Genomic DNA, 68,106 nt, shown 5'->3' with positions numbered 1-68,106 from the left:
GGAGTCCAGCCCCATCTGGAGATGCCTCCAGTCGAACTCCACGCCCCGCGCCCCGACCCACAGCGGGACACACCTGTGGGGACCCAGACCCTCTAGGGATCCCCAATGGATCTCCACAGATTCCTTCCCCCAGCTCCCAGAGACCTCCCCAATGCCCCCCACCCAGAGACCTCAGACCCCTGTGGACCCCTATGCACTGCTATACCTCCTGTAGATCTCACTGGATCCCTCGATCCCGGTGGATCCCATGTTGATAGGGAGGTGCTGCCCCAGCCCACAGCCCCTAGACCTCCCTAGATCCTGGGCAGATCCTTCTGGATCTCAGTAGATCCCAGTGGATCCCACACTCACCTGGAGATACTGGCCCAGCCCAGAGCCCCTAGACCTTCATAGCCCCTGCTGTAGACACCCCCCCAGATCCCCTCTAGATGCCAATGGATCCCACTAGATCCCAGCCCACACAAGTGATGATCCCACCCCAGGCACCAAAGACCCCTTCCACATCCCTCCATCTCCCCTACATCTCAGTAGGTCCCCAGTGGATCCCCAGTGGCTCCCTCAGTCGCTCCCCAGGAAGTAAGGAGCTTGACACTGGCTGAGCAAAGGGTCCCTACACCTCTCCAGATCCCTTGATCCTCCTAGATCCCCCAGATTCCAATGCAGCCCACTAGTTCCCTCCTGACAACTAATGAGAACTTCCCCAGGCACCACAGCTCCCTGCAGATCCCTCCACCCCCACTAGATCCCAGTAGATCCCCAGTGGATCCCTCAGTCACTCACCAGGAGGCGAGGAGCTTGGTGCTGGCACAGCCTAGGGCCCCTGGACCTCTCCAAACTCCTAGATCCCTCTAGATCCCTGCAGAGCTCCCCAGATCCCAATGGATCCCACCCCCAAAAAGTGATGAGAGGCTTCCCCAGGCACCACAGGCCCCCTGAAGACTCTCCCCCCTCCCTAGATCCCAGTGGATCCCCTCAGCCACTCACCAGGAAATGAGCTTGGGGCCCTAGACCTCTCCAGACCCCTTGATCATTCTAGATCCCCCTCCTGATCCCCCTGGATCCCTCCAGAGGCCACTCCCAGCCAGGGAGGAGGAGCTCCCCCAGGCCCCACAGACCCCCCACTCCAGCCCCTCTGGCCCTGCCAGCTTGCCAGCGGATCCCCAGCAGGTCCCCAGGGGCTCCCCAGGGGCTGCCCCCGGCAGGGCACTCACCGGGAGGTGAGGAGCTCGGCGCTGGCCCAGCCCAGGGCAGCCACCAGGATCCGCAGCTCCCCGCGGCCTCCCCCCCGGCCCAGGGCCAGCTGCAGCCCCCCCAGGTCCGCGGCGTCCACCGTGGCCCTCAGGAACTCCTGCAGGGGGAGCCGAGGGGCAGCGACGGGGGGGGAGGGGGGGGAGGGAGCAGGGGAGAGTGGGGGGGGAGGGGAGCAGGGGGGGAGTGGGGAGGGGCGCTGGGGAGGGGGGCGGGGGGGACTGGGACAGGCTGGGGGCAAGCTAGAGCTGGGCTGGGGGCTGGGCTGGGGGGCGGGGCTAGGGGCCGGGCTAGAGGCGGGGCTGGGGGCCGGGCTAGGGGCGGGGCTAGGGGCCGGGCTAGGGGCGGGGCTGGGGGCGGGGCTGGGGGCGGGGCAAGCTAGGGCCGGGCTGGGGGCAACCTAGGGCCGGGCTGGGGGCAAGCTAGGGCCGGGCTGGGGGCAACCTAGGGCCGGGCTGGGGGCAACCTAGGGCCGGGCTGGGGGCAACCTAGGGCCGGGCTGGGGGCAACCTAGGGCCGGGCTGGGGGCAACCTAGGTCAGGGCTGGGGCCAAGCTAGGTCAGGGCTGGGGGCAAGCTAGGTCAGGGCTGGGGGCAAGCTAGGTCAGGGCTGGGTAAGCTAGGTCAGGGCTGGGCAAGCTAGGTCAGGGCTGGGCAAGCTAGGTCAGGGCTGGGCAAGCTAGGTCCGGGCTGGGGGCCGGGCAAGCTAGGTCCGGGCTGGGGGCAAGCTAGGGCCGGGCTGGGGGCAAGCTAGGTCAGGGCTGGGGGCAAGCTAGGTCAGGGCTGGGGGCAAGCTAGGTCAGGGCTGGGGGCAAGCTAGGTCAGGGCTGGGGGCAAGCTAGGGCCGGGCTGGGGGCAAGCTAGGGCCGGGCTGGGGGCAAGCTAGGGCCGGGCTGGGGGCAAGCTAGGGCCGGGCTGGGGGCAAGCTAGGGCCGGGCTGGGGGCAAGCTAGGGCCGGGCTGGGGGCAAGCTAGGGCCGGGCTGGGGGGCCGGGCTGGGGGCAAGCTAGGGCCGGGCTGGGGGCAAGCTAGGGCCGGGCTGGGGGCAAGCTAGGGCCGGGCTGGGGGCAAGCTAGGGCCGGGCTGGGGGCAAGCTAGGGCCGGGCTGGGGGCAAGCTAGGGCCGGGCTGGGGGGCCGGGCTGGGGGCCGGGCTGGGGGGCCGGGCTGGGGGCCGGGCTGGGGGGCAGGGCTGGGGGGCAGGGCAAGCTAGGGCCGGGCTGGGGGCCGGGCTGGGGGGCCGGGCTGGGGGCCGGGCTGGGGGGGCCGGGCTGGGGGGCAGGGCTGGGGGGCCGGGCTGGGGGGCCGGGCTGGGGGGCCGGGCTGGGGGGCAGGGCTGGGACCTTACCCCCACCAGGTCGTAGCCACCCGAAGGCCCTTCCCAGGTCGGGAAGAATGTGGCCAGAAAGAGCATCTGGGAGCAAACCAATCCAGACCAGTATGAACCAGTATAGACCAGGGACTGCCCCCAGTCCCCTCCCAGTGCCTCCCAGTCCAAACCAGTGGCCCCCCAAATCCCCTCCCAGTCCAAACCAGTGCCCCCCCAATCCCCTCTCCCAGTCCAAACCAGTGCCTCCCCAAATCCCCTCCCAGTCCAAACCAGTGCCCCCCCAAATCCCCTCCCAGTCCAAACCAGTGCCCCCCCAATCCCCTCTCCCAGTCCAAACCAGTGCCTCCCCAAATCCCCTCCCAGTCCAAACCAGTGCCCTCCCAAATCCCCTCCCAGTCCAAACCAGTGCCCCCCAAATCCCCTCCCAGTCCAAACCAGTGCCCCCCCAATCCCCTCTCCCAGTCCAAACCAGTGCCCTCCCAAATCCCCTCCCAGTCCAAACCAGTGCCCCCCAATTCCCTCTCCCAGTCCAAACCAGTGCCCCCCCAATCCCCTCTCCCAGTCCAAACCAGTGCCCCCCCAATCCCCTCTCCCAGTCCAAACCAGTGCCCCCCAATTCCCTCTCCCAGTCCACACCAGTGCCCCCCCAATCCCCTCCCAGTCCAAACCAGTGCCCCCCCAATCCCCTCCCAGTCCAAACCAGTGCCCCCCCAGTGCCCTCCCAGTCCAAACCAGTAGCCCCCCAGTGCCCTCCCAGTGCCCCCAATGTCCTCCCAGTCCAAACCAGTGCCCCCCCAATCCCCTCCCAGTCCAAACCAGTGCCCCCCCAATCCCCTCCCAGTCCAAACCAGTGCCCCCACACTCCCCCCCAGTGCTCCCAGTCTCACCTTCCCCAGCTGCACCAGCACATAGGTGGCTCCAGCCTGGACGCACCGCCAGAAGGCGCTGTACTCAGACCTGCTCCCAGTGCTCCCAGTTACTCCCAGCAACCCACCCAGTGCCCCCCAGAACCCTCCACACTGCCCCCAGACCCCTTCCCAGCGCTCCCAGTCCCCCCCAGACCCCTCCCCAGAGCTCCCAGTCCCCCCCAGACCCCTTCCCAGCGCTCCCAGCCCCCCCCAGACCCCTTCCCAGCGCTCCCAGCCCCCCCCAGACCCCTCCCCAGAGCTCCCAGTCCCCCCCAGACCCCTTCCCAGTGCTCCCAGTCCCCCCCAACTGCCCTTCCCAGCGCTCCCAGCCCCCCCCAGACCCCTTCCCAGCGCTCCCAGCCCCCCCAGACCCCTTCCCAGCTTTCCCAGCCCCCCCTAGACCCCTTCCCAGAGCTCCCAGTCTCCCCCCTAGACCCCTTCCCAGCGCTCCCAGTCCCCCTCAACTCTTCTCCCAGAGCTCCCAGTCCCCCTCAAACCCCTTCCCAGAGCTCCCAGACCCCCTCAACTCTCCTCCCAGCGCTCCCAGTCCCTCCCAGACCCCTTCCCAGAGCTCTCAGTCCCCCTCACCTCTTCTCCCAGCGCTCCCAGTCCCCCCCAGACTCCTTCCCAGTGCTCCCAGTCCCCCCCAACTCTCCTCCCAGTGCTCCCAGTCCCCCCCAGACCCCTTCCCAGTGCTCCCAGTCCCCCCCAGACCCCTTCCCAGAGCTCTCAGTCCCCCTCAACTCTCCTCCCAGTGCTCCCAGTCCCGCCCAGACCCCTTCCCAGTGCTCCCAGTCCCCCCCAGACCCCTTCCCAGAGCTCTCAGTCCCCCTCAACTCTCCTCCCAGTGCTCCCAGTCCCCCCCAGACCCCTTCGCAGTGCTCGCCGTGCCCGCAGCCCCGCCGCTCACAGGCCGCTGCACTTGTATGTGATGAAGTAAGGGAAATAAGCCAGGGCGAAGCAGTTGCCGAAGTGGAACAGCGTCATGGCGATGGCGCCCGGGGAGGGGGGGGGGGAGGGGGCTGGTCCCGCGAACCCCAGCGGGAGAAAGAGGAAAGGTTCCCGGGGACAGAGCAGGGGAGGGGGGAAAGGAAAGAGGCTCCGGGGCGGCCTAGGCCCCGCGCGGTGCCTGCCGGGACGGAGGGGCAGCTCCGCCCCGCTCCCGGCCTGCCGCTTCCGGCCTGCCGCTGCCTCGAGGGACGTCAATCAAAGGGCCTGGTCCCGCCCCGCTTCCGGCCTGCCGCTGCCTCGAGGGACGTCAATCAAGGGGCCTGGTCCCGCCCCGCTCCCGGCCTGCCGCTGCCTCGAGGGACGTCAATCAAAGGGCCTGGTCCCGCCCCGCTCCCGGCCTGCCACTGCCTCGAGGGACGTCAATCAAGGGGCCTGGTCCCGCCCCGCTTCCGGCCTGCTGCTGCATCGAGGGACGTCAATCAAAGGGCCTGGTCCCGCCCCGCTTCCGGCCTGCTGCTGCCTCGCGGGACGTCAATCAAAGGGCCTGGTCCCGCCCCGCGCGGCGGCAGCTGCCGCTTCGGCTCCCCCGCGGGGGCTGTCAATCAAAGCCTAGTCCCGCCCGGCCGGGCCAGGACTTCCGGTCTGCCCCCTGGGGCTCTCCCAGTCCCCTCCCAGCCCCTCCCAGCCCCTCCCAGCCCCTCCCAATCCCCTCCCAGCCCCTCCCAATCCCTCCCAGTGCCTCCCAATCCCCTCCCAGTCCCTCCCAATCCCCTCCCAGCCCCTCCCAGCCCCTCCCAGCCCCTCCCAATCCCCTCCCAGCCCCTCCCAGTCCCCTCCCAGTCCCTCCCAGCCCCTCCCAGCCCCTCCCAATCCCCTCCCAGCCCCTCCCAATCCCTCCCAGTGCCTCCCAATCCCCTCTCAGCCCCTCCCAATCCCCTCCCAGCCCCTCCCAGCCCCTCCCAGTCCCCTCCCAGTCCCTCCCAGCCCCTCCCAATCCCCTCCCAATCCCCTCCCAGCCCCTCCCAGTCCCCTCCCAGCCCCTCCCAATCCCCTCCCAGTCCCCTCCCAGTCCCTCCCTGCCCCTCCCAGTGCCTCCCAATCCCCTCCCAGCCCCTCACAGCCTCTCCCAGATCCTCCCAGTCCCCTCCCAGTGCCTCCAACTTCCTCCCAGTCTCTCCCAGTCTCTCCCAGTGCCTCCCAGTATGACTTTGACCTCCCAGCATGGGCTCCCAGGACCTCTCAGTATGGCTTTCAGCACCCAGCCTGCCCCTCCCAGTAGCCCCTAGAGACACCAGTTTGCCTCCCAGTATAAGCCAGTACCAACCAGTATGGCCTCCCAGGAATCACTGTCTCTCCCAATCCCCTCCCAGTCCTTTCCAGTCCCTCCCAGTTCCTCCCAGTCACTCCCAGTTTCCCTTCCCAGTCCTTCCCAGTGCTTCCCAGTCCCCTCCCAGTCCCCTCCCAGTTTCCCTTTCCAGTCCCCTCCCAGTGCCTCCCAGTTCCCTCCCAGTTTGCCTTCCCAGTCCTTCCCAGTCCCCTCCCAGTGCCTCCCAGTCCCCTCCCAGTTTCCCTTGCCAGTGCCTCCCAGTCCCTCCCAGTTTCCCTTCCCAGTCTCTCCCAGTGCCTCCCAGTCCCTCCCAGTTTCCCTTCCCAGTCCTCTCCCAGTTTCCCTTCCCAGTGCCTCCCAGTTCCACCCAGTCCTCTCCCAGTTTCCCTTCCCAGTCCCTCCCAGTTTCCCTTCCCAGTGCCTCCCAGTCCCTCCCAGTTTCCCTTCCCAGTCCCTCCCAGTGCCTCCCAGTCCTTCCCAGTCCCTCCCAGTTTCCCTTCCCAGTCTCTCCCAGTGCCTCCCAGTCCCTCCCAGTTTCCCTTCCCAGTCCCTCCCAGTGCCTCCCAGTCCCTCCCAGTCCCTCCCAGTTTCCCTTCCCAGTCCCTCCCAGTCCCTCCTAGTCCTCTCCCAGTTTCCCTTCCCAGTGCCTCCCAGTTCCACCCTCCGTGCTCCCAGTCCTCCTGATGGCCCCCAGGGAGGTCCCAACCCCCACCAGGCTCCCAGAGGTGGCCCCAGGGTGGGGGTTGGGTGACCTCAAGGTCCTCCTGTGGTCACCTCCACAGCTTCCTCTCCCTCCCCCACCCCTGGCCACGCCCACCGCGGCCACGCCCTCGGGACCTGCCGGAGGCTACCCCAGGAGCTGCTGCAGAGGACCTTGGGCAGGTAGGGGGGGGAGAGGGGAGCCCAACAGCTGGGGGAGGGTCCAGAAGGGACCCCAAGACCCTGGGGACCCTCTGGAGGGCTTGCAGAGAGGCCCAGAGGGGACCTGAACCGCTGAGGACCTCCTGGAGGGGACACCCCAATATCTGGGGGGGCTTCTGGAGGAGGCCCCAAGGTCTGGAGGGGGTCCAGAGAAGTCCAAAGGGGACCTGGAGCTCCTCCTGAGCTCCCCCTGAGCTCCTCAGGCTCCTCCTGAGCTGCTCCTGAGCTCCTCCTGAGCTCCTCAGGCTCCTCCTGAGCTCCTCCTGAGCTCCTTAGGGTGCTCCTGAGCTCCCCCTGAGCTCCTCAGGGTGCTCCTGAGCTGCTCCTGAGCTCCTCCTGAGCTCCTCAGGCTCCTCCTGAGCTGCTCCTGAGCTCCTCCTGAGCTCCTTGGGGTGCTCCTGAGCTCCCCCTGAGCTCCTCAGGGTGCTCCTGAGCTGCTCCTGAGCTCCTCCTGAGCTCCTCAGGCTCCTCCTGAGCTGCTCCTGAGCTCCTCCTGAGCTCCTTGGGGTGCTCCTGAGCTCCCCCTGAGCTCCTCAGGCTCCCCCTGAGCTCCTCCTGAGCTCCTCCTGAGCTGCCCCTGAGCTCCTCAGGCTCCTTCTGAGCTGCCCCTGAGCTCCTCCTGAGCTCCTCAGGGTGCTCCTGAGCTGCCCCTGAGCTCCCCCTGAGCTCCTCAGGGTGCTCCTGAGCTGCTCCTGAGCTCCCCCTGAGCTCCTCAGGCTCCCCCTGAGCTCCCCCTGAGCTCCTCAGGCTCCCCCTGAGCTCCTCCTGAGCTCCTCAGGCTCCTTCTGAGCTGCCCCTGAGCTCCCCCTGAGCTCCTCAGGGTGCTCCTGAGCTGCTCCTGAGCTCCTCCTGAGCTCCTCAGGCTCCTCCTGGGGTGCTCCTGAGCTCCTCAGGCTCCTCCCGAGCTCCTCCTGAGCTCCTTGGGGTGCTCCTGAGCTCCCCCTGAGCTCCTCAGGCTCCTCCTGAGCTGCTCCTGAGCTCTTTGGGCTGCTCCTGAGCGGCCCCTGAGCTCCTCCTGAGCTGCCCCTGAGCTCCTTGGGGTGCCCCTGAGCTCCCCCTGAGCTCCTCAGGGTGCTCCTGAGCTGCTCCTGAGCTCCTCAGGCTCCTCCTGAGCTGCTCCTGAGCTGCTCCTGAGCTCCTTGGGGTGCCCCTGAGCTGCTCCTGAGCTCCTTGGGGTGCCCCTGAGCTGCTCCTGAGCTCCTTGGGGTGCCCCTGAGCTCCTTGGTGTGCCCCTGAGCTCCTCCTGAGCTCCTCGGGGCGCCCCTGAGCTGCTCAGGCTGCTGCTGGGCTGCTCCTGGGCCGCCCCTGAGGCCTCTGCCTCCCCCTGTGCTGTTCTCCCGCAGGGCCATGCTGGTGCTCACCACCTACCTGCTGACCTTCCTGCTGGGCCTGCCTGCCAACCTGTTCACGCTGTGGGCGCTGCTGGGGCGGCCCTGGCGGGGCCCAGCCTCCTCCTGCCACCTGCTGCTGCTCAACCTGACCTGCGCCGACCTGCTGCTGCTGCTGCTGCTGCCCTTCCGCATGGCCGAGGCCGCGGCCGCCATGGCCTGGCCGCTGCCGCCCCTGCTCTGCCCCCTGGCCAACTTCTGCTTCTTCTCCAGCATCTACCTCAGCAGCCTCTTCCTGGCGGCCCTCAGCCTGGAGAGGTACCTGGGGGTGGTCTCCCCCTGGAGCCTGCAGGACAGGAGGAGGCCCCGGAGGGTGCTGGCCGCCAGCCTCTGCCTCTGGCTGCTGACCTTCGGCCACCTCTCGGTGGTCTTCGTGGCTCACTTCTACCCCGGGGAGGCCTCCCCGGGGGGGGGCAACGGCTCCCTGGAGGGCAACTTCACCTCCTCCCCGCCCTGGGGCGCCCAGGGGCAGGGCTTCGGCGCTGCTGGCTTCAGAGGGGTGGAGAGAGCCTGGCTCAGGGCTGCTGGGGGCTGCCAGGAGAGCTTTGAGAGCTCCAAGAGCTCCAGCCTTGACCTCTCCACCGCCTCTGAGCTCTCCAAGGCCTCCAAGAGCTCCAGCCTTGACCTCTCCACCGCCTCTGAGCTCTCCAAGGCCTCCAAGAGCTCCAGCCTTGACCTCTCCACCGCCTCTGAGCTCTCCAAGGCCTCCAAGAGCTCCAGCCTTGACCTCTCCACCACCTCTGAGCTCTCCAAGGCCTCCAAGAGCTCCAGCCTTGACCTCTCCACCGCCTCTGAGCTCTCCAAGGCCTCCAAGAGCTCCAGCCTTGACCTCTCCACCGCCTCTGAGCTCTCCAAGGCCTCCAAGAGCTCCAACCTTGACCTCTCCACCGCCTCTGAGCTCTCCAAGAACTCCAACCTTGACCTCTCCAAGGCCTCCAAGAGCTCCAGCCTTGACCTCTCCAAGGCCTCCAAGAGCTCCAGCCTTGACCTCTCCACCACCTCTGAGCTCTCCAAGGCCTCCAAGAGCTCCAGCCTTGACCTCTCCACCGCCTCTGAGCTCTCCAAGGCCTCCAAGAGCTCCAGCCTTGACCTCTCCACCGCCTCTGAGCTCTCCAAGGCCTCCAAGAGCTCCAGCCTTGACCTCTCCACCACCTCTGAGCTCTCCAAAGGCTCCAGCCTTGACCTCTCCACCACCTCTGAGCTCTCCAAGACCTCCAAGAGCTCCAACCTTGACCTCTCCACCACCTCTGAGCTCTCCACCACCTTCAAGACCTCCAACCTTCACCTCTCCAAGACCTCCAACCTTGACCTCTCCACCACCTCTGAGCTCTCCAAGGCCTCCAGGACCTCCAACCTTGACCTCTCCACCACCTCTGACCTCTCCACCACCTCCAAGCCCTCCACCACCTCCAAGCCTTCCAACCCCTCCAGCCTCAACCTCTTCCCCACCCCCAAGACCTCCAAGCTCTTCAAGATCTCCAAGACCTCTGCCCTCAACCTCTTCCCCACTTCCAAGCCCTCCAACACCTTCAACCTCAAGCTCTTCACCACCTCTGAGCTCTCCCCCACCTCCAGGGCCCCCAGCCCCTCCCCCCCTGCCCCCTCCCCCCCTCCCTTCCGCTGCTACGATGACTTCTCGGAGGCCCAGCTCCGCTTCGTCCTCCCCCTGCGCCTCGAGCTCTTCCTCCTCCTCTTCCTCCTGCCCTTCTGCCTCACCCTCTTCTGCTACTATCACTTCCTCAAGGTCCTCCTGGCCAGGCCAAACATCTCCAGGCAGAGGAAGCAGAGGGCCCTGGGCCTGGCCCTGGCCTCGGTGCTCAACTTCGGCCTCTGCTTCGCCCCCTACAACCTCTCGCACCTGGTGGGCTTCCTGCAGCAGAGGAGTCCTCCCTGGAGGGTCTATGCCCTGCTCCTCACCAGCCTCAACGCAGTCCTGGACCCTTTGGTCTTCTACTTCTCCTCCAGCACCATCCAGAAGGCCTTGGCCGAGGCCCTGGGGAGCTGCAGGGAGAGGGCGAGGAGGTGGAGGGGGAGGCTGGGCTGGAGGAGGAGGAGGGAGGAGGAGGAGGAGGAGGAGGGGAGGAGAGAGGGAGGAGAGGGTGGGGAAGGGGCTCAGGGGTGAAGGGGTGGGGGGGGAGGTCGACCAGTAAGGGGTGGGGTGGGGTTAGGTTGGGTTGGAGGTGGAGATGAAGGTCAACCACCAAGGGTTGGGTTGGGCTGGAGGTGGAGATTGAGCTCCACCAGCAAGGGTTGGGTTGGGTTGGGTTGGGCTGGAGGCTATGGAGGCCAAGCACCAAGGGTTGGGTTGGGCTGGAGGCTATGGAGGCCAAGCACCAAGGGTTGGGTTGGGCTGGAGGCTATGGAGGCCAAGCACCAAGGGTTGGGTTGGGCTGGAGGCTATGGAGGCCAAGCACCAAGGGTTGGGTTGGGCTGGAGGCTATGGAGGCCAAGCACCAAGGGTTGGGTTGGAGGTCCTCCAGCCTCTCCTCCAGGCTCTCCTCCAAGGCTCCAGGGCCTCCTAGTGGCCTCCCTGGGGTGGTGACCTCCCTGGGGAGGTCTTCTCCTTGTCCTCCCCCTTCTGTCCCCTCCCCCCCCAACATGACCTCTTGACTCCAACTCTTGCTCCGTGACTGCTCAATGCCTGAAGCTGGGGGAGGTGTGGCCACCAAGGGCCACCTGGGGCCACTTGAGGCCACCAAGGGCCACCTAGGGCCACCTAGGGCCACCTGGGGCCACTTGAGACCACCAAGGACCACCAAGGGCCACCTGGGGCCATCTGAGGCCACCAAGGGCCACCTGGGGCCACTTGAGGCCACCAAGGGTCACCAAGGGCCACTTGAGACCACCAAGGGCCATCTAGGGCCACCTTGGGCCACTTGAGGCCACCAAGGGCCACCTTGGGCCACTTGAGGCCACCAAGGGCCACCTAGGGCCACCTAGTATGACCTGAGGCCACCTGGGGCCACCTGAAGCCACCTGGGTGAGGCTGCCCAGGGCCCCCGGGGGCTAATTTGCATATTGGGCGCCATATGCAAATGAGGAGGGAAATGAGGAGGGAGGGAGAGAGCTCAGCGGCCTGGGGAGGGCACCGGGAGAGGGCTGGGGGGGGGGGCACTGGGAGGGGGGTGGAGGGGACTGGGCTGAACTGGGCTGAACTGGGAAGGGGTTTGGAGGTACTGGGAGCTACTGGGAGGGTGTTGGGGGAAACTGGGAGAGACTGGGGGGCACTGGGAGGGGTCTGGGAGGCACTGGGAGGGCACTGGGAGGGGTGTGGGAGGCACTGGGAGGCACTGGGGGGCAGTGGGAGGGGACTGGGAGGCACTGGGAGGGGTGTGGGAGGCACTGGGCGGCACTGGGAGGCACTGGGAGGGGTGGGGGAGGGGTGAGGGAGGGGTGGGGGAGGGGTGTGGGTCCCAGCTGGTTTCTGTCACCTCCCCCCCCCCCGCATTCCCCAAATTCCCTTCTCAGCCAATCAGGGAAGAGCTGGGGGGGGGAGGGGGGGGGCCGGCAGAAGCCTCCCCCGAGGGATATGGATGGGGGGCAGGAAGGGGGAGGGGTCCTGCCTTCATTCCCCCCCTCCCCCCCCCTCCTCCCAGTTAAAAAGGGACCCTGGGGGAGGCTCCTTCCCAGTTAGCAACTGGGAAGCCATGGAGGTAAACTGGGATGGGGTGGGGGGAGGGATTTGGGGCTGGGGGGGGTCAATTGGAGGCCCTGGGAGGGTAAATTGGGGCTGGGGGTGGCTGGGGGGGGGCAAATGGAGGCCCTGGGAGGGTAAATTGGGGCTGGGGGTGGCTGGGGGGGGGCAATTGGAGGCCCTGGGAGGGTAAATTGGGGCTGGGGGAGGTCCTGGAGGGGCAATTGGAGGCCCTGGGAGGGTAAATTGGGGCTGGGGGAGGTCCTGGAGGGGCAATTGGAGGCCCTGGGAGGGTAAATTGGGGCTGGGGGAGGTCGTGGGGGGGCAATTGGAGGCCCTGGGAGGGTAAATTGGGGCTGGGGGTGGCTTGGGGGGGCAAATGGAGGCCCTGGGAGGGTAAATTGGGGCTGGGGGAGGTCCGGGGGGGGGCAATTGGAGGCCCTGGGAGGGTAAATTGGGGCTGGGGGAGGTCCTGGAGGGTCAATTGGAGGCCCTGGGAGGGTAAATTGGGGCTGGGGGAGGTCCGGGGGGGGGCAATTGGAGGCCCTGGGAGGGTAAATTGGGGCTGGGGGAGGTCGTGGAGGGGCAATTGGAGGCCCTGGGAGGGTAAATTGGGGCTGGGGGTGGCTGGGGGGGGCAATTGGAGGCCCTGGGAGGGTAAATTGGGGCTGGGGGAGGTCCTGGGGCAGCAACTGGGGGTCCTGGGTGTGGGGGGGGAATTGGGGCTGGGGGGGTCCTGACCTTTGACCCCCCTCAGGTGCTGCTCGGGCTGCTGCTGGCCCAGTTCAGAGGTGGGAGGGGACTGGGAGGGGACTGGGAAGGACTGGGAGGGGACTGGGAGGGGACTGGGAAGGACTGGGAGGGGACTGGGAGAGGGTGTGAGGGGACTGGGAGGGACTGGGAAGGACTGGGAGGGGACTGGGAGAGGGTCTGAGGTTACTGGGAGGGACTGGGAGGCAGTGGGAGGGGACTGGGAAGGACTGGGAGGGGACTGGGAGAGGGTCTGAGGTTACTGGGAGGGACTGGGAGGCAGTGGGAGGGGACTGGGAGAGGGTCTGAGGTTACTGGGAGGGACTGGGAAGGACTGGGAGGGGACTGGGAGAGGGTCTGAGGTTACTGGGAGGGACTGGGAAGGACTGGGAGGGGACTGGGAGAGGGTCTGAGGTTACTGGGAGGGCACTGGGAGGGACTGGGAAGGTCTGGGAAGGGATTGTGAGCGACTGGGAGGGCCTGGGAGGGGCTTTGGCCCCACCCTGAAGCCCCTCCCCTCCCCACAAGCAGTGAGCATGGCCCAGGCCCCGCCCTTCCTGGAGGAGCCGACCAATAGGAGCGTGACGCTGGGGGCAGGGGTGGAGCTTCGCTGCACCGCGGGGGGGGGCCGGGGGGGGGGAGGCTCTGCAGTGGTCCAGGGGGGGGCTGCTCCTGGGGACCCCCCCCAGCCCCGCCCATCCTCGTTACCGATTGGCTGGAGACCCCCGGAGAGGTGTGGCACTGGGAGGGGCTGGGAGGGAACAGGGTGGGGACTGGGTGGAGGCTGGGTGGGGCTAGGAGGGGCTGGGAGGGCTGTGCTGAGGGGAGGGGTTAGGAGCACCGCCCCCGGGGTAGAGGGGCGTGGCTTTCGTGGTGGGCGTGGTTAGAAGGGGCGGGGCTTATGGGCCGGGCGCCGCCTGCCCCCTCCTCTGGCCAGGAGAGCGCCACCTGCTGATTGGCCGAGCCACGCTGGAGGACAATGATTGGTTCCAGTGCCAGCTGGAAGGGACCAATGGGAGCCTGCCCCAGGCCTCCAGACCTGCCCTGCTGACTGTGCTGGGTGGGCACTGGGACACACCGGGGGCGCACTGGGAGGCACTGGGAGGGGACTGGGAGGCACTGGGAGGGGACTGGGAGGCACTGGGAGAGCACTGGGAGGGGACTGGGAGGGGACTGGGAGGCACTGGGAGAGCACTGGGAGGGGACTGGGAGGGCACTGGGAGAGCACTGGGAGGGCACTGGGAAGGGACTGGGAGGCACTGGGAAGGCACTGGGAGGCACTGGGAGGGGACTGGGAGGGGACTGGGAGGCACTGGGAAGGGATGGGGAGGCACTGGGAGGGCAGTGGGAGGGCACTGGGATGGCACTGGGAGGCACCGGGAGGGCACTGGGAAGGCACCGGGAGGGCACTGGGAGGCACCAGGAGGGCACTGGGAGAGCACTGGGAGGGGACTGGGAGAGCACTGGGAGGCACTGGGAGGGCACTGGGAGAGCACTGGGAGGGGACTGGGAGGCATTGGGAGGGCACTGGGAGGGCACTGGGAGGCACTGGGAAAGCACCGGGAGGGCACTGGGAGGGCACTGGGAGGGGACTGGGAAAGCACCGGGAGGGCACCGGGAGGCACTGGGAGGGGACTGGGAGAGCACTGGGAGGGCACTGGGAGGCACTGGGAGGCACTGGGAGGGCACTGGGAGAGCACTGGGAGGCACCGGGAGGGCACCGGGAGGGCACTGGGAGGGCACTGGGATGGCACTGGGAGGGCACTGGGACCCCCGGGGGCTCACAGGGAGCCGCCGCGCCCCCCCCCTCCCCCGGCCCCCCCCCGCGCAGCGCGTGACGGGTGCGCGGGGCGGGGCCGGCAGTGCCTCCCGGGCGCCCCCTGCTGGAGCTGGCGGCAGGCTCGGAGCTGCCCTGGCAGCAGGGAGCGGAGGTGGAGCTGCGCTGCCGCGCGCCGCAGGCACGGCCCCCCGCCCGCATCAGCGTCAGCCTCGGTGCGTGGGCAACGGCGGGGGGCCTGGGCGGCGCCGCGGGGCGGGCTTGGGGTCACTCAGGGGCACACCTGGCAGCTCCGGGACCTTGGGGGCCACTCTGGATCACTTTGGGTCCCTTGAGCTCGTTCTGGGTCAGCTTTGGGGCGTTCTGGGCTCTTTTGGGGGTCATTTCGGGTCCACTTTGGGTCCTTCTGTGGTCATTTTGGGTCAACTTTGGGCGATTTTGGGTCCTTTTGGGCTGGTGTTGGGTCACATTTGGACGATTTTGGGTCCTTCTGGGGTGGTTTTGGGTCAAATTTGGATGATTTTGGGGTCCTTTTGGATCACTTTGTGTCCCTTTGGGGTGGTGTTGGGTCACATTTGGGCAATTTTGGGTCACGTTTGGACGATTTTAGGGTCCTTTTAGGGTAGTTTTAGGTCACATTTGGGCAATTTTGGGTCTTTCTGGGGTCGTTTTGGGTTAAATTTGGACGATTTGGGGTCATTCAGGGTCACATCTGGGCAGCTCTGGGACCTTTGGGGCCACTCTGGATCACTTTGGGTCCCTTGAGGTCGTTCTGGGTCAGCTTTGGGGCGTTCTGGGCTCTTTTGGGGGTCATTTTGGGTCCACTTTGGGTCCTTCTATGCTCATTTCAGGCGATTTTGGGTCCTTTTGGGGTGGTGTTGGGTCACATTTGGACGATTTTGGGTCAAATTTGGACGATTTTGGGTCACATTTGGGCGATTTTGGGTCCTTCTGGGGTGGTTTTGGGTCACATTTGGGCAATTTTGGGTCTTTCTGGGGTCGTTTTGGGTTAAATTTGGACGATTTGGGGTCATTCAGGGTCACATCTGGGCAGTTCTGGGACCTTTTGGGGCCAGTTTGGATCATTTTGGGTCCCTTGAGGTCATTCTGAGTCAGTTTTGGGGTATTTTAGGCTCTTTTGGGGGTCAGTTTGGGTCCATTTTGGGTCCTTCTATGGTCATTTCGGGTCAACTTTGGGCAATTTTGGGTCCTTTTGGGGTGGTATTGGGTCAAATTTGGATGATTTTGGCTCCTTTTGGGGTGGTTTTGGGTCACATTTGGGCAATTTTGGGTCTTTCTGGGGTCATTTTGGGTTAAATGTGGATGACTTTGGGGTCATTCAGGGTCACATCTGGGCAGTTCTGGGACCTTTTGGGGCCATTTTGGATCATTTTGGGTCCTTTGAGATCATTCTGGGTCAGTTTTGGGGTATTTTAGGCTCTTTTGGGGGTCAGTTTGGGTCCAGTTTGGGTCCTTCTATGGTCATTTCGGGTCAACTTTGGGTGATTTTGGGTCCTTTTGGGGTGGTATTGGGTCAAATTTGGATGATTTTGGGGTCCTTTTGGATCACTTTGTGTCCCTTTGGGGTGGTTTTGGGTCACATTTGGGCAATTTTGGGTCACGTTTGGACGATTTTAGGTCCTTTTAGGGTAGTTTTAGGTCACATTTGGGCAATTTTGGGTCTTTCTGGGGTCGTTTTGGGTTAAATGTGGACGACTTTGGGTCATTCAGGGTCACATCTGGGCAGCTCTGGGACCTTTTGGGGCCATTTTGGATCATTTTGGGTCCTTTGAGGTCCTTTTGGGTCAGTTTTGGGGTATTTTAGGCTCTTTTGGGGGTCATTTTGGGTCATTTTGGGTCCTTCTATGGTCATTTCGGGTCAACTTTGGGCGATTTTGGGTCCTTTTGGGGGGGTATTGGGTCAAATTTGGACGATTTTGGGTCACATTTGGGTGATTTTGGGTCCTTCTGGGGTGGTTTTGGGTCACATTTGGGCGGGTTTGGGTCTTTCTGGGGTCGTTTTGGGTTAAATGTGGACGACTTTGGGTCATTAGAGTCATATTTGGGCGATTTTAGGATGTTTTTGGGATCCTTTTGGGTCACATTCGGGTGGTTTGGGGCCAGTTTGCATCCTTTGAGGTCATTCTGAGTCAGTTTTGGGGCATTTTAGGCCCTTTTGGGGGTCATTTTGGGTCCATTTTGGGTCCTTCTATGGTCATTTCGGGTCAACTTTGGGCGATTTTGGGTCCTTTTGGGGTGGTATTGGGTCAAATTTGGATGATTTTGGGGTCCTTTAGGACCATTTTGGGTCCTTCTGGGGTGGTTTTGGGGCACATTTGGGCAATTTTGGGTCTTTCTGGGTTGAATGTGGCCGACTTTGGGTCATTTAGGGTCACATTTGGGCAATTTTAGGGTCTTTTGGGAGTCCTTTGGGGTCACATTTGGGCAGTTTTGGCTCCTTTTGGGGTCATTTTGGGTCAGTTTTGGGGCATTTTAGGCTCTTTTGGGGGTCATTTTGGGGCCATTTTGGCTCCTTTTGGGATCATTTTGGGTCAAATTTGGGCAATTTTGGGTTCCTTTGGGGTCATTTTGGGTCAAATTTGGGCAATTTTGAGTCCCTTTGGGATCTTTTGGGGTCCTTTTAGGGTGGTTTTGGGTCCTTCTGGGGTCACTTTGGGTCAGTTTGGGGCGATTTTGGGTCCTTTTTGAGCGATTTTGGGGTTGGCTTGGAGGAGAAATTGTGTTTGGAAGGAAGTCCACTTGGGGCAATTTTGGGGTGGGGTTGGGGGGAGGAACAGAGGAGGTTAGAATGAGGGATTTGGGGGCATTTTGGGCTGCTTGGAGGCGGTTTGGGTGGTTGGTTTTGGAGGCTGAGTTTTGGGCTGAGTTTGGGCAATTTTGGGCTCCAGAGGGGCAGCCTCTGCCGGTCGCCTCCAGTCACATCCTCGAGGGCTCCGACCCCAAGCTCAGCTCCACTGAAGTCACTGTCAGGTGAGCACCAGGAAGGCCCAGGATGGCCCACCACAGCCCATTATAGACCAGTATGGACCAGTATAGACTGGCATGGCTCAGTATGGCCCAGTATAGCCCAGTATGGCCCGGTATGGGCCAGTCTGGCCCAGTATAGACCAGTATGGCCCAGTATGGACTGCTGTAGACGACTCTAGATGAGCATAGACCAGTGTGGCCCAGGGTAGACCAATAGGGCCCAGTAGGGCCCAATATGGACCACCATAGACCAGTATAGACCAGCATAGACCAGGATGGCCCAGTATGGCCCAGTATAGACTAGTATGGCCCAGTGTAGACCAATAGGACCCAATATGGCCCAGCATAGACCAGTATGGCCCAGTATGGGCCACTGTAGACCAGTATAGACCAGCATAAACCAGTATGGCCCAGTATAGACCAATAGGGCCCAGTATGGCCCAATATAGACCAGTGTGGCCCAGTATGGACCACTGTAGACCAGTGTAGACCAGCACAGACCAGGATGGCCCAGTATGGCCCAGCATAGACCAGTATGGCCCAGGGTAGATCAATAGGGCCCAGTATGGCCCAGTATAGACCAATAGGGCCCAGTATGGCCCAGCATAGTCCAGTATGGCCCTGTATGGACCGCTGTAGACCACTGTAGATGAGCATAGACCAGTATGGCCCAGGGTAGATCAATAGGGCCCAGTATGGACCACTGTAGACCAGCATAGACCAGGATGGCCCAGGATGGCCCAGTATAGACCAGTAGGGCCCAATATGGCCCAGTATGGCCCAGCATAGTCCAGTATGGCCCTGTATGGACCATTGTGAAACCAGCACAGACCAGTATGGCCCAGTACAGCCCAGTAAGTCCCAGTCTGACCTCTGTCCTGCCCCCCCCAAAGGCTGACGGCCCAGAGCCACGCCCATGGGCAACGCCTCTCCTGCTCAGCCAATAATGAGGCCGGCCCCGCCCCCGCGGAGGCGGAGCTTGTGCTGGACGTGCACTGTGAGTCCCACCCCCTCCCAGTACAGCCCAGTATGGCCCCAAATACCCTCCCAGTGTCCCCCAGTCCCTCCCAGTCCCCTCCCAATGCCTCCCAGTCTAACCAGTGCTCCCAGTTCCCCCTGGCCCCCCCAGGATCGAGGGCCTGGAGTCCCCCCAGGTGCGGGCGGGGGAGACCCTGAAGCTGCTCTGTGTCGTGCAGGGGGGCAACCCTCCCCCCAGTCTGTACTGGGAAAAGGTACTGGGAGGGACTGGGAGGGGGTTGGGAGGAACTGGGAGGGAATGGGAAGGACTGGGAATTGGTTCTGGGCATACTGGGAGTGCTGGGGAGGCACTGAGAGGAGACTGGGAGGGCCCTGGGAAGGGACTGGGAGGGGGAACTGGAGGGACTGGGAAGACAGAGAGAGTGGGGGGGACTGAGGGGGACTGGGAGGGGGAACTGGGAGGGGGAACTGGGGGGACTGGGAAGACTGAGAGAGAGTGGGGGGGACTGGGAGGGGGACTGGGAGGGGGAACTGGGAGGGGGAACTGGGGGGACTGGGAAGACTGAGAGAGAGTGGGAGGGACTGAGGGGGACTGGGAGGGGGAACTGGGGGGACTGGGAGGGCACTGGGAGAGACTGGGAAGATAGAGAGAGTGGGAGGGACTGAGGGGGACTGGGAGGGCACTGGGAGGGACTGGGAGGGACTGGGAAGTGCTTCTGGGGAGCTGAAGCTGCCCTGTGGCGCCCCCCGGAGGACGGCGAGCCGCTGGGGGGGTCGTGGGTGACGGAGGGAGGTCCCCCCCGGCTCTCCCGGAGCCTCCTGAGCCTGCCGGTGACCCCCGGGGACCACGGAGCCGTCCTGAGCTGTGCCACCCACGGCCCCCCACGGCCCCCCGGCACCACGGCCAGCATCACCCTCAGTGTCATCTGTGAGGGGCACTGGGAGGCACTGGGAGGCACTGGAGGGGATTGGGAGGGGACTGGAGGGGAGTGGGAGGGACTGGGGGGGACTGGGAGGGATTGGGAGGGGCTGGGAGGGGATTGGGAACAGAGTGGGAGGGATTAGGAGGGGACTGGGAGGGGAGTGGGAGGGGAGTGGGAGGGACTGGGAAGGGACTGGGAGGGAGTGGGAGGGGAGTGGGAGGGGAGTGGGAGGGAGTGGGAGGGAGTGGGAGGGGACTGGGAAGGGACTGGAGGGGACTGGGAGGGGAGTGGGAGGGATTGGGAGGGGACTGGGAGGGGACTGGGAGGGGAGTGGGAGGGATTGGGAGGGGACTGGGAGGGGACTGGGAGGGGAGTGGGAGGGAGTGGGAGGGGACTGGGAGGGGAGTGGGAGGGGACTGGGAAGGGAGTGGGAGGGGACTGGGAAGGGACTGGGAAGGGACTGGGAGGGGACTGGGAGGGGACTGGGAGGGGACTGGGAGGGGACTGGGAAGGGACTGGGAAGGGACTGGGAGGGGACTGGGAGGGGACTGGGAAGGGACTGGGAGGGGACTGGGATGCCATACTGTGTGCCTGTGGTGTGTGCTGGTGCAGACCCCCCCTCGGAGGTGGTGATCCTGGGGACCCCCACGGTGGCCGAGAACCAGAGCCTGAGCCTGGCCTGCAGCAGCGCCCCCAGCAACCCCCCGGCCCGGCTGCGCTGGTGGCTGGGGGGCGAGGAGCTGGAGCCCACCGAGACCGGCAGCCTGCCGGTGAGCCCCACCGGGAGGGGACTGGGGGGCTGGGAGCCACCGGGAGGGGACTGCGGGGCTGGGAGCCACCGGGAGGGGACTGCGGGGCTGGGAGCCACCGGGAGGGGACTGCGGGGCTGGGAGCCACCGGGAGGGGACTGCGGGGCTGGGAGCCACCGGGAGGGGACTGGGGGGCTGGGAGCCACCGGGAGGGGACTGGGGGGCTGGGAGCCACCGGGAGGGGACTGGGGGGCTGGGAGCCACGGGGAGGGGACTGGGGGGGCTGGGAGCCACGGGGAGGGGACTGCGGGGCTGGGAGCCACCGGGAGGGGACTGGGGGGCTGGGAGCCACCGGGAGGGGACTGGGGGGCTGGGAGCCACCGGGAGGGGACTGGGGGGCTGGGAGCCACCGGGAGGGGACTGGGGGGCTGGGAGCCACGGGGAGGGGACTGGGGGGCTGGGAGCCACCGGGAGGGGACTGGGGGGCTGGGAGCCACGGGGAGGGGACTGGGGGGCTGGGAGCACATACCGGCAATTCCCAGCCATACTGGGAGCCTGTACTGGTCTGTACCGGTGGGTACTGGTCTGTACCGGTGGGTACTGGTCCGTACTGGTCAGTACCGGTCCGTACCGGTGGGTACTGATCCATACTAGTGGGTACTGGTCCGTACTGGTCTGTACCAGTGAGTACTAGTCCGTACCGGTCGGTACTGGTCCATACTGGTGGGTACCGGTCCGTACCGGTGGGTACCGGTCCGTACCGGTGGGTACCGGTCCGTACCGGTCCATACTGGTCTGTACCAGTCCATACCGGTCCGTACCGGTGGGTACCGGTCCATACTGGTCCGTACTGGTCCATACCGGTGGGTACCGGTCCGTACCGGTGGGTACTGGTCCTTACCAGTGGGGTGGGGCCATTAGGGGGGCGGCGTCATGGCCAACGTCAGCATCGTGGGGCGGCGCTGGCAGCACGGCCGCCCCCTGGTGTGCGAGGCTGGAACTGCAGGCCTGGGGACCAGGAGTGCCAGCGTCCTGCTGAGCGTCACCTGTGAGACTGGGAGGCACTGGGAGGCACTGGAAAGGGACTGGGAGGGCACTGGGAGGCACTGGGAGGGGACTGGGAGGCACTGGGAGGCACTGGGAGGGCACTGGGAGGGGACTGGAAGGCACTGGGAGGGGACTGGGAGGCACTGGGAGGGGACTGGGAGGCACTGGAAGGCACTGGGAGGGGACTGGGAGGCACTGGGAGGGGACTGGGAGGCACTGGGAGGGGACTGGGAGGGGACTGGGAGGCACTGGGAGGCACTGGGAGGCACTGGGAGGGGACTGGGAGGGACTGGAAGGCACTGGGAGGGGACTGGGAGGCACTGGAAGGCACTGGGAGGGGACTGGGAGGCACTGGGAGGGCACTGGGAGGGGACTGGGAGGCACTGGGAGGGGACTGGGAGGCACTGGGAGGGGACTGGGAGGCACTGGGAGGGACTGGGAGGGGACTGGGAGGCACTGGGAGGGGACTGGGAGGCACTGGAAGGCACTGGGAGGGGACTGGGAGGCACTGGGAGGGGACTGGGAGGCACTGGGAGGGTCTCTCCCCCCGCTCCAGACCCCCCCCAGCAGCTCTGGGTTGAGTCCCCTCCCCCCGGCGCCACCTTCCGGCCGGGAGCCAAACTGCGACTTAGCTGCCACGCCCGGGGGGGCAACCCCCCCCCCCGCCTCAGCTGGAGCAAGGTGGGGACCCCCCCCACCCCCCGCCATGCGACCCCCACCCCACGGACCCCCACCACTATGGAGACCCCTCCCCAGAGCCCCCAACCTCTCCCCAGGGACCCTATGAGGGGTCCAAGACCCCCACCCTGAGACCCCAGCCCCCCAAGCTCCCCAACCCCCCCCAGGACCCCTCCCCCGTAAGACCCTCTGGGGCCCTCTAAGGGGTCCAGGACCCCACCCCAGGACCCCCACCCTGAGACCCCCATCCTCTTCTCAAGCTCCCCACCCCCCTCCAGGCACCCCCTAAGACTCTCAGGACCTCTCTAAGGGGTCCAGGACCCCCACCCCAAGCCCCTCCCCCACCCTAAGGACCCTCTAAAGGGTCCAGGACCCCCACCCCGCCCAGACCCCCTTCCTCTTCCCCCCCCAGGACGGTCGCACGCTGAAGGAGGGGTCCCCCCCGCAGGCCCCCCCCCAGCCCCCCCAGGGCGCCGGCGGGGGCGGGGCGGTGGTGTCCCGCGAGCTGCTGCTGACGCTGGCGGCCAGCGACAATGGCGCCACCTACCGGTGCCACTGCGCCACCGCGCCCGGGGCCGCCCCGCTCAGCGCCGCCACCACCCTCAGCGTCCTCTGTAAGGGGGCTTGAACCGGCAGGGGGCGGCGGGGGGGGGAGGGGACATCGAGGAGGGGATTGGGGGGTAAGGGGGGGGACATTGTGGGGGCTTGGGGATAGTGGGGAGGGGGCTGGGGACAAAGGTGGACATGGGGGGGCCAACAGGGAGGGGGTTGGGGAGAGATAGGAGAAGGGGTTTAGGGTCCCCCCTGGTGTCCCCATGGGGTTCCCCCCCCCCCTATCTTTGCTGTCCACAGTTCCCCCCCTGGCTGTCACCATCTCGGCCACGCCCCCCGAGCCACGCCCTGGCCACACCCTGGTGCTGACCTGCCTGGCTGGCCCTGCCCACCCCCTGCCCACCCTGCGCTGGACCCGCAGGGGGCACCAGTGAGTAACACCAGTAGGGACCAGTATGGACCCAGTCCCTCCCAGTCCCCTCCCAGTCCCCTCCCAATCCCCTCAGGGTCCCCTCCCAGTCCCCTCCCAGTCCCCTCCCAGTCCCCCCCCAATCCTCTCCCAGTCCCCTCCCAGTCCCCTCCCAGTCCCCTCCCAATCCCCTCAGGGTCCCCTCCCAGTCCCCTCCCAGTCCCCTCCCAATCCCCTCCCAGTCCCCTCCCAATCCTCTCCCAGTCCCCTCCCAGTCCCAGTCCCCTCCCAATCCCCTCAGGGTCCCCTCTCAGTCCTCTCCCAATCCCCTCTCAGTCCTCTCCCAATCCCCTCCCAGTCCTCTCCCAGTCCCCTCCCAGTAGCTCCCAGTGCCCCTTGCAGGCTGCCAGGGGAGACTCTGCCACCGGCGCCGGGGTCCTTCGGGGGGGTCACAGCCAGGGCCAGGCTGCGCCTGGGGTTGGGCCTGGAGGACCAAGGGCAAAGTGTCAGCTGTGAGGCCTCCAGCCCCGAGCTGGGGGTGACCACCAGCGCCACCTACAGGCTGCTGCTGCGCCGTGAGCACCGGGAGGCACCGGGGGAGGGGCTTGGGAGGAGGCTGGGAGGGCACTGGGAGGCACTGGGAGGCATTGGGAGGAGACCGAAAAGGTCTGGGAGGGACTGGGAGGGGATTGGAAGGGATTGGGAGGGACTGGGAGAACTGGGAGGGGACTGGGAGGGGATTGGGAGGGATTGGGAGGGACTGGGAGAACTGGGAGGGGACAGGGAGGGGATTGGGAGGGGACTGGGAGGAGACTGGGAGCAACTGGGATGTGCTGAAAGGGCTGTGGGGGGTTCCTGGGAGGCGTTCCTGGTTCTTACTGGTTCTTACTGGGGCAGACCCCCCACAGCTGACAGCTGGGGGCCCGGTGGTGGCGCTGGAGCACTCTGGGGTCCTCCTGCCCCTGGAGGTCCAGGCCGAGCCCCCAGTGCTAGGCTGCAGCTGGAGCCTGGGGGGCAGAAGCCTGCAGCCTGGTGAGCACTGGGAGAGCACTGGGAGGGGAGTGGGAGAGACTGGGAGGGGACTGGGAGAGACTGGGAGGGGACTGGGAGGCACTGGGAGGGGATTTTGCGGGACTGGGAGGGGACTGGGAGGCACTGGGAGGGGATTTGGGGGGACTGGGAGGGGGCTGGGAGGCACTGGGAGGGGATTTGGGGGGACTGGGAGGGGACTGGGAGGCACTGGGAGGGGATTTTGCGGGACTGGGAGGCACTGGGAGGGGATTTGGGGGGACTGGGAGGGGAATGGGAGGCACTGGGAGGGGATTTGGGGGGACTGCGAGGGGGCTGGGAGGCACTGGGAGGGGATTTGGGGGGACTGGGAGGGGACTGGGATGGACTGGGAGCAGATTTGGGGGGACTGGGAGGGGGCTGGGAGGCACTGGGAGGGGATTAGGGGGAACTGGGAGGGGACTGGGATGGACTGGGAGGGGATTTGGGGGTACTGGAATGGACTGGGAGGGGATTTGGGGGGACTGAGAGGGGGCTGGGAGGCACTGGGAGGGGATTTGGGGGGACTGGGAGGGGGCTGGGAGGCACTGGGAGGGGATTTGGGGGGACTGGGAGGGGGCTGGGAGGCACTGGGAGGGGATTTGGGGGGACTGGGAGGGGGCTGGGAGGCACTGGGAGGGGATTTGGGGGGACTGGGAGGGGGCTGGGAGGCACTGGGAGGGGATTTGGGGGGACTGGGAGGGGGCTGGGAGGCACTGGGAGGGGATTTGGGGGGACTGGGAGGGGGCTGGGAGGCACTGGGAGCAGATTTGGGGGTCTGGGAGGGGGCTGGGGAGGAGGCTCAGGGGTCCTGGGGGGCACTGGGAGGGGATTTGGGGGGACTGGGAGGGGGCTGGGGAGGAGGCTCAGGGGTCCTGGGGGGCACTGGGCCGTGCCGGGAGGCGCTGGGCGGGGCCTGAGCCCGCCCCTGCCCCGCCCCAGAGGGGTCCCCGCGGCACCGCCTGGCCCCGGGGGGGGCCCTGGAGATCGCCAACGTCAGCAGGGGCGACGCCGGCACCTACCGCGTCAGCTGCCACAACCAGGAGGGCACTGCCAGCGCCCAGCTCCAGCTCCGCGTCCACTGTCAGCACCGGGGCACCCACGGGCACCCACGGGCACCCACGGGCACCCACGGGCACCCCGCGGATACCCTGCGGCACCCTCTGCGTTCGCCAGGGGCACCCTCTGGCACCCTATAGAGATCCAATGGGCACCATATGGGCACCCTCTGGCACCCTATAGAGATCCAATGGGCACCATATGGGCACCCTGCAGACACCCTATGGGCACCCTCTGGCACCCTATAGAGATCCAATGGGCACCATATGGGCACCCTGCAGACACCCTATGGGCACCCTCTGGCACCCTATAGAGATCCAATGGGCACCATATGGGCACCCTGTGGCACCCTATAGAGATCCAATGGGCACCATATGGGCACCCTGTGGCACCCTATAGAGATCCAATGGGCACCCTATGGGCACCCTGCAGACACCCTATGGGCACCCTGTGGCACCCTATAGAGATCCAATGGGCACCATATGGGCACCCTGTGGCACCCTATAGAGATCCAATGGGCACCCTATGGGCACCCTGCAGACACCCTATGGGCACCCTGTGGCACCCTATAGAGATCCAATGGGCACCATATGGGCACCCTGCAGACACCCTATGGGCACCCTCTGGCACCCTATAGAGATCCAATGGGCACCATATGGGCACCCTGCAGACACCCTATGGGCACCCTCTGGCACCCTATAGAGATCCAATGGGCACCATATGGGCACCCTACAGACACCCTATGGGCACCCTGTGGCACCCTATAGAGATCCAATGGGCACCATATGGGCACCCTGCAGACACCCTATGGGCACTCTGTGGCACCCTGTAGAGATCCAATGGGCACCATATGGGCACCCTACAGACACCCTATGGGCACCGTGTGGCACCCTATAGAGATCCAATGGGCACCATATGGGCACCCTACAGACACCCTATGGGCACCCTGTGAGCACCCTATAGGGACCCCTGAGAGACCCTATGAGCCCCCTATAGGCACCCTATAGAGACCCTATGAGCACCCTATAGAGACCCTCTGGGTCCCCTCTGGCATCCTATGGAACCCTGTGGCACTCTATAGAGACCCTATGGCACCCCACAGATACCCTACAGCACCCTGTGGCACCCTATAGAGACCCTGTGGGCACCCTATAGGCACCCTATAGAAACCATATGGGCACCCTATAGAGTCCCTATGGGCACTCTACAGGCACCCTATGGGCACCCTGTGGTACCCTATAGAGACCCTGTGGGCACCCTATAGGCACCCTATAGAAACCATATGGGCACCCTATAGAGTCCCTATGGGCACTCTACAGGCACCCTATGGGCACCCTGTGGTACCCTATAGAGACCCTGTGGGCACCCTATAAGCACCTTATAGGCACCCTATGGGCACCCTATAGAGACCCTATGGGCACTCTACCCTATGGGCACCCTGTGGTACCCTATAAAGACCCTATGGGCACCCTATAGGCACCCTATGGGCACCCTGTGGCACCCTACAGAGACCCTATGGGCACCCTATAGAGACCCTATGGCACCCCACAGATACCCTATAGCACCCTGTGGGCATAATATGGGCACCCTACAGAGACCCTATGGGCACCCTACAGCACCCAGCAGAGACCGTATGGGTCCCCTGTGGCATCCCCTTGATCCCTGTGGCACTCTCTAGAGACCCTATGGCACCCTGTATCTCCCTATGGGCTCCCTATGGGCACCCTGTGGCACCCTAGGGAGACCCTATAGGCACCCTAGACCTTGACCTCTGACCTCAACCCCTCATTGACTTTCACCCTTGGCCACCTCCCAGCCCCAAACCTAACTGGGCCCAACAAGACCCAACTGAGGACAAGTAGACCCAACAGGGCCCAACCAGTCCCAGCTGGGCTGAACCAGACCCAACTGGGCCCAGCCAGTCCCAATCAAACCCAGCCAGTCTCAACCAGACCCAACTGGGCCCAGCCAGTCCCAACCAGTCCCAATCAAACCCAGCCAGTCTCAACCAGACCCAACTGGGCCCAACCAGTCCCAACCAGTCCCAATCAAACCCAGCCAGTCTCAACCAGACCCAACTGGGCCCAGCCAGTCCCAACCAGTCCCAATCAAACCCAGCCAGTCTCAACCAGACCCAACTGGGCCCAACCAGTCCCACCCAGACCCAACTGAGCCTAACCACTCCCAACCAGTCCCACCTGGGCCCAACCAAAGCCAACTGAACCCAACCTGTCCCAACCACACCCAGCCAGTCCCAACCTTGACCTCTGACCTCTACCTTGACCTTTGACCCCCTCCCCACAGACCCCCCAGCCCTGGTGCGGGTCCCAGACCCGGTGGTGGTGGATGAGGGCGATGCAGCTGAGCTGCTGTGCGAGGCCGAAGGCAACCCCCTGCCCCCCGGCGCCCTCCGCTGGAGCAGGCTGGTAGGGGGCACTGGGGGGGGAGGGGAGGAGGAGGTCATGGAGGTCTTGGCAACAGGGAGGTCATGAGGGGGTTGGGGACATGGAGGTCATGGAGGGGACATGGAGGTCATGAAGGTCTTGGGAGACATTGGGGACATGGAGGTCATGGAGGGGACATGGAGGTCGTAGGGGGAACATGGAGGTCATGGGGGGACATGGAGGTCATGGGGGGACATGGAGGGGATGTGAAGATCATGGAGGGGACCTGGAGGTGGATGGGTGGGGGGGAGGGGGGGAGGCTCGGTGCCACCGTCCCCCTGTGTCCCCTCAGGCGGAGGAGGCTGCGGCGGCCACGGCGCTGCCCCCGGGGCTGGAGCTGGCGGCCTCAGGCCCCGTGGGGAGGCTGAGGGTGAGGAAGGCCAGGAGGGAGCTGGGCGGAGCCTATGAGTGCAGCGTGGACACCGGGGTGCCGCCGCCCGCCCGCGGCCTCGTCCGGCTCCTCGTGCGCTGTGAGCACCGCCGGGGGGCAGGGGGGACCCGACCGGCGGCAGCCAAACCCAACCAGAGCCCACCAAGCTCAACTGGGGCTGACCAGACCCAACTGAGCCCAACCAGACCCAACCGGGGCCAACCGGGGCCAGCCAGACCCAACTGAGCCCAACCAAACCCAGCCAGACCCAACCGGGGCCAACCAGACCCAACCGGGGCCAACTGGGGTCAACCAGACCAAACTGGGGTCAACCAGACCCAACCAGACCCAACTGGGGTCAACCAAACCCAACCAGAGCCAACCAGGCTCAACTAGGCCCAACCAGATCAAATCAGTCCCAACCAGACCCAGCTGGGCTCAACCAGAGCCAACCAGAGCCAACCAGACCAAATTAGGCCCAACCACACCCCACAAGACCCAGCTGGGGTCAACGAGACCCAACTGGACCCAACCAGTCCCTACCAGACCCAACTGGACCCAACCAGTCCCTACCAGACCCAACTGGACCCAACCAGACCAAACCAGACCCAACTGGGCCCAGCCAGTCCCAACCAATGAGGCTCATCCCCGGCTGGAGCCAACCAATCAGCAGCTTCCTTTGTGACCCCAGACCCTCCAGAGCTGGAGGTGGAGCCAGGGGCGGAGCCGCTGCCAGTGCTGGTTGCTGATAGGTCAGAGACGGCCGAGCTGCGGTGCCGCGCCCAGGGGGTGCCGGGGGTGGAGCTGCACTGGGAGCACCGTGGCCACGCCCTGGACCCCGGAGACCCCAAGTAGGCAAACTGGGAGGGACTGGGAGGGGATTGGGCTCCACCAGTCCCCACCCAGTCCCCACCCAGTCCCTTTCCAGTTCCCACCCATTCCCCACCCATTCCCCACCCATTCCCCTCCCATTCCCCTCCCATTCCCCTCCCATTCCCCTCCCATTCCCCTCCCAGCCCCTCCCAGCCCCTCCCAGTTCTCCTCCTGCCAGGTTCCAGCAGCAGCAGTGGAGGGAAGGTCGCTGGACCAGCACCATTCTGACCGTGGCCAACCTGAGCCAGGATCGGGCCCGGCTGCGGCACCACTTCCACCAGGCCCAGCCCCCAGTCCGCTACCAGTACCTGAACTGGGACCAGTATGGGGCCTGGGAGGGCAACCAGAGCCTGGGCACCTTCGTCTGCGTGGCCCAGAACCTGCTGGGCACTGCCCGGCGCCGCATCCAGCTCCTGCTGGCCGGTACTGGGAGGCACTGGGAGGGCACTGGGAGGGCACTGGGAGGATACTGGGAGGCACTGGGAGGATACTGGGAGGTAATAGGAGGAACTGGGAGGCACTGGAAGAATCCTGGGAGCTACTGGGAGGCCTTAACCCTTCCTTGAGGCCTTAACCCTCATCCCCCCCAGACCGCCCGGAGCCCCCCCAGGACCTGCGGGTGCTGGAGGTGACCCCAAGGTCACTGAGCCTGGCCTGGGCCCCAGGCTTCCATGGGGGCCTGGCACAGAGCTTCGTGGTCAGGTCAGGGAGACCCAGGGGCTGGGAGGGACTGGGAGGGGATTGGGAGGGGACTGGGAGGGACTGGGAGGGGATTGGGGGGGGCTGGGAGGGGACTGGGAGGGGATTGGGAAGGGACTGGGAGGGGACTGGGAGGGACTGGGAGGGGATTGGGGGGGGCTGGGAGGGGACTGGGAGGGGATTGGGAAGGGACTGGGAGGGGATTGGGAAGGGATAGGGAGGGGACTGGGAGGGACTGGGAGGGGATTGGGGGGGGCTGGGAGGGGACTGGGAGGGGATTGGGAAGGGACTGGGAGGGGATTGGGAGGGGATTGGGAGGGGCTGGGAGGGGATTGGGAAGGGACAGGGAGGGGATTGGGAGGGGATTGGGAAGGGAAATGGGAGGGGATTGGGAAGGGATTGGGAGGGGATTGGGAAGGGATTGGGAAGGGACTGGGAGGGGATTGGGGGGGTTGGGAGGGGATTGGGAGGGGATTGGGAGGGGCTGGGAGGGGATTGGGAGGGGATTGGGAAGGGAAATGGGAGGGGATTGGGAAGGGACTGGGAGGGGCTGGGAGGGGATTGGGAAGGGATTGGGAGGGGATTGGGAAGGGATAGGGAGGGGACTGGGAAGGGACTGGGAGGGGATTGGGAGGGGATTGGGAGGGGCTGGGAGGGGACTGGGAGGGGATTGGGAGGGGATTGGGAAGGGAAATGGGAGGGGATTGGGAAGGGACTGGGAGGGGATTGGGAGGGGATTGGGAAGGGATAGGGAGGGGACTGGGAAGGGACTGGGAGGGGCTGGGCGGGGCTGGGTGGGGCGGGGCTGGAGGAGTCCTTGACCCTTCCCTGCTCCCCCCCCCCCTTTCCCTCTCACCCTCCTGCGGTTTCTCCTCCAGCATCCGGGGCCCTGGTGCCCCTCCCCCCCCCGCCGCCGTCCTGGCCCCCGGCCCCTCCCTCACCCTGGGGGGGCTGCGGCCGGCCACGCCCTATGACGTCAGCGTCCGGGGCCGCAACGCCCGCGGCGAGGGCCCCGCCTCCAGCATCAGAGTCGTCACTTCCGGTGAGGGCAGGGCGGGGCACCGGAAGTGGGGGGCGGGGCACCGGAAGTGTGGGAGGGGAAAGCGGAAGGAAGGCCGGAAGTGGGGGAGGGGAGGAATGGAAATGGGCTCTGGGTGGGGTCAGAACCGGGGGGGGGGGGGGGGGGGGAGGGGGGGGGGGGGGAGGGGTGATGTGGGGACCAGGAGTGTGGAGCTGGAAGTGACGTCAGAGACCACCAGAGCTGCCTCAGGATGTGCTGCCGGGGAGGGCGGAGCCGGCCACGCCCATTGAAGGTGAGGATGAGAACTGGGAGGGGCTCTGGGGGGCACTGGTCCTTACTGGTCCATACTGGGGGGCACTGGGAGGGGCTCTGGGGGGCACTGGGAGGGGCTCTGGGGGTCCCTGGTCCTTACTGGTTCATACTGGGAGGCACTGGGAGGGGGTCTGGGGGTCCCTGGTCCTTACTGGTCCATACTGGGAGGCACTGGGAGGGGGTCTGGGGGTCCCTGGTCCTTACTGGTCCATACTGGGAGGCACTGGGAGGGGCTCTGGGGGGCACTGGGAGGAGCTCTGGGGGGCACTGGTCCTTACTGGTCCATACTGGGAGGCACTGGGAGGGGCTCTGGGGGTCCCTGGTCCTTACTGGTTCATACTGGGAGGCACTGGGAGGGACTGGGAGGCACTGGGAAGGGGTCTGGGGGTCCCTGGTCCTTACTGGTCCATACTGGGAGGCACTGGGAGGGGGTCTGGGGGTCCCTGGTCCTTACTGGTTCATACTGGGAGGGGGTCTGGGGGTCCCTGGTCCTTACTGGTTCATACTGGGAGGCACTGGGAAGGGGTCTGGGGGTCCCTGGGAGGGGCTCTGGGGGGCACTGGTCCTTACTGGTTCATACTGGGAGGCACTGGGAGGGGGTCTGGGGGTCCCTGGTCCTTACTGGTTCATACTGGGAGGCACTGGGAGGGGGTCTGGGGGTCCCTGGTCCTTACTGGTTCATACTGGGAGGCACTGGGAGGCACTGGGGGGCACTGGGAGGGGCTCTGGGGGGCACTGGTCCTTACTGGTCCATACTGGGGGGCACTGGGAGGGGCTCTGGGGGGCACTGGGAGGGGCTCTGGGGGGCACCGGTCCTTACTGGTCCATACTGGGGGGCACTGGGAGGGGCTCTGGGGGGCACTGGGAGGGGCTCTGGGGGGCACCGGTCCTTACTGGTCCATACTGGGAGGCACTGGGAAGGGCTCTGGGGGGCACTGGGAGGGGCTCTGGGGGGCACTGGTCCTTACTGGTCCATACTGGGGGGCACTGGGAGGGGGTTTGGGGGCACTGGGGGGGGGTCTGGGCCTTACTGGTCCATACTGGGAGGCACTGGGAGGGGGTTTGGGGGCACTGGGGGGGGGTCTGGGCCTTACTGGTCCATACTGGGAGGCACTGGGAGGGGGTTTGGGGGCACTGGGATGGGATCTGGGAGCCACTGGTGCATACTGGTCCATACTGGGATGTACTGGGGTGGGATCTGGGAGCCACTGGTGCATACTGGTCCATACTGGGAGGCACTGGGAGGGACTGGGAGGGGGTCTGGGGGTCCCTGCTCCTTACTGGTCCATACTGGGGGGCACTGGGAGGGGCTCTGGGGGGCACTGGGAGGGGCTCTGGGGGGCACTGGTCCTTACTGGTCCATACTGGGGGGCACTGGGAGGGGCTCTGGGGGGCACCGGTCCTTACTGGTCCATACTGGGGGGCACTGGGAGGGGCTCTGGGGGGCACTGGGAGGGGCTCTGGGGGGCACTGGTCAATACTGGTCCATACTGGGAGGCACTGGGAGGGGCTCTGGGGGGCACTGGGAGGGGCTCTGGGGGGCACTGGTCCTTACTGGTCCATACTGGGGGGCACTGGGAGGGGCTCTGGGGGGCACTGGTCCATACTGGTCCATACTGGGAGGCACTGGGATGGGCTCTGGGGGGCACTGGGAGGGGCTCTGGGGGGCACTGGTCCATACTGGTCCATACTGGGGGGCACTGGGAGGGGCTCTGGGGGGCACTGGTCCATACTGGTCCATACTGGGGGGCACTGGGAGGGGCTCTGGGGGGCACTGGTCCTTACTGGTCCATACTGGGGGGCACTGGGAGGGGCTCTGGGGGGCACTGGTCCTTACTGGTCCATACTGGGGGGCACTGGGAGGGGCTCTGGGGGGCACTGGTCCATACTGGTCCATACTGGGGGGGCACTGGGAGGGGCTCTGGGGGGCACTGGTCCATACTGGTCCATACTGGGGGGGCACTGGGAGGGGCTCGGGGGGGCACTGGTCCATACTGGTCCATACTGGGGGGGCACTGGGAGGGGCTCTGGGGGGCACTGGTCCATACTGGTCCATACTGGGGGGGCACTGGGAGGGGCTCTGGGGGGCACTGGTCCATACTGGTCCATACTGGGGGGCACTGGGAGGGGCTCTGGGGGGCACTGGTCCATACTGGTCCATACTGGGGGGCACTGGGAGGGGCTCTGGGGGGCACTGGTCCTTACTGGTCCATACTGGGGGGGCACTGGTGTGAGTCCCTTCTCCTGCCCTCAGTCCCTGTCCTTCCCCCTCCTGCCCTGCTGGGGGCGCTGGGGGCCCTGGGAGGCCTCCTATTGGCTGCCCTGGGGGGCCTATGGGGAACCCTCTGGTGGCGGCGTCACTTCCGGGGGCGGGGCCACGGAGCCCAGGTCAAGGAGGTGAAGGCAACCAAAGAGGAGAGAGAAGAGGTGAGGGGCGGTGCTGGGGGCGGGGCTAAGGGGATACTGGGAGGCACTGGGAGGCACTGGGGGATACTGGGAGACACTGGGAGGCCATACTGGGAGGCACTGGGGGATACTGGGAGGCACTGGGAGGCCACACTGGGAGGCACTGGGGGATACTGGGAGGCACTGGGAGGCCACACTGGGAGGCACTGGGGGATACTGGGAGACACTGGGAGGCACTGGGGGATACTGGGAGGCCATACTGGGAGCCACTGGGGGATACTGGGAACCACTGGGAAGCCATACTGGGAGGCACTGGGGGATACTGGGAGGCACTGGGGGATACTGGGAGACACTGGGAGGCCATACTGGGAGGCACTGGGGGATACTGGGAGGCACTGGGAGGCCATACTGGGAGGCACTGGGGGATACTGGGAGGCACTGGGAGGCACTGGGGGATACTGGGAGACACTGGGAGGCCATACTGGGGGTCACTGGGGAATACTGGGAGACACTGGGAGGCCATACTGGGAGCCACTGGGGGATACTGGGAGGCACTGGGAGGCCATACTGGGAGCCACTGGTTCTTACTGGGCCCCCTCCAGCCCAGCTCTCCGCCCTCCTGGGTGACCTCCAGTGACCTCGCCCTGGGTGAGTATCAGGGGAGGCCTCTGATTGGCTGAAGCCTCGAAGGGGGGTTGGGATTTCTGGCCACACCCCTTTCAGGCCCCACCCTTTCTGTCCATGCCCCCCACCTCAAGCCCTGCCCCCTCCCCCACCCCCTCCAGGCGAGCTCCACCCCTACGAGGATGTCGCCCAATGGGGAGCGTACGAGGAGGTGAGGCTGGTTCTGATTGGCTGCTTGGGTGGTGGGTGTGGCTGAGGCTGCCCTCCTAACCCCGCCCCTCTCCCTCCCCCTCCTTCCAGGTGGCCTTCTGGGAGCCTCCAATCACCAATCAGGGGGAGCTGGTTTGAAGAGGGCGGGGCCAGACCACACCCATCAGAGGTTACGCCCCCTAATAAAGCTGAAGGGGTGGAGCTGAAGTGCATCACTGTGTTTGATTGGCTGAGACCCCTTTTGGGCCCTCCCCATTGCCTCATTCCCATTGGTTCCTCTCCGTTGGTTCTTTGGAGTTGGCTCTTTCCCATTGGCTGTTCCTCTTCGACCCTTCCTGATTCCCTTTTTGCTCTCTTGCCATTGGCTCCTCCTTGTTTTGAGCCCTCCCCTTTTAGCTCCTCCCACTTTAGCTCCTCCATTTGTAATGATCTCACTGCCTTCAACCAATCAGGTTTAATTTCCAGTGCAGGCCACACCCCCTCCCACCTTCCCCAGTCCCTCCCAATCCCACCCAGTCCCCACCCAGTCCCCTCCCAGTCCCCTCCCATCCCACCCAATCCCCTCCAATCCCCTCCCAGTCCCCTCCCAGTCCCCTCCCAGTCCCTCCCAGTCCCCTCCCAGTCCCCTCCCAATCCCACCCAATCCCCTCCCAGTCCCTCCCAGTCCCTCACAATCCCCTCCCAGTCTCTCCCAATCCCCACTCAGTCCCTCCCAGTCCCTCCCCTCCCACCCCTAGCCCCATTTTGGGGCAACCCCTCCCCAATTTGGGGTCCACACCCCCTCCTAATTTCAACCAATCAGGCTTGGAGGAGGGGGTGGGGTCTAGTTGGGGAAGGGGCGTGGGTACTCAGTAGCCACACCCCCTCCTATGGTCTCTTAAAGGAACAGCAGCCTGAAAACTTGGGGGGGGGAGGGAAGAGAGAGGGCTGGCAGAGCCCCTCCCCCCTCTTTCAAGCCAGGCTTCTGATTGGCTCATTTCCCAGAAATGGGGTGGGGCAACGAGAGGGCGGGGCTTCCCAGAAGCCCCACCCCCTTCTGCCCCCCTCCCCTGCCACAGTTGATCAATTTCACAGAAATCAGAGAAAAAGAACTGAGGGGGAGGGGGAGGGGCTGGAGACCAACCCCGGGCTGGGATTGGTGGAGGAGGGCCACGCCCCCTCGGTGATGTCATGAAGGCGTGGTCCTGTCCCCTCCCTGTGACGTCACTTCCGGGCGTGGGGGGAGGGGCGGCGGCGGCCGCGGCAGCTCCGGAGGAGGCGGCGGAGCTGGGGGGGGGAGGGGAGAGGTTGGGGGGAGGGGGAAGGTGACCCCAAACCCGGGGGAGGGGACCCCAAAATCCTGGCATTTGGACCCAAAACTGGGCAGGGGACCCCAAAATCTTGGATTTGGAGCCAAACTCCTAGAGGGACCCCAAAACCTTAGGATTTGAGCCCAAAACTAGGGAGGGGACCCCAAAATCCTGGGATTTGCACCCAAATTCCTAGAGGGACCCCAAAATCATAGGAATTGAGCCCAAAATTATGGAGGGGACCCCAAAGTCCTGGGATTTGAGCCCAAAACTAGGGAGGGGACCCCAAAGTCCTGGGATTTGGACCCAAAACTGGGGAGGGGACCCCAAAATCTTGGATTTGGAGCCAAACTCCTAGAGGGACCCCAAAACCTTAGGATTTGAGCCCAAAACTGGGGAGGGGACCCCAAAATCCTGGGATTGGGACCCAAATTCCTAGAGGGACTCCAAAATCATAGGAATTGAGCCCAAAATTATGGAGGGGACCCCAAAATCCTGGGATTTGCACCCAAATTCCTAGAGGGACCCCAAAATCATAGGAACTGAGCCCAAAACTAGGGAGGGGACCCCAAAATCCTGGGATTTGCACCCAAAACTGGGGAGGGGACCCCAAAATCTTGGGATTTGGAGCCAAAACTGGGGAGGGGACCCCAAAATCTTGGATTTGGAGCCAAAACTGGGGAGGGGACCCCAAAATCTTGGGATTTGGAGCCAAAACTGGGGAGGGGACCCCAAAATCTTGGATTTGGAGCCAAACTCCTAGAGGAACCCCAAAACCTTAGGATTTGAGCCCAAAACTGGGGAGGGGACCCCAAAATCCTGGGATTGGGACCCAAATTCCTAGAGGGACCCCAAAATCATAGGAACTGAGCCCAAAACTAGGGAGGGGACCCCAAAATCCTGGGATTTGCACCCAAAACTGGGGAGAGGACCCCAAAATCTTGGGATTTGGAGCCAAAACTGGGGAGGGGACCCCAAAATCTTGGATTTGGAGCCAAACTCCTAGAGGAACCCCAAAACCTTAGGATTTGAGCCCAAAACTGGGGAGGGGACCCCAAAGTCCTGGGATTTGGACCCAAATTCCTAGAGGGACCCCAAAATCATAGGAATTGAGCCCAAAATTATGGAGGGGACCCCAAAGTCCTGGGATTTGCACCCAAATTCCTAGAGGGACCCCAAAATCATAGGAACTGAGCCCAAAACTAGGGAGGGGACCCCAAAATCCTGGGATTTGCACCCAAAACTAGGGAGGGGACCCCAAAGTCCTGGGATTTGGAGCCAAAACTGGGGAGGGGACCCCAAAATCTTGGATTTGGAGCCAAACTCCTAGAGGGACCCAAAATCATAGGATTTGAGCCCAAAACTAGGGAGGGGACCCCAAAATCCTGGGATTTGGACCCAAATTCCTAGAGGGACCCCAAAATCATAGGAATTGAGCCCAAAATTATGGAGGGGACCCCAAAATCCTGGGATTTGAGCCCAAAACTAGGGAGGGGACCCCAAAGTCCTGGGATTTGCACCCAAATTCCTAGAGGCACCCCAAAATCATAGGAACTGAGCCCAAAACTAGGGAGGGGACCCCAAAATCCTGGGATTTGCACCCAAAACTGGGGAGAGGACCCCAAAATCTTGGGATTTGGAGCCAAAACTGGGGAGGGGACCCCAAAATCTTGGATTTGGAGCCAAACTCCTAGAGGAACCCCAAAACCTTAGGATTTGAGCCCAAAACTGGGGAGGGGACCCCAAAGTCCTGGGATTTGGACCCAAATTCCTAGAGGGACCCCAAAATCATAGGAACTGAGCCCAAAACTAGGGAGGGGACCCCAAAATCCTGGGATTTGGACCCAAAAACTGGGGAGGGGACCCCAAAGTCCTGGGATTTGGAGCCAAACTCCTAGAGGAACCCCAAAACCTTAGGATTTGAGCCCAAAACTGGGGAGGGGACCTCAGAATCCTGGGATTGGGACTCCAAGCTGGGGTTCCAGGAGGGCTCCTGGGGTCCCAGGGGCAATTTTGGGGCCAAAACTGAGGATTTGGGGAGTCCCAGGGGGAGTTCTGGGGCTGAATATGGGCTATTTTGGGGCTAAAGTGTAGGATTTTGGGGGTTCCAGCCTGGGTGTTTGGAGCTGAAAGAGGCAGTTTGGGGTCCTAAAGGGAGGAGTTGGGGGGCGCCAGGGTTGGGTTTGGGCTGAATTTGGGTCATTTGGGGCAATAAGCAGCATTTTGGGGGTCCAGGACTGGTTTTGGGTTGAATTTGGGTCATTTGGGGCAATAAGCAGCATTTTGGGGGTGCCAGGAGTGGTTCTGGGTTGAATTTGGGTCATTTGGGGCAATAAGCAGCATTTTGGGGGTCCAGGAGTGGTTTTGGGTTGAATTTGGGTCATTTGGGGCAATAAGCAGCATTTTGGGGGTCCAGGACTGGGTTTGGGTTGAATTTGGGTCATTTGGGGCAATAAGCAGCATTTTGGGGGTGCCAGGAGTGGTTTTGGGTTGAATTTGGGTCATTTGGGGCAATAAGCAGCATTTTGGGGGTGCCAGGACTGGTTTTGGGTTGAATTTGGGTCATTTGGGGCAATAAGCAGCATTTTGGGGGTGCCAGGAGTGGTTCTGGGTTGAATTTGGGTCATTTGGGGCAATAAGCAGCATTTTGGGGGTGCCAGGAGTGGTTTTGGGTTGAATTTGGGTCATTTGGGGCAATAAGCAGCATTTTGGGGGTGCCAGGAGTGGTTTTGGGTTGAATTTGGGTCATTTGGGGCAATAAGCAGCATTTTGGGGGTGCCAGGAGTGGTTCTGGGTTGAATTTGGGTCATTTTGGGGCAATAAGCAGCATTTTGGGGGTGCCAGGACTGGTTTTGGGTTGAATTTGGGTCATTTTGGGGCAATAAGCAGCATTTTGGGGGTCCAGGACTGGTTTTGGGTTGAATTTGGGTCATTTGGGGCAATAAGCAGCATTTTGGGGGTGCCAGGAGTGGTTCTGGGTTGAATTTGGGTCATTTGGGGCAATAAGCAGCATTTTGGGGGTCCAGGACTGGTTTTGGGTTGAATTTGGGTCATTTGGGGCAATAAGCAGCATTTTGGGGGTCCAGGACTGGGTTTGGGTTGAATTTGGGTCATTTGGGGCAATAAGCAGCATTTTGGGGGTGCCAGGAGTGGTTTTGGGTTGAATTTGGGTCATTTGGGGCAATAAGCAGCATTTTGGGGGTGCCAGGACTGGTTTTGGGTTGAATTTGGGTCATTTGGGGCAATAAGCAGCATTTTGGGGGTGCCAGGAGTGGTTTTGGGTTGAATTTGGGTCATTTGGGGCAATAAGCAGCATTTTGGGGGTGCCAGGAGTGGTTCTGGGTTGAATTTGGGTCATTTGGGGCAATAAGCAGCATTTTGGGGGTGCCAGGAGTGGTTTTGGGTTGAATTTGGGTCATTTGGGGCAATAAGCAGCATTTTGGGGGTGCCAGGAGTGGTTTTGGGTTGAATTTGGGTCATTTGGGGCAATAAGCAGCATTTTGGGGGTGCCAGGAGTGGTTTTGGGTTGAATTTGGGTCATTTGGGGCAATAAGCAGCATTTTGGGGGTGCCAGGAGTGGTTCTGGGTTGAATTTGGGTCATTTTGGGGCAATAAGCAGCATTTTGGGGGTGCCAGGACTGGTTTTGGGTTGAATTTGGGTCATTTGGGGCAATAAGCAGCATTTTGGGGGTGCCAGGAGTGGTTCTGGGTTGAATTTGGGTCATTTGGGGCAATAAGCAGCATTTTGGGGGTGCCAGGACTGGTTTTGGGTTGAATTTGGGTCATTTGGGGCAATAAGCAGCATTTTGGGGGTGCCAGGAGTGGTTCTGGGTTGAATTTGGGTCATTTGGGGCAATAAGCAGCATTTTGGGGGTGCCAGGAGTGGTTTTGGGTTGAATTTGGGTCATTTGGGGCAATAAGCAGCATTTTGGGGGTGCCAGGAGTGGTTTTGGGTTGAATTTGGGTCATTTGGGGCAATAAGCAGCATTTTGGGGGTGCCAGGACTGGTTCTGGGTTGAATTTGGGTCATTTGGGGCAATAAGCAGCATTTTGGGGGTCCAGGACTGGGTTTGGGTTGAATTTGGGTCATTTGGGGCAATAAGCAGCATTTTGGGGGTGCCAGGAGTGGTTTTGGGTTGAATTTGGGTCATTTGGGGCAATAAGCAGCATTTTGGGGGTGCCAGGAGTGGTTTTGGGTTGAATTTGGGTCATTTGGGGCAATAAGCAGCATTTTGGGGGTGCCAGGAGTGGTTCTGGGTTGAATTTGGGTCATTTTGGGGCAATAAGCAGCATTTTGGGGGTGCCAGGACTGGTTCTGGGTTGAATTTGGGTCATTTTGGGGCAATAAGCAGCATTTTGGGGGTGCCAGGACTGGTTTTGGGTTGAATTTGGGTCATTTGGGGCAATAAGCAGCATTTTGGGGGTGCCAGGAGTGGTTTTGGGTTGAATTTGGGTCATTTGGGGCAATAAGCAGCATTTTGGGGGTCCAGGAGTGGTTTTGGGTTGAATTTGGGTCATTTGGGGCAATAAGCAGCATTTTGGGGGTGCCAGGAGTGGTTCTGGGTTGAATTTGGGTCATTTGGGGGCAATAAGCAGCATTTTGGGGGTGCCAGGAGTGGTTCTGGGTTGAATTTGGGTCATTTGGGGCAATAAGCAGCATTTTGGGGGTGCCAGGAGTGGTTTTGGGTTGAATTTGGGTCATTTGGGGCAATAAGCAGCATTTTGGGGGTGCCAGGACTGGTTCTGGGTTGAATTTGGGTCATTTGGGGCCAAAAGTCAGCATTTTGGGGGTGGCTGCAGGGACTTTTTGGGGGTTGGGGTCTGGAGGGGGGGGTCCCACCTGGTCCCCCTGGGGTCCTGGGGGCAGGAGGTTGTGGGGGAGGTCGTGCTCCAGGTTCCTGATGCCAGGATCTGCTCCCCAGGCCAGCAGCAGGCGGAGCAGAGGCTCCTGGCAGGGCCCCCCCGGCAGCGCTGCAGCCATGTGCAGGGCAGTGTGGCCGTGGGCCTGCAGGACAGGGAGGGGGACAGGATCAGGGGGGCAGGAGACCCCCCCCCAAAATCCAACCACCCCAGAGACTGCTCCAGGGGCTGCAGAGCATCCATTTCCACCTCGAAGTCCTCCCAGATCCACCTCAGCCCCTCCCAGATCCACCAGAACCACATCAAAGCCCTCCTAGATTCACCAGGACCATTTCAACCCCTCCCAGGTCCAGCAGGACCACCTCAAACCCTTTCTAGATCCACCTCAAAGCCCTCCCAGATCCACCTCAACCCCTCCCAGATCCACCAGGACCACCTCAAAGCCCTCCCAAATCCACCAGGACCACCTCAAACCCTTCCTAGATCCACCTCAAACCCTTCCCAGATCCACCAGGACCATTTCAACCCCTCCCAGATCCACCAGGACCACCTCAAACCCTTCCCAGATCCACCAGGACCACCTCAAACCCTTCCTAGATCCACCTCAAACCCTTCCCAGATCCACCAGGACCATTTCAACCCCTCCCAGGTCCAGCAGGACCACCTCAAACCCCTCCCATATCCACCAGGACCACCTCAAAGCCCTCCCAGCTCCAGCAGGCGCTCCTGCAGCGCCCCCCCGAGGTCACCTGGAGGTTGATGATGCTCGGGGCCAGGCCAGGCCTGGGCAGCAGGAGGTGGAGCAGGGGCAGGTTGCCAGCCCTGGCCGCCAGGTGCAGCACGGTTTGGTTGCTCTTCAGCTCCTGCCCGGTGGGAGGGAGGACACCTGGGGGTCACCAGCAGGTCCCCAGCGCCCCCTGGCTGGGGGGGGGGACATCTGCCAGGGGGGTGGGGACCACTGATGGTCAACTTTGGGCTACTTAGGGTCAAGTTTGGACCATGCATGGTCAAGCTTGGGCCTTCTGGCCCATTGGTGGTCACCTGTGGCCCATGGGTGGTCAATTTAGGACCCTTGGTGGTCACCTCTGGCCCATGGGTGGTCACCTCCGGCCCATGGGTGGTCACCTGTGGCCCATGGGTGGTCACCTCTGGCCCATGGGTGGTCAGCTCTGGCCATCGGGTGGTCACCTCTGGCCCATTGGTGGTCAATTTAGGACCCTTGGTGGTCACCTCTGGCCCATGGGTGGTCACTTGTGGCCCATGGGTGGCCACCTCTGGCGCATTGGTGGTCACCTGTGGCCCATTGGTGGTCACCTGTGGCCCATGGGTGGTCACCTCCAGCCCATGGGTGGTCGCTTGTGGCCCATGGGTGGTCGCTTGTGGCCCATGGGTGGTCACCTGTGGCCCATGGGTGGTCACCTCTGGCCCATGGGTGGTCACTTGTGGCCCATGGGTGGTCACCTCTGGCCCATGGGTGGTCAGCTCTGGCCATTGGGTGGTTACCTCTGGCCCATTGGTGGTCAATTTAGGACCCTTGGTGGTCACCTCTGGCCCACGGGTGGTCACTTGTGGCCCATGGGTGGTCACTTGTGGCCCATGGGTGGCCACCTCTGGCGCATTGGTGGTCACCTCCAGCCCATGGGTGGTCGCCTGTGGCCCATGGGTGGTCACCTCTGGCCCATGGGTGGTCACTTGTGGCCCATTGGTGGTCACCTCTGGCCATCGGGTGGTCACCTCTGGCCCATGGGTGGTCAATTTAGGACCCTTGGTGGTCACCTCTGGCCCATGGGTGGTCACTTGTGGCCCATTGGTGGTCACCTCTGGCCATCGGGTGGTCACCTCTGGCCCATGGGTGATCAATTTAGGACCCTTGGTGGTCACCTCTGGCGCATTGGTGGTCACTTGTGGCCCATGGGTGGTCATCTCTGGCCCATTGGTGGTCACTTGTGGCCCATTGGTGGTCACCTCTGGCCCATGGGTGGTCAATTTAGGACCCTTGGTGGTCACCTCTGGCCCATGGGTGGTCACCTCCGGCCCATGGGTGGTCACTTGTGGCCCATTGGTGGTCACCTCTGGCCATCGGGTGGTCACCTCTGGCCCATGGGTGATCAATTTAGGACCCTTGGTGGTCACCTCTGGCGCATTGGTGGTCACTTGTGGCCCATGGGTGGTCATCTCTGGCCCATTGGTGGTCACTTGTGGCCCATTGGTGGTCACCTCTGGCCCATGGGTGGTCACTTGTGGCCCATTGGTGGTCACCTCTGGCCATCGGGTGGTCACCTCTGGCCCATTGGTGGTCAATTTAGGACCCTTGGTGGTCACCTCTGGCCCATGGGTGGTCACTTGTGGCCCATGGGTGGTCACCTCTGGCCCATGGGTGGTCACCTCCGGCCCATGGGTGGTCACCTCTGGCCCATGGGTGGTCACCTCTGGCCATTGGGTGGTCACCTCTGGCCATTGGGTGGTCACTTGTGGCCCATTGTGGTCACCTCTGGCCATTGGGTGGTCACCTCTGGCCCATTGGTGGTCAATTTAGGACCCTTGGTGGTCACCTCTGGCCATTGGGTGGTCACCTCTGGCCCATGGGTGGTCAGTTTAGGACCTTCTGGAGCATTTGGGGTCCCTTTGAGGGCGCTCTGGGCCACTTCAGCTCCGGTTTGGGCCAATTTGAGGCCCTTTTGGGTCATTTCTGGGTCAATTTCAGTCCATTTCAGGTCACTTTTGGGCCACTTTTGGGCCATTCTGGGTCCATTTTGGGCCATTTCCAGTCAATTTCAGTCCATTTGGGATCGATTTGGGGTCACTTGGGTTGAATTTGGGTCATTCCAGGTCCATTTTGGTCCTTCTGGGGTCCATTTTTGGGGCACTTCTGGTCAATTTTGGTCCATTTTAGGCCACTTTTGGGCCATATTGGGTCAATTTGAAGTTGATTTTAGTCCATTTTGGGGCATTTCTGGTCGTTTTGGGGCCATTTGGGGCCATTTCAGGTCAACTTTGGTCCATTTTAGGTCAATGTTGAGCCACTTCAGCTCCGTTTTGGGTTACTTTGGGTCCATTTTGGTCCTTTTAAGTCCATTTCAGATCCATTTTAAGTCCATTTCAGTCCCCTTTGGGTCATTTTGGGTCATTTTGGACTATTTGGGGCCGTTTCAGGTCCATCTTGGGCCGCTTCAGGTCCATTTTGGTCCATTTGATTCAATTTTAGTCCATTTTGGGGCATTTCAGGGCAATTTTCAGCCATTTTGGGGTCAATTTTGGTCCATTTTGGGGCATTTCAGGGCAATTTTGGTCCATTTTGGCCCTTTCAGGTCAATTTTGGTCCATTTCAGGTCAATGTTGATCCATTCTGGGTCAATGTTGAGCCATTTCAGGTCGATTTTGGGTCACTTTTGGGCCATTTCAGGTCCATTTTGGTCCATTTTGGGTCATTTCAAGTCAATTTTGGTCCTTTTTGGGCCATTTTGGGCCATTTTGGTTCATTTCAGGTCCATTTTGGGCCATTTTGGGTCGATGTTGAGCCATTTCAGGAGGATTTTGGGTCGCTTTTGGGCCATTTTGGGTCAATTTTGGTCCTTTTGGGTCAATTTTGGTCCATTTTGGGTCATTTCAGGTCAATTTTGATCCATTTTGGGTCAGTGTTGAGCCATTTCAGGTCGATTTTGGGTCACTTTTGGTCCTTTTTGGGTCAATTTTGGTCCTTTTTGGGTCATTTCAGGTGAATTTTGATCCATTTTGGGTCAATGTTGAGCCATTTCAGGTCGATTTTGGGTCACTTTTGGGCCATTTTGGGTCCATTTTGGTCCTTTTTGGTCAATTTTGGTCCTTTTTGGGCCATTTTGGGCCATTTCAGGTTAATTTTGATCCATTTTGGGTCAACGTTGAGTCATTTCAGCTGCATTTTGGGTCTCTTTTGGGCCATTTGGGGTCAATTTTGGGCCATTTCAGGTCCTTTTTGGTCCATTTTGGGTCATTGTTGAGCCATTTCTGGTGGATTTGGGGGTCACTTTTGGTCTGTTTTGGGCCATTTTGGTCAATTTTGGTCCATTTCAGGTCCATTTTGGGTCATTTCAAGTCAATTTTACTCCTTTTTGGGCCATTTTGGTCAATTTTGGTTCATTTCAGGTCAATTTTGGACAATTTTGGGTCAATGTTGAGCCATTTCAGGAGGATTTTGGGTCGCTTTTGGGCCATTTTGGGTCAATTTGGGGCCATGTTAGTCAATTTTTGGTCCCTTTTGGTCCGTTTTGGGTAATTTCATGTCCTTTTTGGTCAGTTTTGGTCCTTTTTGGTCAATTTTGGGCCATTTTGGGTCCTTTTTGGTCAATTTTGGTCCATTTCAGGTCAATGTTGAGCCATTTCAGGTGGATTTGGGGTCACTTTTGGGCCGTTTTAGGTCAATTTTGGTCCTTTTTGGTCCTTTCTGGGTCAAGTCGATTTTGGTCCTTTTTGGTCCATTTAGGGCCATTTGAAGTCAATTTTAGTCCATTTTTGGGCATTTCAGGTCAATCTTCAGCCATTTTGGGTTCATTTTGGTCCATTCTGAGTCATTTCAGGTCGATTTTGGGTCATTTCAGGTCAATTTTGGGCCACTTCAGGTCCACGTTGAGCCATTTGGGGTCATTTCAGGTTAATTTTGGTCCATTTTGGTCCTTTTTGGTCAATTTTGGGTCATTTCACGTCAATTTTGGTCCATTTAGTCCTTTTTGGTCCATTTTGGGTCGATTTTGGGTCATTTCAGGTCGATTTTGGGCCACTTCAGGTCCACGTTGAGCCATTTGGGGTCATTTCAGGTTAATTTTGGTCCATTTTGGTCCTTTTTGGTCAATTTTGGGTCATTTTACGTCAATTTTGGTCCATTTGGTCAATTTTGGGCCATTTCAGGTCAATTTTGGTCCATTTTGGGTCAATGTTGGGTGTTTTTGGGGGTACCTGGCTTCTGCAGTCTGCTCCCATGCTCAGCAGCAGCTCCACACAGAGAAGATGCTCCTGGGGGGTGGAGGGTGGAGGACTGCCCCCAGACCCCCCCCCGGGGGTCTCCCCCCTACTTTGCAGCGAGGCATTATGGGATAGTACAGCACAGTGCAGGGGGGTCTGGCCTGTGAGGGGGGAGAGTGAGGGCAGAGAGCAAAATGGAGGGGAGCCCCTCCCCAAATTGGGACCCCCTCAGCCCCTTCCCCCCCAACCAGGATCCCCCCCCCCTGAATTGGGACCCCCTCAGCCCCTTCCCCTCCCCCAACCAGGCCCCCCCCTGAATTGGGACCCCCTCAGCCCCTTCCCCTCCCCCAACCAGGACCCCCCCTGAATTGGGACCGCCTCAGCCCCTTCCCCCCCAACCAGGACCCCCCCCTGAATTGGGACCCTCTCAGCCCCTTCCCCCCCAACCAGGACCCCCCCCCTGAATTGGGACCGCCTCAGCCCCTTCCCCTCCCCCAACCAGGCCCCCCCCTGAATTGGGACCCCCTCAGCCCCTTCCCCCCCAACCAGGACCCCCCCCTCCAAATTGGGAAACCCCTCAAGTTGGGCCCTCCCTCCAAACTGGGGTGGGCTCCCTAAGACCCTTCCCCTCCCTCCCCCAACCCCATGGACCCCTCCCCACCAGCCCCCTTAAAATGTGGGGGGACCCCCCCCACCCTCGAAGTTCCTGGCCTCCAGGTTCACAGGGACCCCCGAAGCCATCACAGCCTGCAGGTTTGGGGGGGCACAAGTTGAGGGAGGGAGACAGGGGGTGAGGACCCCCCCCCAAAACCTGGGACCCGTGGGCAAGAGCTTTGGGGGTCCCTGAGGGGTTTGGTAGGGAGTCCTAAGGGGGGGTTTGGGATCCTCTAAGGGGGGGGGGGGGTAGGGGGTCCCTGGGCTGGGTTTGGGGACTCCCCATGGTGGATTTTGGGGGTCCCAGGGGTGATCTGGGGAGGCTTTGAAGGTCCTCTGGGAGGGGAGGGGGGGGTGTCCTTTCTTTGGGGAGGGGTTCAGGGGGGGTCAGTTGTATTTCGGGGGGGGGTGGTATTTCGGGGGGGGGGTCGTGGGGGGATATTTTGGGGGGGGGGGTCCCCACCTGTATGACCCTGGGCAGGCCGTAGGTGGCAGCCAGATGCAGGGCGGTTCGCCCCCCCCGGTCGGCGCCGTTGGGGTCAGCCCCCAGGGCCAGCAGGTCCCAGACCACCCCCGGGGCCGCCGCGGCCACGGCCACCAGCAGCGGGGTCTGGGAGGGGGGAGCGGGAGGTCATTATCAGCTCCTATTGGCGCCTCATTAAGCTCATTAGTAGGCCGTTGTTAGCTCCTTAATTAAGCCATTAATAGAGCCTAAATTGATCGATTATTAGCCCATTATTAGGACCTTAACCAATCATTGGCCCGTTGTCAGTGCCTTAATCAATTATTAACCCATTGTTAGTGCCTTAATTAACCGATTATTAGCCCATTGTTAGTGCCTTAATTAACCAATTATCAGCCCACTATTACCGCCTTAATAAACCAATTATTAGCCCATTGTTAGCACCTTAATTAACCGATTATTAGCCATTTTTTATCTCCTAATTAAGAGAATTATTAACCCGTGATTAGCTACTTAGTTAACCAACTATTAGCCCCTCATTAGTGCCTTAATTAATCTATTAATAGCACCTTATTAGAGCTGTATTAACCTCCTTTTTAGCCCATCATTAGCTCCTTGATTAACCAATTATTAGTCCCTAATGAACCACTCAGGAAGCTAATTTTGGGCTCTTCATTAGCCCCTTACTAAGATGCTAATTAGACCCGTGTTAAGATAATTGTGCTAGTTATGCTAATTGTGTGTGTGTGATTAATTGTGTGTGTGTCTAATTAATTGTGTGCCTGCCTAATTAATTGAGTGCCTGCCTAATTAATTGAGTGCCTGCCTAATTATTAACCCCTTATTAACTCAGTAATTAACCCCTCATTAACCCCATTAGTGACCCCTCATTAACCCAATAATTAACTGCTCATTAATGCCTCATTAACCTCATTAGGCCCTCATGAACCCCATTATTAACCCCTCATTAACTCTATAATTAACCCCTCATTAATCCTTTATTAACACCATTATTAGCCCCTCATTAACGCCATTATTAACCCCTCATTAACTCTATAATTAACCCCTCATTAACCCCTTTATTAACCCCATTATTAACCCCTCATTAACCCTATAATTAACCCCTCACTAACCCCTTTACTAACCCCATTATTCGCCCCTCATTAAGGCCATTATTAACCCTTCATTAAGCCACTTATCAGCCTAACCAGCAGCCCTTCGCTCCCGCAGTCATTAACTCATTATGACAATTAGCAGCCCCTCATTAGCCCAATCATTAGCCCCTCAATAGCCTCCCCCCCCCCCCCCCCCCAGGTGAGGCTCCAGGGCAGGTGGCCGCCGGCTCTGGGTCGCCCCCTGGTGGTTACCTTCCCGCGGTGCTCCCTGGCCTCCAGCCGCCCCAGCCCGCGGAAGGCTTCGGCCGCGGCTCGCGCAGGGCCCCGCAAGCCTCTGGCACACAGCAGGTGCAGCAGCCTGGGGGCACCAGTACCAACCAGTACAGACCGGTACCGACCAGTACTGACCAGTACAGACCAGCACCGACCAGTACAGACCAGGACCGACCAGTACAGACCGGGACCGACCAGTACAGACCAGTACCGACCAGTACCGACCGGGACCGACCAGTACAGACCAGGACCGACCGGTACCGACTGGTACCGACCAGTACAGACCGGGACCGACCAGTACCAACCGGTACCGACCAGTACAGACCAGTACCAACCAGGACCGACCAGTACAGACCGGGACTGATCAGTACCGACCAGTACAGACCGGGACCGACCAGTACCGACCAGTACAGACCGGGACCGACCAGTACCGACCAGTACAGACTGGTACCGACCAGTACCGACCGGTACAGACCGGTACCAACCAATACCGACCAGTACAGACCGGGACCGACCAGTACTGACCGGTACCAACCAGTACCGACCAGTACAGACCAGTACAGACCGGGACCGACCAGTACAGAGGAGGATCAACCAGTACAGACCGGTACCGACCAGTACCGACCAGTACAGACCGGGACCGACCAGTACAGACAGGTACCGACCAGTACTGACCAGTACCAACCGGTACCGACCAGTACAGAGGAGGATCAACCAGTACCGACCGGTACCGACCAGTACAGACGAGGACCAACCAGTACCGACCAGTACAGACCAGTACAGACCAGTACCAACCAGTACCGACCAGTACAGACAGGTACCGACCAGTACCGACCGGTACCAACCAGTACAGACCGGGACCAACCAGTACTGACCAGTACTGACCAGTACTGACCGGTACCGACCAGTACAGACGAGGACCAACCAGTACCGACCAGTACCGACTGGGACCAACCAGTACTGACCAGTACCGACCAGTACTGACCAGTACAGACTGGGACCGACCAGTACCGACCGGTACCGACCGGTACCGACCAGTACTGACCAGTACCGACCAGTACAGACCAGTACAGACTGGTACCAACCAGTACCGACCAGTACTGACCGGGACCGACCAGTACCAACTGGTACCAACCAGTACCAACTGGTACCAACCAGTACAGACCGATACCGACCAGTACCAACTGGTACCAACCAGTACAGACCGATACTGACCAGTACCAACTGGTATCAACCAGTACCGACCAGTACAGACCTGGACCAACCAGTACCGACTGGTACAGACCGGTAAGGACCAGTACTGGTACAGACGAGTACAGACTAGTACCAACCAGTAGGAACCAGCACAGACCAGTACTGACCAGTACCGACCAGTACCGACCAGGACGGACCAGTACTGACCAGTACCGACCAGGACGGACCAGTACCGACCAGGACGGACCAGGACGGACCAGTACCGACCAGTACCGACCAGGACGGACCAGTACTGACCAGTACCGACCAGTACCGACCAGGACGGACCAGTAGTGACCAGTACCAACCAGGACGGACCAGTACTGACCAGTACCGACCAGGACGGACCAGTACCGACCAGGACGGACCAGTACCGACCAGGATGGACCAGGACGGACCAGTACCGACCAGGACGGACCAGTACTGACCAGTACCGACCAGTACCGACCAGGACGGACCAGTAGTGACCAGTACCGACCAGGACGGACCAGTACCGACCAGGACGGACCAGTACTGACCAGTACCGACCAGGACGGACCAGTACCGACCAGGACGGACCAGTACGGACCAGTACCGACCAGTACCGACCAGGACGGACCAGTACTGACCAGTACCGACCAGTACCGACCAGGACGGACCAGTAGTGACCAGTACCGACCAGGACGGACCAGTACCGACCAGGACGGACCAGGACGGATCAGTACGGACCAGTACTGACCAGTAGGAACCAGTACCGACCAGTATGGACCAGGACGGACCAGGACGGACCACTATGGACCAGTAGGGAGCAGTGACCCCCGCAGCGATCCTCCCAGTGCCCGCCAATCCGCTCCCAGTGACCCAAGTCCCCTCCCAGTCCCTCCCAGTCCCTCCCAGTCCCTCCCAGTATCCCCCAGTCCCTCACGTGTCTCCCTCCTGGTCCTCTCTCAGCAGCTCCCAGGGCTCCATGGCTCCAAAGAGGCTTCTGGCAGCTTCCAGCTCCCGGGGGTCTGGCTCGGGGTCAAAGGTCAAAGCCCCCTCCCCAGTAGCTCCCAGTTGGCTCCCAGTAACCCCCTCCAGCTGGCACCAGTAAGGGACTGGGGGGGCAGAAGGGGCTGAGGCCTGGAGGGGTAGCACCAGTAAGGAGCAGTAAGGAGCAGGGACCCCCAGGAAGGGGCAGGGACCCCCAGTAAGGAGCAGGGACCCCCAGTAAGGGGCAGTAAGGGGCAGGGACGCCCAGTAAGGAGCAGGGACCCCCAGTAAGGACCAGTAAGGATCAGGGACCCCCAGTAAGGAGCAGGGACCCCCAGGAAGGGGCAGGGACCCCCAGAAAAGAGCAGGGACCCCCAGTAAGGAGTAGGGACCCCCAGTAAGGGGCAGTAAGGGGCAGGGACGCCCAGTAAGGAGCAGGGACCCCCAGTAAGGACCAGTAAGGATCAGGGACCCCCAGTAAGGAGCAGGGACCCCCAGGAAGGGGCAGGGACCCCCAGTGAGGGGCAGGGACCCCCAGGAAGGGGCAGGGACCCGCAGTGAGGGGCAGGGACCCCCAGTGAGGAGCAGGGACCCCCAGGAAGGGGCAGGGACCCCCAGCGAGGAGCAGGGACCCCCAGGAAGGGGCAGGGACCCCCAGTAAGGAGCAGGGACCCCCAGGAAGGGGCAGGGACCCGCAGTGAGGGGCAGGGACCCCCAGTGAGGAGCAGGGACCCCCAGGAAGGGGCAGGGACCCCCAGGAAGGGGCAGGGACCCGCAGTGAGGGGCAGGGACCCCCAGCGAGGAGCAGGGACCCCCAGGAAGGGGCAGGGACCCCCAGGAAGGGGCAGGGAACCCCAGTGAGGAGCAGGGACCCCCAGGAAGGGGCAGGGACCCCCAGGAAGGGGCAGGGACCCCCAGCGAGGAGCAGGGACCCCCAGGAAGGGGCAGGGACCCCCAGGAAGGGGCAGGGACCCCCAGTGAGGAGCAGGGACCCCCAGGAAGGGGCAGGGACCCCCAGGAAGGGGCAGGGACCCTCCCAGTTCCCCCCCCCCTCACCTGCCCTCCTCCCAGTTCGGGGCTCCCCCTCCCAGTAGCCAAGTGGGGAGGGACTGGGAGGGTCCGAGCAGGGTGGGGGGGGCCCGGGGGGGGCCCCTCCCAGTTTGAACTGGTCTGTACTGGGAGGCTCCCACTTCCCCTCCCCCCCTGCTGCTGCCGCAGGGCCCTCAGGAGCTGCCGAACCGTGGGGGGGTGGGGGGAGGGGCGGCCGCCTGGGGGGGAGGGGACTGGGACTGACTGGGAGGCGCTGGGAGCCCCTGGGCCGTACGGGGAGTTCCCCGGGGAGCTCCGGGGGGTCCCCCCGGGGAGGGGCTGGGGCGGTGACGTCACCGGGATTCCCGTGACGTCACCCGGCCACGCCCACCACCCCAGTTCCCGCCCAGGTTGGCCTCCCCGGGGTCATTTTAGGTCCCAGTTTGCTCCCAGTCCCTCCCAGTTTGCTCCCAGTCCGCTCCCAGTCCCTCCCAGTCCGCTCCCAGTCCCTCCCAGTTTGCTCCCAGTCCGCTCCCAGTCCCTCCCAGTCCGCTCCCAGTCCCTCCCAGTCCGCTCCCAGTCCCTCCCAGTTTGCTCCCAGTCCCTCCCAGTCCACTCCCAGTCCCTCCCAGTCTGCTCCCAGTCCCTCCCAGTCCGCTCCCAGTCCCTCCCAGTCCGCTCCCAGTCCCTCCCAGTTTGCTCCCAGTCCACTCCCAGTCCGCTCCCAGTCCCTCCCAGTTTGCTCCCAGTCCACTCCCAGTCCGCTCCCAGTCCCTCCCAGTTTGCTCCCAGTCCACTCCCAGTCCGCTCCCAGTCCCTCCCAGTTTGCTCCCAGTTCACTTCCAGTCCGCTCCCAGTTTGCTCCCAGTCCCTCCCAGTCCGCTCCCAGTCCCTCCCAGTTTGCTCCCAGTCCCTCCCAGTTTGCTCCCAGTCCCTCCCAGTTCGCTCCCAGTGCTCCCAGTTTGCCTCTCCCCAGCCCTACCTCTCTGGGCTCTCATCTTACTGGGCCCAAACTGGTGTGAACTGGGTGGGGAGGGCCCTGGGAACTGGTTTTGAGGGGGGGAGGGGACAGGAAACGTCCCCGGGGCGGGGAGGGAAGGGGGGGGGAGGTTCAGGGCCCCTTCCCCACCCCCGCCCAGGGGAACTGGAGGGAACTGGGAGGCACTGGGGGGGGCTCTGGGGGGCACTGGTCTGCACTGGTCTATACTGGGAGGGGCTCTGGGGGGCACTGGTCTGCACTGGTCTATCCTGGGGGGGGGCTCTGGGGGGCACTGGTCTATACTGGGAGGCACTGGGATGGGCTCTGGGAGGCACTGGAGCATACTGGGAGGCACTGGGGGGGCTCTGGGGGGCACTGGTCTGCACTGGTCTATACTGGGGGGGGCTCTGGGGGGCACTGGTCTATACTGGGAGGCACTGGGGGGGGCTCTGGGGGGCACTGGTCTATACTGGGAGGCACTGGGGGGGCTCTGGGGGGCACTGGTCTGCACTGGTGCATACTGGGGGGGGCTCTGGGGGGCACTGGTCTATACTGGGAGGCACTGGGGGGGGCTCTGGGGGGCACTGGTCTATACTGGGAGGCACTGGGGGGGGCTCTGGGGGGCACTGGTCTGCACTGGTCTATACTGGGGGGGGCTCTGGGGGGCACTGGTCTATACTGGGAGGCACTGGGGGGGGGCTCTGGGGGGCACTGGTCTATACTGGGAGGCACTGGGGGGGCTCTGGGGGGCACTGGTCTGCACTGGTCTATACTGGGGGGGGCTCTGGGGGGCACTGGTCTATACTGGGAGGCACTGGAGGGGCTCTGGGGGGCACTGGTCTGCACTGGTCTATACTGGGGTGGGCTCTGGGGGGCACTGGAATATACTGGGAGGCACTGGGATGGGCTCTGGGGGGCACTGGAGCACACTGGGAGGCACTGGGATGGGCTCTGGGGGGCACTGGTCTATACTGGGAGGCACTGGGGGGGGCTCTGGGGGGCACTGGTCTATACTGGGAGGCACTGGGGGGGGCTCTGGGGGGCACTGGTCTATACTGGGAGGCACTGGGGGGGTTCCAGCGGCAGCTGTGAGCCATCCCGGAAGTGACGTCATAGGCAGCGCCTCCCCCGCACGCCCTCCCCCGGGGCCCTTTGAGGGCTTTCCCGCCCCCGCCAGATATGCAAATGAGGGGGAGGGGCTTCAGCCAAGAGCAGGATCAGGGCCCTAAAGGGACTGCAGGGGAGGCCCCAGGGCTCCGAGTCTGCTCCCAGCCCCTCCCAGCCCCTCCCAGCCGCTCCCAGTCTGCTTCCAGTCCCTCCCAGTCCCCTTCCAGCCCCTCCCACTCCCTCCCAGTCCTTCTCTGTCCTCTCCCAGTCCCTCCCAGTCCCCTTCCAGCCCCTCCCAGTCCCTCCCAGCCCCTCCCAGTCCCCTCCCAGTTCACTTCCAGTCCCCCCTGCCCCCCCCCAGCTCCAGGTCTGCTCTCCTGGGGCCCCCCCGGGGCCAGGATCCTTTATTCGGTGCTGAGCCCTGGCCGGGTCAGATCCTTCCCAGTCCCTCCCAGTCCCTCCCAGTCCCTTCCCAGCCGCCCGCAGCGCCCCGGGGGGGGGGGCGAGGGGGGGTGGGGAGGGGGCTTCAGTGGTCCCCCTGCCACCAGTGGTAGAGTTGGTCGCTGAGGATCCCGGTGTAGGTCACCACCGCCGCCGAGCCCTGCTCGTAGGCAGTCCTGGGGGGGGGGAGGGTCAGGGGGGAGGGGTCCCGGTTGGGGGGGGAGGGGAGGGTCAGGGGGGAGGGGTCCCGGTTGGGGGGGGGAGGGGAGGGTCAGGGGGGAGGGGTCCCGGTTGGGGGGGGTTGGGGGCTGGGAGGGGGTCGTGGGGAGGGGGGCTGGAGGGGTTTGAGGCCGGGGGCTCGGGGCTGGGGGTCGTGGGTGGAGGTTGGGTAGCACAGGATGGGGGTCGGGGGGGGCCCGGGGGGGGCTCTGCCTTTTGGGGGAGGGTCAGGGTGGGAGGGGTCCTGGGAGGGGTGCTGGGGAGGGGGGTTGGGGGCGGGGGGATGTCGTGGGTGGGGGGTTGGAGGGGTTTGGGGGTGAGGGAGGGGGCTGGGGGGGTTGGAGGGCATGGGGGAGGGGGGTGGGGGCTGGGGGTCGGGGGGGGGGTTGGGCTGGGGCTGGGCTCTCAGTGAGGGTCTGGGGGTCTGGGGGGGGTCAGGGGTGGGGGTGGGGTCCGGGGGGGGGGGAATTGGGTCTGGGGTCTCACCGGATCCTGTCCCTGGCCGCGGGCAGCTGCAGCTTCCCCAGCAGACCCCCGGCCACGGCCCCTGCCTGCCCCAGCAGCCCCCCCAGCCCCCCCAGCGGGCCCGCGGAGCCGTCCCCCCCATTTTCGGGGGGGGGCTCGGCCCGGGGGGGGGCTTCGGCGGGGGGAGGGGCGGCCGAGGTGGTGGCTGGGGGGGAGAGGAGAGGTGAGAGTGGGGGAGGGGAGAGACCCCGAAAACGGGGCGGGGGGAGGGGTTTGGGGTGGTGCTGGGGGGGGGTCTAGCGGGGAGGGGATTTAGGAGGGGTCCTGCGGGAGGTCGGGGGGGGGGCGGGAGGATTTGGGGGGGGTCCTGAAGGGGGGAGCTTGGAGGAGAGAACCCCGAAATTGGGGTGGAGGTGGGGGAGGGGTCCCGGAGGGGGTCTTGGGGAGGAGGACCCCAGAATTGGGAGGGGTCGGGGGGGGGGAAGGGGATTTGGGGGGTCCTGGGGGGTGGTCGAGGTTGGGGCTGAGGCTTTGGGGGGGTCGTGGGGGGTTCTTGGTGGGGGGAAAAGATGGGATGGGGAGGGGGAGAGGGGGGAAGGGGATTTGGGGGGTCCTGGGGGGTGGTCGAGGTTGGGGCTGAGGCTTTGGGGGGGTCCTGGGGGGTTCTTGGTGGGGGGAAAAGATGGGATGGGGAGGGGGAGGGGGAGAGGGGGGAAGGGGATTTGGGGGGTGCCGGGGGGGTCCTGAGGGGTATTGGAGGGGGGGTGTGGGGTGCGGGGGGGGTCAGGGTGCCCCGAAGCTGGGGGGCGAGGGGGGAGGCTCTCCTGGGGGTGGGCTCTCACCCGCGGCCAGCAGCAGCAGCAGCAGAGCCCCCAGCAGCGGCTCCAGGCGCCCCCAACCCATTGCCTGCCGACCCCCCCCAAAACCAATGAGGGGAGGGGACCCCCCCCAACCCCCCCCCGAGACTCTGCCCTTCCCTTTGCCCCCCGCCCCCTTCCCCTACCTTCTGCCCACCCCCCCCCTCCCAATTTGGGGTCCCCAACCCTAACCCTCCTCCCCAATCCCCTCCCCCCAGTTTAGAGCTCTCCCCCATAGGACCCCCCCGAAACCCCCTCCCCCCTCTCCAGGACTCCCCCTCCTCCCCCCAAATCCATTCCTGCCCCCCAAGACCCCCTAGGACCGCCCCCCCCGGACCCCCCCCCCAACCCTCAATGACCCCCGGAGCCCCTCCCCCACTTTTCTGCCCCCCCGGAGCCGGCACCCCTCCAAATCCCTTCCGGCCCCCCCCCAGACCCCCTCGGGACCCCCCCAAGCTCCCCCCCCCGCCTCCCCATCCCCCCTCAGACTCCTCCAAACCCTCTTCCCCCCCCATATTCCCTCTCCCCCTTCTCCTCCCCCTGACTTTGGGGGGGTCGCCCCCCCCGGACCCCTCCTCCTTCCCTCCCTCCCTCTCCCACCTCTGGCTGTGGCAGCTCCGTTCCCCTCCCCCACCCGGGGCCCCCCCTCTTATAGGGGCTGGGGGTGGGTAGGGGGCGGGGGGGGCAAAGTCCAGGGCCGGGGAGGGGGGAGGGGGGGGAGGGGCTGGGAGGGGCTGGGAGGGGCAGAGAGGGAAGCCCCAAAAGTGGGGGAGGGGAAGGCAGGGGAAGGGCTCGGGGGCCTGCCGGGAGGGGCTTCCGGGGGGGCCTGGGGGGGGAGGGGGGTTGGGGGTCCTTGGGTGGGGTGAACCCCAAAGCTGGGGGAGGAGGAGGTGGGGAAGGGGGTTCAGGGGTGCTCTGAGTGGCTTGTGGGGTCTCAGGTGGATCTGGGGGGGACCCTGGGTGGCTTTTGGGGGTCCCAGGTTGACCTTTCTGGGGCCCCAGGGAGCTTTGGGGGTTCTCTGGGTGCCTTTTGGGGTCCTTTTGGGGGGGGTCCCAGAAGACCTTTTGGTGTCCTCTGAGTGCTTCTGGGGGTCCCTGCTGACCTTTTGGGGTGCCCTGGGTGGGGGCTGAGGTCCTTTGAGGGTCCGGGGTTGCTTTTTGGGGTCCCCAGGTGGCTTTGAGGGTCCCCTGGGTGGCTCTGGGGGGGCTCTGGGTGAGCCTTGGGCTCCTTTTGGGGGCCAGGGTGGCTTTGAGGAGGTCCTGGGTGGCTTTTTGGGGTCCTTGGTGACCTTTTGGGGTGTAGGGAGCACTTTGGGGGGGCTCTGGGTGGCTTTTGGGGTCCTTTTGGTCCTTTTTTGGGGGTTCTGGTGACCTTTCTGGGGTCCCAGGTAGATGTTGGGGTCCTCTGAGTCCCTTTTGGAGTCCCTGCTGACCTTTTGGGGTGCTCTGGGCTATTTTGGGGGGTCCCAGGTGGATTTTGGGGTCCTCTGAGTCCCTGTTGGGGGCCCCTGGGTACCTCCTGGGGTGCTCTGGGTGACCTCTTTGGGGTCCCAGGTGGATTTTGGAGTCCCCTGGGTGGCTTTTGGGGGTCCCAGGTGACCTTTTGGGGTGCCCTGGGTGTGGTTTGAGGTCCTTGGGGGGTCCAGGGTTACTTTTGGGGTTCCAGGATGACTCTGGGGGTGCTCTGGGTGGGGTTTGGGCTCCTTTTTGGGGTGCAGGGCTGACCCAAGGCGGCGAGGGTGGCTTTTGGGGGTCCCTGGGGACCTTTTGGGGGTCCTGGGTTGCTTTTGGGGTCCCCAGGGTGGCTTCTGGGGGTCCCTGGGGACCTTTTGGGGGGCTCTGGGTCTCTCTTGGGGCCCCAGGGGAGCTCTGGAGCTCCAGGATGACCTCTTGGGGGTCCCCAGGACCCAGAGAGCTCTGAGGCTGAGCTCTGGAGCTGCGATCAGACCGAGCCTGGACTGAGGCTGGACTGAGGCCGGACCGAGCCCGGACCGAGCCTGGACCGAGCCTGGACTGAGGCCGGACCGAGCCCAGACCGAGCCCGGACCGAGCCTGAACTGAGGCCGGACCGAGCCCGGACCGAGCCTGGACTGAGGCCGGACCGAGCCCGGACCGAGCCTGGACCGAGCCTGGACTGAGGCCGGACCGAGCCCAGACCGAGCCCAGACCGAGCCTGGACCGAGCCTGGACTGAGGCCGGACTGAGGCTGGACCGAGCCTGGACTGAGGCCGGACCGAGCCCGGACCGAGCCTGGACTGAGGCCGGACTGAGGCTGGACCGAGCCTGGACTGAGGCCGGACCGAGCCCGGACCGAGCCTGGACCGAGCCTGGACTGAGGCCGGACCGAGCCCGGACCGAGCCTGCACCGAGCCCGGACCGAGCCTGCACCGAGCCCGGACCGAGCCTGGACTGAGGCCGGACCGAGCCTGGACCGAGCCTGGACCGAGCCTGGACTGAGGCCGGACCGAGCCTGGACCGAGCCTGGACTGAGGCCGGACCGAGCCCGGACCGAGCCTGGACGGAGGCCGGACCGAGCCTGGACCGAGCCTGGACTGAGGCCAGACCGAGCCCGGACCGAGCCTGGACCGAGCCTGGACTGAGGCCGGACCGAGCCTGGACCGAGCCTGGACTGAGGCCAGACCGAGCCCGGACCGAGCCTGGACCGAGCCCGGACTGAGCCAGGACCGAGCCCGGACTGAGCCTGGACCGAGCCTGGACCGAGCCTGGACTGAGGCCAGACCGAGCCCGGACCGAGCCAGGACCGAGCCCGGACTGAGGCCGGACCGAGCCTGGACCGAGCCTGGACTGAGGCCAGACCGAGCCCGGACCGAGCCTGGACCGAGCCCGGACTGAGCCTGGACCGAGCCCGGACTGAGCCTGGACCGAGCCTGGACCGAGCCTGGACTGAGGCCGGACCGAGCCGGGACCGAGCCTGGACTGAGGCCGGACCGAGCCCGGACCGAGCCTGGACTGAGGCCGGACCGAGCCTGGACCGAGCCCGGACCGAGCCCGGACCGAGCCCGGACCGAGGCCGGACCGAGCCCGGACTGAGCCTGGACCGAGCCTGGACTGAGGCCGGACCGAGCCTGGACTGAGGCCGGACCGAGCCCAGACCGAGCCCGGACCGAGCCTGGACTGAGGCCGGACCAAGCCCAGACCGAGCCCAGACCGAGCCTGGACTGAGGCCGGACCGAGCCCAGACTGAGCCTGGACCGAGCCCGGACCGAGCCTGGACTGAGGCCGGACCGAGCCGGAACCGAGCCTGGACCGAGCCTGGACTGAGCCTGGACTGAGGCCGGACCGAGCCTGGACCGAGCCTGGACTGAGGCCGGACCGAGCCTGGACCAAGCCTGGACCGAGGCCGGACCGAGCCTGGCCTGAGCCTGGCCTGAGCCTGGACCGAGCCGGAACCGAGCCTGGACTGAGGCCGGACCGAGCCTGGACTGAGGCCAGACCGAGCCAGAACCGAGCCTGGACTGAGGCCGGACTGAGCCGGAACCGAGCCTGGACCGAGCCTGGACCGAGCCGGAACCGTGCCTGGACTGGGGCCGGACCGAGCCTGGACTGAGGCCGGACCGAGCCTGGACTGAGGCCGGACTGAGCCTGGACCGAGCCTGGACTGAGGCCGGACCGAGCCTGGACTGAGGCCGGACCGAGCCCGGACCGAGCCTGGACCGAGCCCGGACTGAGCCTGGACTGAGCCTGGACTGAGGCCGGACCGAGCCGGAACCGAGCCTGGACCGAGCCTGGACCGAGCCCAGACCGAGCCTGGACTGAGGCCGGACCGAGCCGGAACCGAGCCTGGACCGAGCCTGGACTGAGCCTGGACCGAGCCGGAACCGTGCCTGGACTGAGGCCGGACCGAGCCTGGACCGAGCCTGGACTGAGGCCAGACCGAGCCCGGACCGAGCCTGGACTGAGGCCGGACCGAGCCCGGACCGAGCCGGAACCAAGCCTGGACTGAGGCCGGACCGCACCCGGACCGAGCCTGGACTGAGGCCGGACCGAGCCTGGACTGAGCCCAGACCGAGCCGGAACCGAGCCTGGACTGAGGCCGGACCGAGCCCCGACCGAGCCTGGCCTGAGCCTGGACTGAGCCTGGCCTGAGCCTGGTCCCAGCCCAGACCAAGCCCAGACCGAGCCTGGCCTGAGCCCGGACTGAGCCTGGTCCCAGCCTGGACCGAGCCCTGACTGAGCCTGGTCCCAGCCCAGACCGAGCCCAGACCGAGCCCGGACTGAGCCTGGTCCCAGCCCAGCCCAAGCCTGGACCAAGCCCAGCCTGAGCCTGGACCGAGCTCAGATTGAGCCCGGACCAAGCCTAGGCCAAGCCTGGACCAAGCCCGGACTGAGCCCAGACCTAGACCAAGCCCAGACCTGGACCGAGCCCGGACCAAACCCAGACCGAGCCCGGACCAAGCCTGGACCAAGCCCAGACCGAGCCTGGCCCGAGCCCGGCCCGAGCCCAGACCGAGCTTAGATTGAGGCCAGCCCAAGCCCAGCCCAAGCCCAACTCCCAGCAGCGTTTCCTGCCCGGCACAGCTCTGGGGGGGACCTCTGCACCACCTCCCCCAGGCCCTCCCCAATCCCAGGCCAGCAGCAGCTCTGGGGCAGCTCCACTGCCCCCCAGCTGCCACGGAGGCTCTGCAGGGCCTGCCCCAGGCCAGCCCCAGCTCTGGGCTCCAGGCTGAGCTCCTGGGCTCCAAGCTGAGCTCCTGGGCTCCAGGCTGAGCTCCTGGGCTCCAGGCTGAGCTCCTGGGCTCCGAGCTGAGCTCCTGGGCTCCAGGCTGAGCTCCTGGGCTCCGAGCTGAGCTCCTGGGCTCCAGGCTGAGCTCCTGGGCTCCGAGCTGAGCTCCTGGGCTCTGAGCTGAGCTCCTGGGCTCCAGGCTGAGCTCCTGGGCTCTGAGCTGAGCTCCTGGGCTCTGAGCTGAGCTCCCGGGCTCTGAGCTGAGCTCCTGGGCTCCAGGCTGAGCTCCTGGGCTCCAGGCTGAGCTCCTGGGCTCTGAGCTGAGCTCTCAGGCTCCAGGCTGAGCTCCTGGGCTCCAGGCTGAGCTCCTGGGCTCTGAGCTGAGCTCCTGGGCTCCAGGCTGAGCTCCTGGGCTCTGAGCTGAGCTCCTGGGCTCTGAGCTGAGCTCCTGGGCTCTGAGCTGAGCTCCTGGGCTCTGAGCTGAGCTCCCGGGCTCCAGGCTGAGCTCCTGGGCTCCAGGCTGAGCTCCTGGGCTCTGAGCTGAGCTCCTGGGCTCTGAGCTGAGCTCCCGGGCTCTGAGCTGAGCTCCTGGGCTCCAGGCTGAGCTCCTGGGCTCCAGGCTGAGCTCCTGGGCTCCAGGCTGAGCTCCTGGGCTCTGAGCTGAGCTCTCAGGCTCCAGGCTGAGCTCCTGGGCTCCAGGCTGAGCTCCTGGGCTCTGAGCTGAGCTCCTGGGCTCCAGGCTGAGCTCCTGGGCTCTGAGCTGAGCTCCTGGGCTCTGAGCTGAGCTCCCGGGCTCCAGGCTGAGCTCCTGGGCTCCGAGCTGAGCTCCTGGGCTCCAGGCTGAGCTCCTGGGCTCCGAGCTGAGCTCCCGGGCTCCGAGCTGAGCTCCTGGGCTCCAAGCTGAGCTCCTGGGCTCTGAGCTGAGCTCCCGGGCTCCGAGCTGAGCTCCTGGGCTCCGAGCTGAGCTCCTGGGCTCTGAGCTGAGCTCCCGGGCTCCGAGCTGAGCTCCTGGGCTCCAAGCTGAGCTCCTGGGCTCCAGGCTGAGCTCCTGGGCTCCAAGCTGAGCTCCTGGGCTCCAGGCTGAGCTCCCGGGCTCTGAGCTGAGCTCCTGGGCTCCAAGCTGAGCTCCTGGGCTCCGAGCTGAGCTCCTGGGCTCTGAGCTGAGCTCCTGGGCTCCAAGCTGAGCTCCCGGGCTCCAGGCTGAGCTCCTGGGCTCCGAGCTGAGCTCCTGGGCTCTGAGCTGAGCTCCCGGGCTCTGAGCTGAGCTCCTGGGCTCTGAGCTGAGCTCCTGGGCTCCAGGCTGAGCTCCTGGGCTCTGAGCTGAGCTCCTGGGCTCTGAGCTGAGCTCCTGGGCTCCAGGCTGAGCTCCTGGGCTCTGAGCTGAGCTCCTGGGCTCTGAGCTGAGCTCCTGGGCTCCAGGCTGAGCTCCTGGGCTCTGAGCTGAGCTCCTGGGCTCTGAGCTGAGCTCCTGGGCTCTGAGCTGAGCTCCTGGGCTCCAGGCTGAGCTCCTGGGCTCCGAGCTGAGCTCCTGGGCTCCAGGCTGAGCTCCCGGGCTCCAAGCTGAGCTCCTGGGCTCCGAGCTGAGCTCCTGGGCTCCAGGCTGAGCTCCTGGGCTCCAGGCTGAGCTCCTGGGCTCTGAGCTGAGCTCCTGGGCTCTGAGCTGAGCTCCTGGGCTCCAAGCTGAGCTCCTGGGCTCCAGGCTGAGCTCCTGGGCTCTGAGCTGAGCTCCTGGGCTCTGAGCTGAGCTCCTGGGCTCCAGGCTGAGCTCCCGGGCTCCAGGCTGAGCTCCTGGGCTCCAAGCTGAGCTCCTGGGCTCCAGGCTGAGCTCCTGGGCTCCAGGCTGAGCTCCTGGGCTCCAAGCTGAGCTCCTGGGCTCCGAGCTGAGCTCCTGGGCTCTGAGCTGAGCTCCTGGGCTCCAGGCTGAGCTCCTGGGCTCCGAGCTGAGCTCCTGGGCTCCAAGCTGAGCTCCTGGGCTCCAGGCTGAGCTCCTGGGCTCTGAGCTGAGCTCCCGGGCTCTGAGCTGAGCTCCTGGGCTCTGAGCTGAGCTCCTGGGCTCCAGGCTGAGCTCCCGGGCTCCAGGCTGAGCTCCTGGGCTCTGAGCTGAGCTCCTGGGCTCCAGGCTGAGCTCCTGGGCTCTGAGCTGAGCTCCTGGGCTCTGAGCTGAGCTCCTGGGCTCCAGGCTGAGCTCCTGGGCTCTGAGCTGAGCTCCTGGGCTCTGAGCTGAGCTCCTGGGCTCCAGGCTGAGCTCCTGGGCTCCGAGCTGAGCTCCTGGGCTCCAGGCTGAGCTCCCGGGCTCCAAGCTGAGCTCCTGGGCTCCGAGCTGAGCTCCTGGGCTCCAGGCTGAGCTCCTGGGCTCTGAGCTGAGCTCCTGGGCTCTGAGCTGAGCTCCTGGGCTCCAGGCTGAGCTCCCGGGCTCCAGGCTGAGCTCCTGGGCTCCAAGCTGAGCTCCTGGGCTCCAGGCTGAGCTCCTGGGCTCCAGGCTGAGCTCCTGGGCTCCAAGCTGAGCTCCTGGGCTCCGAGCTGAGCTCCTGGGCTCTGAGCTGAGCTCCTGGGCTCCAGGCTGAGCTCCTGGGCTCCGAGCTGAGCTCCTGGGCTCCAGGCTGAGCTCCTGGGCTCTGAGCTGAGCTCCCGGGCTCTGAGCTGAGCTCCTGGGCTCTGAGCTGAGCTCCTGGGCTCCAGGCTGAGCTCCTGGGCTCCAGGCTGAGCTCCTGGGCTCTGAGCTGAGCTCCTGGGCTCCAGGCTGAGCTCCTGGGCTCTGAGCTGAGCTCCTGGGCTCTGAGCTGAGCTCCCGGGCTCCAAGCTGAGCTCCTGGGCTCCAGGCTGAGCTCCTGGGCTCTGAGCTGAGCTCCTGGGCTCCAGGCTGAGCTCCTGGGCTCCGAGCTGAGCTCCCGGGCTCCAGGCTGAGCTCCTGGGCTCCAAGCTGAGCTCCTGGGCTCCAGGCTGAGCTCCTGGGCTCTGAGCTGAGCTCCTGGGCTCTGAGCTGAGCTCCTGGGCTCCGAGCTGAGCTCCTGGGCTCCAGGCTGAGCTCCTGGGCTCCAGGCTGAGCTCCTGGGCTCCGAGCTGAGCTCCTGGGCTCCAGGCTGAGCTCCTGGGCTCTGAGCTGAGCTCCTGGGCTCCAGGCTGAGCTCCTGGGCTCCAGGCTGAGCTCCCGGGCTCCAGGCTGAGCTCCTGGGCTCCGAGCTGAGCTCCTGGGCTCCAGGCTGAGCTCCTGGGCTCCAGGCTGAGCTCCTGGGCTCCAGGCTGAGCTCCTGGGCTCCAGGCTGAGCTCCTGGGCTCTGAGCTGAGCTCCTGGGCTCCAGGCTGAGCTCCCGGGCTCTGAGCTGAGCTCCTGGGCTCCAGGCTGAGCTCCTGGGCTCTGAGCTGAGCTCCTGGGCTCTGAGCTGAGCTCCCGGGCTCCAAGCTGAGCTCCTGGGCTCCAGGCTGAGCTCCTGGGCTCTGAGCTGAGCTCCTGGGCTCTGAGCTGAGCTCCTGGGCTCCAGGCTGAGCTCCCGGGCTCCAGGCTGAGCTCCTGGGCTCCAAGCTGAGCTCCTGGGCTCCAGGCTGAGCTCCTGGGCTCTGAGCTGAGCTCCTGGGCTCTGAGCTGAGCTCCTGGGCTCCGAGCTGAGCTCCTGGGCTCCAGGCTGAGCTCCTGGGCTCCAGGCTGAGCTCCTGGGCTCCGAGCTGAGCTCCTGGGCTCCAGGCTGAGCTCCTGGGCTCCGAGCTGAGCTCCTGGGCTCCAGGCTGAGCTCCTGGGCTCTGAGCTGAGCTCCTGGGCTCTGAGCTGAGCTCCTGGGCTCCAGGCTGAGCTCCTGGGCTCCAGGCTGAGCTCCTGGGCTCCGAGCTGAGCTCCTGGGCTCCGAGCTGAGCTCCTGGGCTCTGAGCTGAGCTCCTGGGCTCTGAGCTGAGCTCTCAGGCTCCAGGCTGACTCCTGGGCTCCGATCAGACCAAGCCCATGCAGGTCCCATCACCATTTTATTGCCCAGCACAGCCCCTGGGGTTTGCCTTCTCCACCAGCAGCCTCGCTGGCGCCGCACGGCCTGCCCCGCCCCGGGGGCGCTAGAGCTGGGGCAGGGGCTCCGGCGCCTCCCAGCTGCCGCGGAGGCTGTGCAGGGCCTGCTGCCAGGCCTGCCCCAGCTGCTCCCAGCGCCGCCGCAGCTCCTCGCCGTCGCGGTGCAGCCTGCGCCGCAGCTTGCGGCCGTAGTTGGCGCCGCGGCCGCGCAGCTCCCCCCAGCTCTGCTCCGCCACGGCCTTGGCCTCCTGCCCGTAGTCCGCCAGCCGCTGCCGCAGCTCCGCCGCCTCCTCCTGCAGCCTGGCCCCCAGCGCCCCGGCCTGCAGCTGCAGCGTCCCCAGCGCCCCCCTGCGGCGCACTGCGCCTCAGCCACCGCCCGGCCGCGGGACCCGGGGCTCGGGGGGCAACCTGGGGCTCAGGGGGGCAACCCGGGGCTGGGGATGGGCAACCCGGGGCTGGGGATGGGCAACCTGGGGCTCAGGGGGGCAACCCGGGGCTGGGGATGGGCAACCCGGGGCTCAGGGGGGCAACCCGGGGCTGGGGATGGGCAACCCGGGGCTCAAGGGGCAACCCGGGGCTCAGGGGGGCAACCCGGGGCTGGGGATGGGCAACCCGGGGCTCAGGGGGCAACCTGGGGCTGGGGATGGGCAACCTGGGGCTGGGGATGGGCAACCCGGGGCTCAAGGGGGCAACCCGGGGCTGGGGATGGGCAACCCGGGGCTCAAAGGGGCAACCCGGGGCTGGGGATGGGCAACCCGGGGCTCAAAGGGGCAACCCGGGGCTGGGGATGGGCAACCCGGGGCTCAGGGGGGCAACCCGGGGCTGGGGATGGGCAACCCGGGGCTCAAGGGGCAACCCGGGGCTGGGGATGGGCAACCCGGGGCTGGGGATGGGCAACCAAGGGCTCAAGGGGCAACCCGGGGCTGGGGATGGGCAACCCGGGGCTCAGGGGGGCAACCCGGGGCTGGGGATGGGCAACCCGGGGCTCAGGGGGGCAACCCGGGGCTGGGGATGGGCAACCAAGGGCTCAAGGGGGCAACCAGGGTCTCAAGTGGGAAGCCAAGGGCTGGGGGAGGGCGATGGAGACCTCGAGAGGGCAAGCAAGACCCTGTGGGGGACCCACCCCCAATTCCAGGGCTCCCACAGCTGCCCCCCCCTTTGCCAGCCCCCCGTTTGGGGTCCCTGCCCCCCCTCACCGCAGCCTCCGCAGCGCCGGCAGCCGGTTGGTGGCGTTGTGGGCAGCCCCCCCCAGCACCTCCAGGTACCCCCAGAGGCGGCTCCGGAGCGGGGGGGGGGAGGTGGGGGAGGGGGAGGTGGGGGTGGGGGTGGGCTCAGGGGGGGCCAGCTCAGCCCCACAGCCTGGGGGGGGAAAGGGCAGGGGAGGTCAAGAAGCTGGGGGGATCCCCCCCCCAGTGGGTGGTCCTGGGGGGGACACACAAATGGCACCGGGGGGGCAGAGGCCCCAGGGGGGGGATTGGGGGTGGGAGGCACCGGGGGGGATCTGGGGGTCACAGGGGGGACATTGGGGAGGGGGCTTAGGGGGGGGGTCTGAGGGGGGTGTCAAGGGTTGGGTCCTGGGGTGGGATTGGGGGTCTGGGGGGTATAGGGGAGGGGGATTGGGGGGGTCGAGGGTTGGGTCCCTGGGGGGGTTGGGGGTCTGGGGGGGATTGAGGGGGGCTTGGAGGGGTTGGGGTCTGGGGAGGGTCTGAGGGGGGGTTGGGGGGGTCTGGGGAGCTCGGGGGGCATCTGGGAGGGTCTGGGGGGGCCGGGGGTCTCGGGGATGTGGGGGGGTTCAGGGGGGCTCGGGGGGGGGGGTGGGGGGTGGGGGGCTCAGTCCCCACCTGCCAGCAGTGTGGCAGCCACCAGCACTGCCCAGAGCTTCATGGTGGCACCTGGGGAGAGACCCCCCCGGAGGTCACCCCGTGGGGGTCCCCACGTGTGACCAACCCTCCCCCCTCCCACCCCCGAGTGTCCCCAAGTGCCACCAAAGTGTCCCCAGGTGACCCCCAGGGGTCCCCAGCTGTCCCCAAGTGACCCCCAGGGGTCCCCAGCTGTCCCCAAAGTGTCCCCAAGTGACCCCCAGCTGTCCCCAGCTCCCCCAGGGTGTCCTCAGGTGTCCTCAAGGGGTCTCCAACTTGCCCCCAGGTGTCCCCAACCCCTCCATGAGGTGTCCCCAACTGTCCCCAAGGGGTCCCCAGCTGTCCCCAAGGGGTCCCCAGTGTCCCCAACCCTCTCCCCCCAGCCCCCCTCCCCCCCTTACCTCCTTTGGCTCTCTCTGGCTCCAGGCTCAGCCCGGGGGGGGTCCCCTTTAAATAACTTCCCCCCAGGGGGAGGGGCTGAGGAGGGTGGAGGGAGGGCAAAGGTCGTCCTCCCCCCCCCCCCCCCCAGGCCCCCCTCCAAATCTCCTCCCCCCTCCCTGCCCCCCCTCCCCACCCCCCACCCCCATAGGGGGAACCCCAAACCCCTCCCCCCCCCGATTTGGGCTTCCCTGGGAGGAGGGGAAGGGGGAGGGGGGAAATCCCCCTCTGGTGACGTCACAGCCCCCCCTGCCCCCTCCCTCGAGCTTGGACTTGGCCCCAGGACGTGGAGGGGGTGGGGCTGGGGGGGGCAAGGTCCAAAGAGGGGGAAAGGGGAGAGGGAAAAGGGAGGGAGGGAGGGAGGGAGGGAGGGAGGGAGGGAGGTGCCAAACCCCCTCAGCTCCCCCTCCCAAATCCTCCCCCAGGACCCCCCCAGCTCCTGCCCCTCCAGACCCCTCCCCCAAATCCTGCCCCAGGACCCCCCCCAGACTCCTCCTCCACCCCCCCTACCCCCCCCAACCCCTCCAGCCCCCCGCAGGATCCCCCCAGCTCCTGCTGCCCTCTGACCCCTCCCCCAAACCGCCTCAGCCCCCCCCCCAAATTCCCCCCCCCCGGGACCCCCCCAGCCCCTCCCCCAGGACCCCGCCCCCCAAGCTCCTGCCCCCCAGACCCCTCCCCCAAGCCCCCTCACCCCCCTCAAATCCCCCCCCCGCGGGACCCTCCCAACCCCTCTCCCAGGACCTCCCCCCAGCTCCTGCCCCCCTCAGACCCCTCCCCAAAATCATCCCCCAGGAGCCCCCCTCCCAAGACCCTCGGGACCCCCTCAGAGAGGCCCCTAAAATCCTCCCTCCCCAACCCCCCCAACCCGACCCCCCCAAATCCTCCCTCAGGACCCCCCCAAGCCCCCTCCAGCTCCCCAGGATCCCTCCCCCTCCCCCCCCTCAGCCCTCCCCAACCTCTCCCCCCCCATCCAGGCCCCCCCAGACGTGAGGCCATTGATTGCCTTTATTCTGGGGCCTGTCCAGCCCCACCCGGGGGGGTCTCCAAATTCCAAGGGGGGGGAGGGAGGGAGGAGACTCCCTCCAGGAACCCCTCCCCCCCCCCAGCCCCAAAATGGAGCTGGGGGGGGGGGGGAGGGGATTTGGGGACTTCCCCCCCCCCCGAGGGGAAGGGTTGGAGGGGGGGAGGGGACCCCAAAAGGGGCTTGGGGGGAGGGGATTTAGGGACATCCCCCCCCAGAGAGGAAGGGCTTGAAATGGGGGAAGGGGGGGAGGGGAAGGGGAGGCTGCCGGCAGCTGGGAGAGGAAGAGGAGTAGGGGGAGGGGGAAGGGAAGGGGAGGAAGAGGAAGGGCAGGAAGAGGAGGAAGATGAAGGAAGAGATGAAGAAGAGAGGGAGGGGGGAGGTGAGGAGGAGGGAGCTGAAGGAGGGAAAGTGAAGCTGAGGGTGAGGAAGAGGAGGAAGGAAAGGCTGAAGAGGAGTGTGAGGATGAGGAAGGAGAAGGAGGTTGGGGCAGGTGAGGAAGAGGAAGGATGAGGAAAAGAAGCAGAATGTGAGGAGGAAGGAGAGGGTGAGGAGGAGGAGGGCAGGGGCAGAGGGTGAGGAGGAGCAGGGCAGGGCAGGGGGCAGGGCAGGGGAGCAGGGCAGGGGAGCAGGGCAGGGGGCAGGGCAGGGCAGGGCAGGGGGGCAGGGCAGGGGGCAGGGCAGGGGGGCAGGGCAGGGGGCAGGGCAGGGCAGGGCAGGGGGGCAGGGGGCAGGGCAGGGGGCAGGGCAGGGGAGCAGGGCAGGGGGCAGGGCAGGGGGGCAGGGCAGGGGAGCAGGGCAGGGCACCAGGGCAGGGCAGGGCAGGGGGCAGGGGGCAGGGCAGGGCAGGGCAGGGCAGGGGCAGGGGAGCAGGGCAGGGGGCAGGGCAGGGCAGGGGGCAGGGGCAGGGCAGGGGCAGAGGAGCAGGGCAGGGGGGCAGGGCAGGGCAGGGGGCAGGGGCAGGGCAGGGGCAGGGCAGGGGCAGGGCAGGGGGGCAGGGGGCAGGGCAGGGGAGCAGGGCAGGGGGCAGGGCAGGGCAGGGGCAGGGCCGGCGCTAGCCGATGGTGAGGCCGAAGCCGCAGTGGAAGCTCTCCCGGCGGTGGTTGAGGAAGGCTCCCAGCGCCAGCGTCAGCGGCAGGGGGGGAAGCTTCTTCTCCAGCACTGCCCCAACCTGCCAGCTGCTGTCCAGGCTGCCTGCGGGCACAGGGCATGGGCACAGCCTGGGCACAGCCTGGGCACAGCCTGGGCACAGCCCTGGGCACAGCCTGGGGACAGCCCTGGGCACAGCCTGGGGACAGCCTGGGCACAGCCTGGGGACAGCCCTGGGCACAGCCTGGGGACAGCCTGGGCACAGCCTGGGCACAGCCTGGGGACAGCCCTGGGCACAGCCCTGGGGCACAGCCTGGGCACAGCCCTGGGCACAGCCTGGGCACAGCCTGGGGACAGCCTGGGGACAGCCTGGGCACAGCCTGGGCACAGCCTGGGGACAGCCTGGGCACAGCCTGGGCACAGCCTGGGGACAGCCCTGGGGACAGCCTGGGCACAGCCTGGGCACAGCCTGGGGACAGCCTGGGCACAGCCCTGGGCACAGCCTGGGGACAGCCTGGGGACAGCCCTGGGCACAGCC

General features: G+C 64.5%; 1 protein-coding gene and 1 long non-coding RNA gene across 2 annotated transcripts; one reads left to right on the top strand and one right to left on the bottom strand.

Moving 5' to 3' along the window:
* Positions 1–30,290: 30,290 nt before the first annotated feature.
* Positions 30,291–33,813, top strand: LOC128897342 (uncharacterized). Its single transcript, XR_008462348.1, has 4 exons — positions 30,291–30,359; positions 33,388–33,433; positions 33,571–33,620; positions 33,710–33,813. It is a non-coding gene; the product is annotated as an uncharacterized LOC128897342 (long non-coding RNA).
* A 1,009-nt stretch (positions 33,814–34,822) lies between these two features.
* Positions 34,823–51,419, bottom strand: NFKBID (NFKB inhibitor delta). The gene is made up of 9 exons (XM_054163159.1): positions 51,404–51,419; positions 49,346–49,517; positions 47,188–47,293; positions 45,821–45,967; positions 45,399–45,450; positions 44,698–44,864; positions 40,518–40,631; positions 39,749–39,913; positions 34,823–34,885 (listed from the first exon to the last, which is right to left on the bottom strand). Exons 1-9 carry the CDS (start codon positions 51,417–51,419, stop codon positions 34,823–34,825), a joined length of 1,002 nt encoding a protein of 333 aa, XP_054019134.1.
* Between the last annotated feature and the right edge of the window lie 16,687 nt (positions 51,420–68,106).

The sequence above is a fragment of the Dryobates pubescens genome, chromosome 7 (genome assembly GCF_014839835.1).
Source record: "Dryobates pubescens isolate bDryPub1 chromosome 7, bDryPub1.pri, whole genome shotgun sequence".
NCBI classification, from domain to species: Eukaryota; Metazoa; Chordata; class Aves; order Piciformes; family Picidae; genus Dryobates; species Dryobates pubescens.
Note: the sequence above shows the minus strand (reverse complement) of the source record. Positions and strands in the feature narration are given on the sequence as shown.

Bases quoted from the DNA above. Each gene is read 5' to 3' on its own strand.
- NFKBID (XM_054163159.1), bottom strand. The intron at 39,914-40,517 runs GTGACCTCGGGG...CCTGTCCTGCAG, and splicing joins CGAGCATCATCAACCTCCAG to GCCCACGGCCACACTGCCCT. The intron at 34,886-39,748 runs GTGGGACCCCCC...TCCCCCCCCCAG, and splicing joins CAGGACCCCAGGGGGACCAG to CTCCGCCGCCTCCTCCGGAG.